Source organism: Miniopterus natalensis, chromosome 2 (genome assembly GCF_054644295.1).
Source record: "Miniopterus natalensis isolate mMinNat1 chromosome 2, mMinNat1.hap1, whole genome shotgun sequence".
Taxonomy (NCBI): Eukaryota; Metazoa; Chordata; class Mammalia; order Chiroptera; family Miniopteridae; genus Miniopterus; species Miniopterus natalensis.
In genome coordinates, this window is record NC_142082.1 from 135,588,696 (window position 1) to 135,660,784 (window position 72,089).

At 40.8% G+C, this 72,089-nt stretch overlaps 1 protein-coding gene across 1 annotated transcript; it reads left to right on the forward strand.

Moving 5' to 3' along the window:
- The first annotated feature begins 6,152 nt into the window (after positions 1–6,152).
- On the forward strand, positions 6,153–53,013 carry LRIG3 (leucine rich repeats and immunoglobulin like domains 3). The gene is made up of 19 exons (XM_087814573.1): positions 6,153–6,382; positions 12,247–12,318; positions 12,523–12,597; positions 32,458–32,589; positions 33,158–33,301; positions 34,330–34,473; positions 34,781–34,924; positions 35,330–35,473; positions 36,415–36,495; positions 37,599–37,670; positions 40,006–40,077; positions 40,580–40,743; positions 42,848–43,168; positions 44,292–44,573; positions 45,543–45,995; positions 46,760–46,918; positions 48,486–48,629; positions 48,715–48,990; positions 50,476–53,013. The coding sequence occupies exons 1-19, from the start codon at positions 6,168–6,170 to the stop codon at positions 50,718–50,720; spliced, it is 3,339 nt and encodes a 1,112-aa protein (XP_087670699.1). The 5' UTR covers positions 6,153–6,167; the 3' UTR covers positions 50,721–53,013.
- The last annotated feature ends 19,076 nt before the right edge of the window (positions 53,014–72,089 follow it).

The window sequence follows — 72,089 nt, forward strand, 5'->3', positions numbered from 1 at the left end:
GAAAAGTTCCCAGGAGGGATATTTGAATCTTTTTAGTAAATAGGCCCAATGATTCTTTTCTGACCTCATGTCATAAATCATAACAAGCTGAATTATGCACTAACTTTTGGAGATGGCGTGATACAATTCCTATTAAAAATCTCAGGATACATATAGTAGGCTGTCATAACACATAAATTAAGTGTCCTATATTAAAGTTACAAAAGGGTTTTTTTTTTCTATTTAAAAATTATTTTCCGCATTCTACTCAGGACTAGTAGTTGAGGGTTTACTTAATTCCAGTAGTTGAAGGTTTACTTAACTTCAATGAGGGTCAATCATCCCAGCAGCAGAGCACGTCCATGGTCCACTCACTCTAATTCCCTGACTAATGAAAAAAGAACAGCAATTTGGGATTCAGTCATGAGGACTAGAATCTGCGGGGCCTTATAGTTATACAAGACTACTGTGCAGCAATGCACCACTCCTCACGCCACTTCACAGACAAGGACAATGACGTAGAGAGGTGTTTGGTAAAGCACAGTCACAGCGCTATGGCCTCCCTGTCAAGCTTCTGACTGCCTTGCCTCCTCTATAAGAAATTCTCAGGCATTGGGTTTCTGCATTCTGACAAGATGGAGGCTATTTTTTTTTTTTAATAATTCCTAAAAAATATATATCTTTATTGATTTCAGAGAGAGGAAGGGAGAGAGAAAGGGACAGAAACATCAATGATAAGAGAGTCATTGATCAGCTGCCTCCTGCACACCCCCAACTGGGGATCGAGCTGGCAACCCGGGCATGTGCCCTGACCGGGAATCGAACCCCGATCGCCTGGATCCTAGGTCAAGGCTCAACCACTGAGCCACACCTGGCCGGGCCAGGCTATTTTTTTATGTGTTGAAGATTCCTGGTGGTGCCTTAATATTGCTGATAGCTAGAGGAAAAAAATTAAAATGAAAACGAAAATCGAGCAGGGATTGGAAGAAGAGAAGAAAGTGTCTTAAGGTCCTTAAAGGAGTGAAGAAACTGGAGACCCCTGAAAGGCTCTTTGCTGGGGAAGGACACCCACCACTGAGGAGAACCGAGTGGGAGTCACTACCTCAGGGCTCCCTGCAGCCCCAGGCCACACTGAGGTGACTTCCAGGGTAGCCAGTTTTCTCCACAACATGAGTTCTCCTCAGAGCACACATAATTCCTAGAGGGTAATTTGATAAAAGAGTAAAGGAGAGATAGCATATGTTTAATTTGTAATTAAGTGAATGTTCAGACAACATTGCTTTCAATTCAAGTAGTATGGTACAGCTGGCCAACTTGAGTAAAACAGATGGGTGGCTATCTTCATCTTTCTAAATATTTTCTAAAGAGTCCAGACATGTTCCTAGCAGGGGTTTTGTAAAGTAAGATTGTATTCTCCTGCTCTCTGATTGAAGCCTTGCATTTTTTGGTGAGAAAAGAGGGTTATCTCTTTCTTCTAAAATGCCTTAATGAATGGGGAGAGACATGGTTAGGTTACAGAGCACAGCAACATTTGCTTTTGGCATCATTATCTGGGGATTTTTGTGCTTTTCTTCCTGCGTGGCCTTATCTCTTTCCCTTTTCACAGTTCACACTTACACAAACTGTGTCATTCATTGTAATGATAAAGCAAGGACTGAGTGTTTAGCTTTCATTCTTGTCCTTGGATGTTAAAACTGACAGCTTAGCACCTCTATTACTTTTTATCGGTGAGTCATTGCCCTTGCCAGCACTCAAGATAAGAAAGTCTCACACTTGCCAGAGGGAGAAAAAAACAGGAAAACTGCAAAGAGCACTGGGGCTGGGTTATACTAACCATAAAATGGATGATAGGAGGCTGTCTTGAAAACGGATGGGACTCACCATTCATCAGGACAAAATTATAAAAGCTATCTGGATCTGAATTAGGTTTGATTACCAATGGAGAGTCAATTTTCAACGACCTGGTTAACCAGTGTAAACCTCTGAAGAAGTAAAGAAATCCATCAGTTTATCTTATTTTAATTCAAATGTTTAAAGGCCTCCAGCCAAAAATGAATTTGACAATCTCAAACCCTTCTGTATGAGATATTACCCCCATGAACTGAGAATCAACATTGGCTACTGCTATACTGGGTGTGAAAGTGTGTGTGTGTGGGGGGGGGGGGGTATGTACCTGGAAATACTACATCATGAGATCAGAGGCCTCTATGACACATTCAAGCTGTTTCGGGGTCACTGTTATTTAACTGGTACATTTTGCGATACTAAATAGGATTTCACGTTTCTTTTCCCCCTCAATTACAGACCATCTTTCCAATACCATTTCTCTAATGACACTGGCACCCTACCTTCATTCCCATTGTCAAGCTACTACAAAGGAAGCTACTCGGGGGTGTGAAGGATCTCAAGGACATTCAGTCCTCAGTTGCTCAGGTAGAGACCCAGTGGGAGTTTTGTCCCGTGGTTCACAATGAGTTTGAGAAGTCTGTAAAAGTATTACATTGATTTAAAGTTGCCCCGTGGAACTGGTCTCTGTTTTTACTGGCTGCATGACTGAGGTCGCATTGACAGGGAGAACAGCCACACGTAAGGTGCCACATCCTGTCCATGTCATCCTAGTTGGCTCTCTCAACACCCATATGAAGCTTTCAGTAAGCAAGAGCCACACCCACAAAACATCCTCCGATGATCGATTCCCAGTTGTGATTACTTTAAAGTGGAACAAGCATTTAAAGATGCCTGCAAAGCAATCTCCTACATTTATAATTTCTCCCCAGTTTTTACAACTGTCTTGCCAATATCTAATTTCACAGCATTGTGTTTTAGTGATTACCTCTAAAGAATCTTTCCCAACGTTCAAATTCATTAGCATAGAAATGAAGTTACTTTCTGGCTACATTTGTATTTATTTGGTTTACACAATAATTTAATTGTGCAATTATAGATATAAAGAAGTCTGGAACTACTATGGATCAACATCTGACTGGTAGGAGCAAACATGCAAATAGTGTACTAGGGAGGGGCTGGTAGCCTCTAGATTTCAGCTAGTCCTAGGCATTAGTCAATAAATCTTACAGAGAGAACAGGCAGTGACAGCTAATCCAGTGAACTGATAATCAGCAATCAGTTAAAATTTTTATTGTATTCCCAACTTACAGAAGGAGAAACTTGAGGTACTGAAAATTTAAATAACTTAACATCACATATCTGGTGAAACCCTTAAAGGATATTTAGGATACATGGTGATGTGGAAATTCTAAGCATTATCTAGAAAGGAGTAGAGTGAAAATGGCCAATTACATTCCAGTGAATACTGTATGTTCTGGGAGTGCATTGGAGGAACAGCTGAAACATCAGGGAAGCCTCCTCCAGAAGAAGGATGCTTAATAGAAGCACAAATCAGCCAGGCAAGAGAAGGGCAGAGAGTGACCTGGACAGAGGGACCAACATGTGAAGAAAGGCCAAAGGCAACGAGCACAGCGTGGGAAGAGAATTGCAAGTAGTTCCTAGAGTAAAAGAGAGATGATTAAATAAAAAGAGTTCAAGAGCTCAGCAGAGGCCAAATACACACACAAAAAGGCTGCATATGTCACTCTAAAAAAATTAAATTTTACTTTGAGGACAATGGTAGCTTGTGAAAGGAATTAGGCAATTGAGTCACAGACTCAGATTTGAGCTTTTGGGATACTATTTGACTGCACTGTGGAGAAAGGCTTGGAATGCCAGCTGGGAAAGAGGCTATGGCAGCAATCCAAACAGGAGCTGGTGATGGTCTTAGTTTGCATAATGTCTATGGAGTTAGAGAAGAGATATACCAGGACTTGCTAATTAATTGAATGTACAGGTGGTGCTGAAAATGAGGAAACGTCAGGCTTCTGGACCAGTAGTCATCTGGAGGGAGGGAGGGAGGTATTTTTTTAAGAGAGTAAACTCAGGAGGAAAAGCAGTAGGTTCAGTGGTGGTGAAATTTAATTCCAGTCATGTTACACGTGAACATCAACTTGAGATGACCTACGGATGGTTGACTATATGGGTCTAGAGTTTAGGAGAAATATCTGGGCTAGAAGTATGAATGTGGTAAATATCAGCAAGTAGGTAAAAATAGAACTCACAAAAGGTGAAACAATATAAGGATAGTGTAGACTGGGGAAAGAAAATGAGAAGCCTCCCCAAGGCGGTAGCCTATCTATTTCTGACTATCTCTGTCACGTGGGTGATGTGTCAGTCAGCAAGCCACCCTGCCCATGCCACCATGCTTACACATAATGGCAATGTGTATGGTGGCATATTGCTTCTATTTAAAAACTATGTACTAAGCCTGATTTTCTTTATATGAAATAGATGAGGGAGACAGAGCTGAAAAATCCATAGCATGACTGTGGTGAATCTTGACCCCTCCCAAGTAGGCAAAGTGTTCATTTGAAAATCAAGGTGCTGTCATTATAAATATTTTCTAAATGTACATCATCAAAAACAGTGGCGGAGTTGATGCTAATGGAAGCTGGAAGGAAGAGGATGGGATACGAAGGAGTGCGTTTCAACTTCAAAGTGAGTCTTTTCTCTCCCGGGTGAATGGAGGTGCTTAGCTACAGTGGAAGTCAATGGGCATTACAGTTGGAGTGAGAGTCTCAACTCTACTAGCTATCTCCACTTCTCTCTCTTTTTTAAAATATATCTTTATTGATTTCAGAGAGAGGAAAGGAGAGGGAAAGAGAGAGATAAAAACATCAATCATGAGAGAATCATTGATCGGCTGCAGCCCGCAACCACCGGCATGTGCCCTTCCTGGGAATCGAGCCCCAATCTCCTGGATCCTAGGTCAACGCTCAACCGTTGAGCCACTCTCGGCTGGGCTCCACTCCTCAATAATGAAAAATCTAAGTAGCCCGGAGGAATGTTTTGGCAGAAAACATGCAAGAAACACTGATTGCAGAAGTGGAAGTTTAAAATAAACTTCCAGGTTTTGCTACAAACAGGTTAGTTACCTTCTCTGGGTCCATTTCCTCAGCCAGAGGAGGGCGTTCCCAGGTGGTCCCTGAGGTGGCCCCAGTCACCTGCAAGAGTAAGTCAAGGCACAGTTTTGGCTGGCAAGTCCTGTATGCTGAATCCACCCCAGGCTGAGGAGGCAGGAAAGTACTTCTAGCCTGGTAGCATTTTCAATGGGGATTTGTCATCACTCAAAGCCCACGTGGACCATGGTACATATATTAATTTTTTCCTCCTAGTTTTCATTTTGCTTTGAAATAGTACTGTGACTCCTTTTATTATTTCTAGCTATTGCATGCAATCTGTGATTGGCATCGTGGTTTATTAGAAGGTCATTTCTCATAATTTCCCTCCAGCTCTATCCAGCTGGCTATTTGTAACTCTAGATACCATTTCCAATACGTTTACATTTTATTGTTTTTATTTTGGGAGCCAATATATGGAAAAACCCGACCAGTATTAATGTTAAAGAAAACTGTACGTTCATTGAAACCATTGTTCATCTGGGGATAACAGGACAACTTATAAATGTTTAAAGTTTGGAATGGAAAGGTTTCCTGTTAACAGAGCTAACCTTGCTCCCCTGATGTTCCCTTAAACACCTCCAACTCCACGAGCCGCCCTAGTGTCACACACTTGTTTGCTCACTGCCTTTTACTCCTCAGCTCCCTGTGATATAGGCTTCCCGGCATGTAGTGAAAGCCCTGGCCCGAGAGGCTGGAAAATGTAACCCCGACTTTCCTACAATCTCAGCTCCTCTTTCTCGCGTGCGCCCGCCCCGGGCTCGGAGCCCTGTTGTTGTCACGTGGCCAGGGAGCCGGGGCCAGGCCGGCCAATGGGCGCGCGCGGGCGGCTGCAGGCCCCGCCTCCGCCGGGCCGGGCCGGGCCGGGCGCTCCGCGGCGGGGAGGCGGGGAAAAAGTTTCTTTTGCGGGCAAAAGGGGCTTCGGCGCGCCGACGCTGCTCGTGCCGCAGCCGTGCCGCAGTCAGCCTTCCTTTTTCGTTTTCCTCTCGCCGCTCCGGGGCTTGAAAAGGCTTCACCGCTGGGAGTAAAAGAAAGGAGTTCGCCGCGGAGCGCGGGAGGAGGGCGCGCGCGCGCACGCGGGCGGATTGCGGGCAGCCACCCCGGCTGGAAGTTCGTGCCGGGCTCCGGGCGCGCGCCGGCTGCGGGGCGCAGGGCCGAGCGGGAGGCCGCGGGACCGCGATGGGCGCGCCGAGGCTCCGCGCGCCCGCGGCGGCGCTGGGGCTGCTGCTGTGCGCGGCGCTGGGACCCGCGGCATCGGCCGAGGGCAGCGGCCGCGCGGTCGCCGCCGAGCGCCTGTGCCCTGCTCCCTGCCGCTGCCTCGGGGACCTGCTGGACTGCAGTCGCCGGGGGCTGGCGCACCTTCCCGAGCCGCTCCCGCCCTGGGTCGCTCGGCTGTAAGTATTCTCCTGAAGACCGAGGGGGAGCGGGCGCGGGGCCCGGGCGCTTGGCGCGCAGCAGCTTTTCCCCGGGCAGCGCCTCCTGGCCCGGGCCTCCAGCGGCGCTCGGTGGGGATGCAGAGGAGCGCTCGGGGCCTCAGTCTCCCCTTCCCAGCGCCTCGCGGGCCGCGCCGGGGGGCCCTTGGCGCGACTCGCCGAGGCGCCGATGGGCGAGGGGAGGGATCCACTGACAAGTCCGGGGCAGAGTCAACGCCCCGCGCCCGGAGCCTCGCAGGGGGTGGCAGTGCGCGCCCCTGCCGAGCCGCGGAGGCGGCACCCTGCGCACGGCCGGAGTTCTCAGCTCTGCCTCTGCGTGTGCGGGATCCTGTGGTTCAGCGATAGGTTCTGCCTCCTTCAGGCCCCTTCCCTGCACCCCGCCCGTCACTGAACACGCTTCTTCCGTTCGGGAAGCCCCCTCACTAGCGTTTGGGCACTGCCCAGGCTGCGGTAGGCAGCCTTTTGTTGCTCGGTCCCCCGTGCTCCATAAATCCCCCTTCTGACCAAATTGTAACATTCTTGTTCCGGTAAAAGTTGGCAAGACTGGTCGGCAGATATGGAAGGGAAGGAAGGAGCTAGTTTTCAGAAGCAAGGGCGTGCTTTCTGTAGCTTCTCAGCACGCCCGGACGGTTTAGGAGAGAGTGCTGGGTGCTGTTATGCAAGTTTTGGGAGGCTAGCTGTGAAGTCTGAAAACCTGAAATCACTGCCAACTGCGTGCAAGAACAAGGGGAAAAATGGAGTTTCGTTGGAAAGGCTGATTCTTTCCAAATGTCATCTCTTTATTCTCTCCCAGCCTTCGTTTTGTTAAAATGGGGGAGGACTCCTGTAAAATGTAAACAGTCAAAACTTGTGCTTTCCAAAGAAATTATTGGTTTGAAAGAAATAAAAGTGCAGTCTATCCTTAACCCTTAGATTTGGGCCTAATGTCCCAATAATAGTGGTAGGAAGAAATTGTGTTTTAAGTCACTGTGCCAATCAAAATATTTATTTGTGAATTGTGGAATTGTTGACCATCAAAATCATATTCTTTGTGTGTTGGTAAACCTTGGTTTAATGAAAAAGTAGAATTGGAGAGTTTTAGATTGATATTTAATCTCTTATCACGGGACGTCTTATTTAGTAGTTTTTATTACAATTGGAGGAGCAGATAAGGGCTTTAACCCGAAGCAGGAAGACTTTCAATTAGTTGTGGCTAATTCTCTTCAATTGCCTCTTGTGGAGGTCATGCTGCCTTATTCATGAAATGTGAATGGCTCCCTTGACAACATATGGAACTGAACATTTGAATGACTGGAGGTGAACACCTATGAATAATAGAGGGATGAGAAAAGAAAATGAATATAGTATTGCGTCCTGGGGTGCGTTTAGAAAGGCTTGGCGCTATCACAAATCTAATTCATATTCAATAGTTTCTCAATATCAAGCAGCCTTTTATCATGCAATATGTATTTTTGTGAATTTGGACGTCTTTAAAAAAAGTAACTGTATTGCTTTTGATTAGAAGTTGAGTTAAACCAAAAGGGGCTTGATACCTATTTAAACATTGTCTTAAAAGTAGCTGACCTAATTAGGATTTTGTTTTGCAGATAATTTGGTGGCACACTAAAAACAAATTAGAGTTTATTTGGTTAGCACAATCTTTAATTACATTTCCGCCAGCAGTAAATTGTCTCAATACAAGTCCACATTCCTTAAATGTATGTGAAAATAAGTTCCACTTGTATAAATAAGCACTAGGTCTGTTGTCAGAAGCCCCACTGTGATCACTCATTGGACAGCTCTGTCATTCTTGTACTTGTGTGACTTTTAACCAACTTTGTAGTTGTCACCAAACCATGTGGTCTAAATTCTTTATTGTAAATGTTCCTTTTGTTTGTGCCTAAAGCTCTAGAGGTCTCCTCTCTCCACCTTTGAAAGGAGCAGAAAAACACAAGGAATGGAGCTTTAACTTCTCTGTTACTTGGTGTTTGGAACAGGAGGCATAAGATAGCTGTTTCTTAAATTTTACATAATGAGAAAAGCTTTTAAGTAGATTGTTTCAGAGTTTAGAAATACATAGAAAAATGCATATTGTTTTTCCTGTATCTTAACTTCCTTTCCTTAGGTAATTAAGGTAGTAAAACTTTCCCTTAGGACTAACTCATGGGACCACTATTCAGAAAAAGTTTAGTGTCCTCCTTTTGTCCTGTTTGTTGAATTAGCAAGTTAAAAAAAAAACAACTTTCTGTTTATTACAACTATGTATTTAATTGTTCACTTTATTCAGTTGTAATTTATTGCCATAGGAACCCCATGTGTGAAAAGTTGAACAGTTTAAGCTATAACATAATAATATTGCAATTAGTTCTCCTTTCAAAAAGTAACTTCTAATACTTTAGTGGAAGTGGCTCTTAAAACAGTAACTATTTGAAGGTTGCTTACAACTGCCTTAAAAGGCTGACTTGAGTTTACATCTAGAGTTTTTGCTTGAACCTGAAGAAGAGTGCTTGTTAGAATATGTTACTTAGCCAGAAGAGGGGAAAGTTGCTCATTTGCCAATGAGAGCTTCAAGTACTATTAAAATCTCTCTGGAATTTCAAAATTATTTATTGTAGACGTAGAAATGTTTGAGTTAGTAGGGCTCAGGCAAAAAAAGTCCAAAAGGGACTTTCTGCTGGTGGGGTTTCCTTAGTGTTCTCCTGTTATAAATCCTTTGGTTGGTACCAGAATTAGGGCTGGGGTGGGGGTAATAGTCCTTATGGTTTTCGCAGCTGTTTTTCTATATTTTCCAGACTAAAAATTTGAACATAGCAGGCTGATTTATGAGTCACTTTGGATCAGTGTCTTAAAACAGCTACAGCCTGGCTTTTTGTTTTTCAGCTTTCCAGATTTCTGCTGAATTAGCAGCTCTGCAGGCCCCAGTGGGATTGATTAAGAAGCTGTGCTGGATTTGCATTTTAAAATGTGACTTGCAAGTCACATTTTCAAATACTAAAAGGAAGAAAATGATAGCTGGAATCAAATGTTGTAAATTAATTGTTTTCATATATATTTATTCGCTTGCTAATATTCAGGAAGAGAGACTTGTCTCTACAAAGTAGAGTTTGATTTTCAAGTGTTTGGCCAACTGACTTCTGGGTAAATAGTTAACACCTCCCTGCCTGACCACCTTTCCCTTTTATTAACCTCACAACCAAACTTTTTTTTAAAAAAGGTTTTTTGGTAACACTTTATAAAGTATATGATTGTCTAACCACGGTGTGTAGCTGTACACCTGAAACCAATACAAAATAATGTTGAATGTAAATAGTAATTGAAAAATAAAATTTTAAAAAGGCAAAAAAAATTGTTATACATTTAAAAAAGATATATCCCTAAATGTTTTAAGTTTTCATGCTATTATAAATGGTTTCTTTAAAAAAAAGTTTCTAATATTCATTAATGGAACTCTAAAAATTAATCTGCCTGCCTTACTGAATGTTCTTAGGGGTTTTAATTTAACAAAACATCGACATTGTACAACTTGAATTTGTTTTTAATGTTCTAGCCATAAAAACAATATAAGGAAGATTTAGGAAAATGTGACATCCTTTAAATGGAAGGTAATCATTTCTGAAACATAAACTGTATTAAGTCTAAATTTAGGTGCATTAAAAGTTTCATGGCTTTAAGTATTTAGCAGTAAAAGTCACTTAAGGGGTGACTTATGTTCTCCCACATATAATGTGGTTTTAATAGTAGTACACAAAATTCAGGAGTGGAAGCGTTGCAATAACCGAAATATTTAAGGTCACCAGCTTTTGCTTCTGAATCAGGAGTGAGTGGTCCCCAGCATGTGCACTGTTCTCTGGAGGCAGTTTCTCAATTTAAAGGTCTTTTGTTGGAGCTCTCATCCCATTACTGGCTGAGAAAAATGCTAGGCACTCAATCTCTCTCTTCACAGGGTTGCCTTGTGAAATAATCCTGAAAATTAAGGGAAGAGGGTGGTTGTAGTTTTTCTAATTAAAAGGAAAATTACCTGTGTTAAATGTAAATGCCAGATTGGTTCCCCTTTAAAAAAAAAAAAACAAAACACACAAAACTTGAAACAATAGGGAATGCAGTTTTATGCTGGTTCAGTGTTTAGTTAAGTGGGTCCAACTGAGACTTTCTGTTGATTCAGGCTACCTCCCAGGTGAAGGACTCTTTTCCTTGGTTGTTTTTTGAACCCTGTGGGAAATCTGTGACTGTCTGTGGTGCTAAAAGCACACAGGTTTTGTTTGAATCCTAACGTGAGTTGTTGGGCTCACGGTTTCCTTGATGAACTCCAGATGGACCTGAGCTGGGTTTGTGAGGGAAAGTGTCTGGCTCCAGCGTGGTGAGCATGCACAGCAGTGGTTGTAATTGCAGGATTTTTATAGTTTAAAGACTGTGCCAGATTTTTTTTCATGTTATAACTCTACCAGAACAAATCTGCTCATGTCTGTTACTGTCTGGTAGGTCTTTAGGCAAACATGTTTCAAATAAAAAACCTTTGCAGATTTGTGTGTGTGTGTGTGTGTGAAATAGAGAAATCCAGGTTTATTCTCAAAACAAAAATTCAAGGACTGAAAGGATCTCTCATTTCTAATTGTTAACTAGTGGATGTGCACTAAGGAACACTGTGCTTCTCTGTGACTTCTCTGCCTTTTCTTTCGGGGTACATATTTATGCATATAATAAATGGTTCCTGCTTTTCTCCAATCAAGTTTGGTTATTTGAAACTTAGGTTATTTAAAAACCTTCCTTCTTAAACACTGAAAGAATTAATTTAGTAAGGTTGGTTAACCTTTTTCAGTGGGAGAGCTTTAAACCATACTATTGTTGGCCTGGTTTTCAATAGCTCTTCAGCCTTTTTATTTTCATTTACATCATTTTGAAGGCACATATTCAGTATGCTGACAAATATAGGGAATATAACCAAATATTTGGCAGGTTGAACTTCATAGTTTGAATCTTAAATGCTGTGATGACTTCCTAGCCCTAGAGTATTGTGTATGTAGAAGTTTTATTTTGCTGCTTTTAAAGGAAAAAAATAATAATAATGTCCAATGGCAGTTGTTAGGTTAAGTTAGATCAAGTGTGTAAGAAGCAGAGTTATTTTAATGATTGAAAAGAAATCTGATCACAGTGTTCTATACACTCTGCATAACTTTGTTAGGTGGTTAATGTGGTTTAAATTACACATTATATTACCAGATACTGAGATTTGGGGAATTCAGGAAAGCATAGGGTTTAGGTTGGTTTTTTTCCTACTCTCAACACACACACACACACACACACACACACACACGAAACTTGAAATTTGGTGCCTTAGCCCAGAGAAACAAATGTGTGAAAAGCAATTTCTATTTTGGTTGACTATAATACGGACACTGATGCTTAATTTTATGATAATAAAATAAAAATCTTTCTTTAGAGGTTTTAGTTTTAGCAGCCTGCCTCATTAGCCGCTTTTCATAAGCCATGACTTCATCATATCAAGTTGGAAGTGAGGAGATGGTAGGGGATGGGGGGAAGGTGAAGCAAAACAGCCAGCTCACAAAAGATCGGTTCACCCTGTGCCAAAAAACATCTCCTAAAACATTTGTGGGCCTAAAGCATTGGCATCTGCCAGCCTCCTAAACTAATTTTGTCCTCAGAGTTTGTATTTTTGAGTTTGGCATTTTGTTTACCGTCTAGTTTATGGACAGGATGGACCAATTATTTCTTACGCTGTCACTGGTGTTGGTAGAGATATTTCACAGATCCACTCTGTCTTGTACATCATTAAGCGCTATTAGTGATTTTTTAGAACGACTCATAATTTTATTTTTGTTTTCTCATAGGGACTTAAGTCACAACAGATTGTCTGTCATCAAGGCAAGTTCCATGAGCCACCTTCAAAGCCTCCGAGAAGTGTGAGTCTTAGTTATCTTCTGTTTGACGTTTGAATAAAGTACTACCTGTGACATTATTTAACTCTAAAGAACATGTGGATTACAACAAGTTGTTTAAAACTGTTAACGTGGGAGTTATCTTTAAATAATTTTACAGAGTTTCCCCTCTGTGAGTTACAGATTACCTAATCAGCCTCTTCTTTTTCTTCTTTTGGGCATTTGTAGGAAACTGAACAGCAATGAATTGGAGGCCATTCCAAATCTAGGACCAGTCTCAGCAAATATTACACTTCTCTCCTTGTAAGTGAATGTCAGCAGGATTTCGTATGTATGTTTGCAGGAAACGTGGGTAGCAGTTGGATAGGGGTTGGAGTAAAGACCTTAGAAACAAAGGAGGAGTACCTCCTTCAGTGGGCAAGGGAGGAGGTGTCCTTTCAAATGGTTGACTTGTTTTCAGCGCCAGCCTCTCTCTCCCTGTGCTAAATTTGAAGAATCATTGTAAGGACACTCTTTTTACACTTTGCTGTCATTGCTGACCTGGCCTCCAGGATTCAGAGAAACGCCGTCCGCACCCCATAGAGACATGTATTTGACTGTATTCTGTATGCTGCAGCTTTTCCTCTGGCATTGCTTACTGGTTGGCATGGGCTCTGTTGAGTAGGTATTATTACACAGTCACTAGCAAGAATGATTGGAGCTGTTTTGTGAGGAGAAACGGGAGTTTTTAATAAGGCGTTGGAGTATCCTCTTTTAAGTGGGGTGCCTGCAGTGGAGACTAAAGTTCAGAAACATCAAATCAAAATAGGAACTTTTATACCGAAAAATTAAAGATGTGATTGACGTTAGAAATACCACTGCGTGTTATTTTGCAAATACCCATTTTCAAATAAAATTGTGTTAGCTTTTCTCTATGTTTAGGGCAGGTAACGTGTTTTACTCATATGTAGAAGATGTTTTGTGACTTTTGGCATTTAAAGGCAGCATTTAGAATGCACATGGTTTAATTAAGTAGTTTACCATCTTAATCTTGAGTAATTTAAAAATATATCTAATCCACTGAAGTTAAAAATGTTTTTCTCCTTGAAACAACTTAAGGGGAAAAAAACCACCATTGCTGGGTACTTCTGGGAAAGGTGTTGGGAGGGTTGAAATTATACAGTAAATTTCAGGAAAGCTGTTCAATTAATTAAAGTGATCACTACCCAATTGCTTACATCTGGTGATTTATAGAGGTTTGTTTTTACTTAGGGCCCAGGTCAGCTAAGTCACTGGTGCAGCCGCTGTGTCTGCCTTCCTCTGTTTGAATACGAACTAAGTGACATTTGATACCGATGTGGTTTTTCCAAAGATCAGAAACAGAAAGGAATGAAAGAAAAAGCAGTTGGTATTTGACAAATAAACACTGAATTTCAAAAACATTTTTATGCTAGCATTAATACCTGCTTTCTGTCTTTCACAATTGCTTAAAATTGTGGAGTCCAAATGAAGCACTGGCTTTGGTATCTTAAACATCTTTAGCTGTTCTCATTTGACCACTGGGGCTGTTTAAATCTCAAGGAATGCCACTTCACCCTTCTGTCCTTGTCTTGTGTATTGGCAGATTCTGTCAGCACTTTCAAGAGGGCCTCGAGGGGGGTCAGTGGCTAAGAGCCTTTGCAGTGGAGTTTCAGGACCTGGGTGAGGCGGGGAAAGAGTCTTCTCTTTGGCTTGATACAGGGTTGAAAGCATAGGAATTTATGAGGAAATTAGAAAGTTCTATTGGGAATAAATAATCTAGTGATTTCACACTTCGTAGCTATAATTTGTAATTAGAAAACGGAAATAAAATATGGGAAGTTAGAAACCTTCAGAGTTTAAACTTGTCTAACTATTTTGTGTTTCACTTTAGTGGGTGCTAAATAATCTTTTCGGGACTTGAATAATCTTACTTTCTTTCCCTCTATTTGTTGAGTACATCTAACCAGGGATTGCTTTGTTCATCTGTATAAGGATAGACCCTATTTAGTACCTAGATCACATAACATCTGTGAAAAGTAATTTATGTGATGGGTCTGCTAATTCACTATGGATGGTGAAAAATTATTTTTATACCTAGGAAATATCTTGAAAATTTTTCCTCTGGCTGTTTTCTTCTATAAATGTTTTGTTTTCTCCTGTAGGCTTCCTTGGCTATTGCAGTCCACAGTGGTTTCTAAAGCACAGTTACTTCCTGCCTTGTGTTGTGTAGGGCAGAACATTTTTGTGTGTGTTCTTTTTCTGTGTTGTTTTTTTTTATAGAAGCACTTGAAAATAATCAGAGCTAAAAGCCAGTACTTATCCATTTCTGAAATTTCAAAAAAAATTGTTGAACCACATAACATGAGTCAGATTAGAAACTTGCTGTAGCACCACAATTAAATCCCACATCTTTTAAAGTAGTTCTTGGGATCACTTGACTTTTATTTTATCAAGATTTTTTTTTTTAACAGTTTGTGGAGGAAATGATTTTTCTGGGTAATTTGCACAAGTTAAATAATTTTAAACATGTGAAAAAAAAGGAAAAATAAGTTGGAGTCTTGTGCCTGAGATTGGTGTCAGTGCTCCACACTGTCGCTGCTCTCTGCAGTGGGGACCCCTCCCAGCTTGAGGGCTGATGCAGAGGAGGCTGTATCTGGTAAGACTTCTTTCCCCTCTCAGCTGCAGGGGCCAGCAGCTGGTATTGGGTCAGATGGCACCGTGTCCAGTGGTGAATTTATTTAAGGACCAGTTCTGATGTTAGGGAAACTTGGCAAAATGCCAGGGTCTTAGGTTGGCCATTGGATGAGCATTGAATTTCCCCATTAAGAAAGCTCATCTCTAACATTTCTAGGGATTTTTCAGAATATAAAAGGCCTGAACAAACTTGCTTTTCTTTGAATCCCACACAGCACTAGCTCAGATGGCAACTGGCATTCTAAGGGCAAGGCATGGTTTGTGTTTTCTGTTTATTTTTCTCTCACAATTATTTCCTACCCATGACAGGATGAAATGTTGTAGGAGAAGAGATGGAATAATCTTTGGAATGAACATATTTTGTAGTGAAACTGCTAACCTGGCACAAGTGAGCTGTGCTCACCGGATGCGACGATTCTGGCCTCCGGCCACGTGCATGAACTGCTCAAGCAGTGGACACTTTCGAAACCTGTGACCTGGGTTAGGGTCTGGTTTGAATCTATGAGTTATATAACATTATTGTTGAACAAACAAGGACCTATTGGTCATTGAAGAAAGCTAGTTGAGTCTTAGTCTTGACATTGATGGTTTATAGGGATTGCCCAACATGCAGATACTTGCCTGTTGTCTTAGAGGTGATAAGGTTTAGGTGAGTGAATGTCAAAGAGGTACCTAGAGTACTTGTTAAAAATGTAGATTTCCTGACCCTATCCCTAGAGGTTCTAAATTAACGGGTTTGGGTGGGGCCCAAGAATACCCATTTTAACACATCTACCTGGCTGATTCTAATCAGAAATTGCATAAGTATTTCTGCAATTACTGATAGAGTCCAGTTTATCATAATCAAATAAGCCTTTTCTCCTTATTATTGCAAAGGTAGAACGTTTCTCCCAAATTCTTCATTTTCTTTGTAATACGTTATTTTTCCAGGGATGACATTTGTCATCCTTCTAATAATAGGTTGTTATAAAATAATAAGTTGTTATTAAAAATGACCACCTTCACAGGTGGGATCCTAAAATGTGTGTGCTGCCAATGGAAAGCCAATGAAGAGATTTCAAGCAGGTTGAAGTGATCAGGTATGCTTTTTGAGAGTGTCCACTCTGGCTTTAGTGTGGCTTGGAGGTGGCAGGAGGGTGGTTTTGATGGGACAGATGATAAAGAAACCACCTCAATCGGCCAGGAGGGATGGCGGCACTGCTTTTCCACAGTGCAGCTCTGGTCATGTCCATGGGACAGTGATTAAAAGCAAAGCACAAGTCAGATGGCTCAGAATTAATTGCTGGCTCTTCCCTTTGCTGGGTTTGTCACCTTGGGCAAGTTACTGTCTATCTTTGTCTCCCCATCTGTAAAATGAGAATAATAATGCCCACCTCATAGGGTGGTTGTGAGGATTTGGAGAGAGAATACAGGTAAGACCAGCTGCCACATGCTCAGTGAGTATGAGCCATGATCATGATAGTCATTCATTCAACTAAATGTATGGAATAAGTAAACATTGCTGGGCTCTGTTTTAAGTGCTGGGGACACAGCAGTTAGCAAAGCAGACCAATTCCTTCTTATCAGGAAGCTTCCATTCTTGGGAGGGTTGAGAAAAAATAAATAAGTAAACAAACTTTAAAAGAAAACTTGAGTTTCTTGATAAATACTGTGAAATAAAAGAAAGAGGACGCGGGTCGAGGGCTCCGGCAGTTGCCCTTCAGTGTGGTGATGGAAGACTTATTTTTGAATACTTAACAAATCCTACTGCGTGCTGGGTACTTGTTTTAGGGTTGAGATTCAACAGTAAACAAAACAGTTGAAAAAAATTCCTGCCCTCATGAGCTGACCTGTCTTGGAAGGAGAAAGACAAAAAGCAAAATAAATAAGAAATGTGGCCAGAAGGTGATAAGTGGTAGGGACAAAAATAAAGCCGATAGGAGGTGGGAGTGTGTGTGGTGGAAGAGGGGGTTGACAGCTTTAAATGGGGATGCATACGTGGAGTGACACACTTGGCAGATGACACTTGAATAGCCTAGAGGTGGGAGAGGGAGCCATGTGGGGCAGCTGGGGGTAGGGGTCATCTCCTCAAGTTTCTTCTTCCCAGTCCAGGTCAGTCTTGCCTTGTCTATCTTTTTTTTTTTTAAAACATTTTTATTGATTTCAGAGAGAGAAAGGGAGGGGAGGAGAGAGAGAGAACCATCGATGAAAGAGAAACATCATCGATCGGCTGCCTCCTGCACGCCCCCTACGAGGGAGTGAGCCTGCAACCTGGGCATGTGCCCTGACCTGGAGTCAAACCGTGATCTCCTGGACCATAGGTTCATAGGTCGAAAATCAACCATTGAGCCACGCCACCCGGGCTTGCCTTGTCTATCTTGATTTTGTTTGTAATTTTCTCCCCTCCTATGGCTCACTCTTGTCTTTCCCAGCACTTAATGCGGATGTATAGCATATAGTTGGTGCTTAATTAGTATATGAATTAAGGAATATTTATGGAACAGCCACATGCAGTTAGCATAATTCAAACACATCTCCTATAAACTTGGTCTATACAAGTGACTAAAAATTTACAGTGGAGACAAAGCATACCTATGTTCCACTTAATTTATGTTCAATTATGCATGCTTGGAAAAAAAATAGATTATAGCAATGGCAATAATAATTAAAGAAAAGAGAACAAGAGAAGCAATTTAAGTAGCGTAAGGATTTAGCTCACCACTGTAGCCAGTGAGCACATGCCCATGAGTGTGTGCGAAATGAAAGTGTGTGGGAAATAAAAAAAAACCTTTCCCATTGTTCTGAGTGAATTTCTTGGCCCACTGAGGATGACTTTGGTCTTCGGAGATAAAGATTTTTTGTAGCCCCTGTACCCATCACACATGGGAACTGCATCATTAGATTATGAACTAAAAATCCAAAATACAAAACTGGCCCTATAAGAGACTCAGCGAGAGAGAGAGAATATGTCTGCCTAACTATTCTTTGCTAGTGTGTTAAGGGATCTTCAGGGGTGTATTTGTGTTAGCTGGTTTCCCCCACCCCCCGGTTTTAGAACCTAGTGCCCTGTGAGATGGAGTTCCATCACGTCATGTCCCCCTGTGTTGGGTGTGCTTTGGGGAGGCAGGGAAGTATGAGAGTCATGCCCTTTCCTCTGATAATCTGATGCGATTTATGTGCTACGAAGAACAACCCTGGGTGGCAGGGAGTAGGGAGCATTGGGAATTTGTGTGGCATTGTAGAATTCTGAGAAGGGTGTGACTTTTGTTTGTTTTTTCAGTTTTGAAACTCCCACAAGTACAATATGGGTAGTTCTCCGATGGCAGTACTCACACATCTCACTCCAGGGTAGGACTTCAGTCTTGCTGAGCTTTCAGTCCCCTCTGAAGCCCAGTCCAGGCACTGGCACATAGGAGATGCTCATTAAAGATCTTGAGTGGACGAGAGAGATCACAGGCCCCTGTGCAATAGTAGAGAGACCCGAGCTGGGAATGAGGCACACCGGTTTTTGTCTTTTCTCACACTAATGACCTGTCTGACCTCGGGCAGACTTAATTAACTCTTCTTTGTTTATCTGTAAAAACAGTGTGAGATGTTTTCCGTCCCTCGTCTGGTTCCGGCGGAGGATCAGGTGGCATGATGTACAGGAAAGGGCTCTGAGAATGTGAGCAGCAGCAGCTGCTGCTGTTACAGCTGCAGTGGGCTTGGCGGAGCAGCCGGGACTTGAGGCAGTGGGCCAAGAGCATTCTGGAGCAGGAGGGTCACAGGAAGAAGACAGGATTGAGAAACATTATCCTGGCAGCAACAGATGAGGGAGGGAGAAAGAACTTTGCATTTGGGGTGAACTTTCAGGAAACTTTTGTTTTCTTCAAATAGTTTTAAAAATTGGGTGAGCATTCAGTCATAGCTAGTAACTGAACAGCATTCCTAGGGCTTGTGTGTCTTTCAGGTGGATTTTGAGCTGGTCATAGTGCCCAACAACAAGGCCTACAAGGTGCTAAGTGCTAGGGAAAAAAGAAAAATGGGACTTGGCCTTGCCCTCAAGGGGCTTTGGATAACAGGGGAAGAGAGGCAATGAAGAGATACTTCTAGCAGGGTGCTGCCTGGCCAACATGGATATGCTTGGGGCGGCCCCCGTGCAGAGCAGGGATGTAGTTTTGTTAAGTGTAGAGTGAGGGGTTGAGATCTGGAAGAGGGTGGAGACTTGGGTAAGTTGGTAAGGGTCCGCTTAGGTGTTCTCCAGGTTTGGGGAGTCGTTGCAGACGTTTTAAAGCAGGGGAATGAAGTAGCACAGAATCTGCTCTTCTCCTTTTTGTCAAGTAGTCATTAAACAATGTTCATTTTCTAAATCAAGTGCCCTGAAGAGAGAGAACGAACATGAAGAGTGACTTTGATATTTAACAGTTAGGACTTGCTGAATACCCGTTACCTGTCCGTTCTTGGAACTTGGCTATGCTCGGAGCCCTGCTGTATGTTAGGGCCTCATCTCTTTCCCACAAAGGGAAATTGGCCATGGGGTAGGCGTTATTTGCACATTGATGCCCGGATGATGAGAAGGGTAGATTTCAACTAGTGGTTAGGAGTCTGGTCAGCAGTGCTCTGTCATCTAGGTACTGAACCCAGCACTGTATTAAGGGGGAGTTTCATCCATCAGCATGCATTTCTCATCCCATTCCAAAAATCAGACTAATAAAAAATATCAATTTGGAAGTTAGTGATTTAAGAGATTATTGCTTGGTTGCATGGCACAGACTTTATTTAAATAATTCATCAAACTCAATTTATAACTTTTAAAACATTGATATTTTAATAGTTCACAACTCAGATAAAGCTGCATATAAGGAAGGCAAGCATTCTATATGTTTTCAAGTGAAGATGTAACTGAGTATTTTACAACTGTGCAGTACAGCTCAAAGTGTTGTTAGTTTTTGTCTTTTTAAACCAAAACATATATGAGTCAATATTTGAAAAGTGGTCACCATTTTGTTATATTAATTAGAACTTAAGTTTCTAGAGAATCAGGGAGTGTTGTCCTGATTAAGTTGACATAACCCATCTCCCATCTTTACCCATATCTGGGTATAAATGAGCCCATGTAATTTGATCATCTTAACTGAAAAATTCACCCCAAAATGTATGCTCTACCGATATAGATGAATGGACCAGCGTCTTCATAGGTAAAGAACATTGCATTGGAGGGCTGCAGACATCACCAGTACAAGCCAGACGTTATTGTGTTTAAATGGAAATAAGCTCATGAAACTCAAGTCTTACAAAATAAACACTTGCACATGTTAATATGATAAGTTGTAGTCTTTTATTGGACTTTAAAATGTTTATATGTGATTTGCACATAAAAGAGTTTACTGTACACAGAGGTGTGTTTGTGACAAACACTCTCTAAGATTATCTTCACATTTACTTGAAACTACTCCCCAGAATACACGTTTGCTAGGTTTTTGAATTCTCAATCTAGAATGATTGTATTTGAAACAAATTTGTGATCATGGCTCTTTAAACCCTTAAGGAGTTGCCCATTGCTCTTAAATCAAGAGCAAACTCCTCCTTAAGGTATATATACAGTGCTCTGCATGATCCGAATCTTCTTTACCCATTGAGCCTCCTCTGGACCCATTCCTCAGTTCTGGGAACATGCCAGCTTGTTCCTGCCCTAGGTCCTGTTGCACATGCTTTTCCCTCTGCCTAGAAAACTCCTTCTCCCCCAACTTTTAAGTCAGGCTTAGGCTTCCCCTTGTATATTTTCGTATCTTCTTTATAATATTTGCTGTCCTGTTCAGTTGCATATTTGTGATACTTGCATGTCTAGTTCCCCCACCGGAATGAAACTTCCTAAAAGCTGAGATCATGTCTGTTTTCATCTTCATTGTTTCCCTGGCATTAGTGCAGAACCTGGCAGATGGCAGACACTCAGTACATGTTTGTTAGATGAACGACCGAATGGATAGCCCTGGCCAAATTAGTATACATAGTTAATTGCAGAAGAAGCTATTCAGTTAACCTTTCTCCTCCGGCCTCTTTATACATACTTAAAATGTTCATTAATGAAACTTGGTTTTCCCAAGTAACAACATTATTAGATTTGGCATAGGGACCCATTAAGCAGCTTTCTTCAGTGGTGGTTCGTGGAGCCTGTAAAATTGACCCCCTCCCCCAAGTCCCTTGACTTGACCTTCCCGTGTAGCGCACCGCAGATCCTCCCGTGTTACCAGCGTTCACCCCGAGCCCGTCCCGTTTCCTCACCCCTTCCCTCAACTCCGGGCTGGCCATTTTGGTTGCTGCTTTGAAGTATCACGTACAAACCTCTGCCGGAGCCGTCTCTAGGCTGAATGAGGCTCGTGCTGCCAAGACAGACAGAACAGTAAAGCTACAGCTTTTCATGATTGCGGTGGCAAGATTCAACATGCGGTTCCGTCCCGGCCCGGGTACCTCTCCCCCTCCTCTCCTTTATTTTCAGTATCTTTGCTATCTTCCCTGGACCAGAGGCTCAGGGCTCTGGTTGGGTAGAGAGACCAAAACAATGAAATAGGCCTCTAACCAGTAAGACTTCTTTCTTTGGCTGAAAGTTGCTTAAGTACTAAATTCAAAACATGAAAGGAAAGGCAATTATAAATATAAGCACCTCCTTTCTGGTACTTAAAACCACCTGCCCGGCTGCCTCCCCGGCTCCCTGAAGCTGTAGCCGGAGACGCAGCGCCTGTGGGGTGAGCGCGGGGACAGGCTGAGCAGGAAGGGGGTGCGCTGCAGGGCCCGCGGCGCCGGGCGACCGCGGTGGGCGTTCTCGGACTGTCCGCTCCACTGTGCGGGAGCCACTTTGAATGTTTCTGTAACACAACAAACGTGGGATAGAATGAGAATGAGCTTAATTTTTTAGAAAAAAATAAGGTGCTTTTGAACTTAGTCACTGTAATCGTGCACAGGGTATTGGCCCAGGAATCACGGGCGGTATTCTTTAAAGAGGGATGTTTACAGTCAGGAAGGTAGTCCATTCATTGTATAAATCCCTCTTTCTCTGATTCTCCTGCTCCTGTCTTTCTTACTTTGACTTCCCCACCACCATCCCCACTTATGTATCAAGAAAAAGGTCAGGGGAATTAGAAACAGTGTGGTATATTATATAACTGGTCATAACTCATCTTTTGCTAGTTTTGAGCGTCTCGACTCAATCCTGGTAACTTAGAATTGGGAGAGGCCTTTCTCCCTATGGAGAGACCTCTGAAAGAAAGGTTATCCCACCTCCCCTTGAGCACATCAGGGACAAAAGCTCACTTCTTGGGGAGGAGCCATTCCATTGTGAATAATTCTACTTGCTAGGACTTTTTATTCGTTAGGCTGAGCTCTGCCCTTCTGTGGCTTCTACCTATTGTCCTAGTTCCGTGTGCTGGAAAGAACAATTTTCTTCTATGTTCTGCATTAGAAAACAAGACTCAAATTATAAGGTTTCCCTAAAGCCGCCTTTTCCCCAGCTCAGATACCAGTTCCAGTTTCCTTCTTCCGGTACTCCTGCTCCTAGGCCGGGGCTCTCCAGGGCCCTCTGCCTTGATGGCATGTTCTGTGTCTGTGCTGGCACTGCGCTGGCCACCAGACACGTGGGCATTGAACACTGGAAATGTGGCTAGCGTTTTTAATTAAATTAAATCAAATTTACATGGGCGATGGCTATTGTACTGGACAGTGTAGGTCTAGATTCTGAAAGTTCTCCCCACAGACACCTCAGCTAGAATGGCAGTGAAATACTGTGCCCAGGACAGACATTTGAGATGCAGTCAAATACAGAATATGGCTGGACCATGACTCTTGACCTAAATACTGGAAATTAACGAAGCTTAAGATTCTCTTGGCATCTTAAGGACCATGCTGTTTTATTGTCTCATATTGAGATGCGGAACCTGGAGGAGGTCTGACTGCTGAGACCTCCTTAGCTGAGATCCCCAAGTCTTTTGTCATTTTTGTAAGAATTGCTTTCAGATAGGCCTTTTAAAATGATTGGTTAAAAATCCAAAATGCTACCTCGTCCCAGCTTAATTTCTCTGGTTGCTTCTAGACCATCATTCAGTACATCGAGAGGTTTTAGATCATGGGTCATCTATTAGATGAATTATACTTTTATTCTGCGGCACCTACACTTGACTGTTCACAGGTCTATCCCTGTTAATACAGATGGTGGACTGAATGCATTCTCAACTCTGCACCTTTTGAAATCCCCTTCAAATGAAATTAAAGGACTACACATGGGAACAAACAGGACGTAGAGGAGACAGTTCAAATGAAAGATGCCATAAAATTGTTGCACGCAAACAGGCAAATTGTACCTGACTTCAGAGAGAAACTGCAGTGGATCCCAAAAGAAGCAAACTTTTTTTTTCCCCTGCAGAACCTCAGAATGGTTTAGGAACTTAAGACCTGTGAAGGTGGCGGTGCAGAGTAGGACTAAAAATGGAGGGATTGGTTAAGCCTCTTTTATAAGAAGCAGTCAGACCTCCTCTGGGTTCCTCCTCTAAAACTCAAAGCTCAGTGACTGCCCCCGCCTTGATGCAGGCAGAAGATTGGAAGTTGACTCTGCAGAGTTGAAACAGAAAATCTCAGTCATTTGGGACACAGGCTCAGCTGGGCAAGGAGTGGGGATTGAAGGCAGCGTATTCTGCAATCAGGGAAAGTATATTCTGAGAGTGATAGCTTATTTTCCCAGTAGCCCTCCCAGACACTAGAGTTGAGATTGGAAGATTTGAGCGATAAGACGGGTGGAGATCTCATCATGAAAGAAGTCCCTGCTCAGCCACCTGTGGTGGGCCCAATTCCACACAGCCCTTCATCAGCTTTTTAGTGCTGCTTTTTATTACACACAAATGGACAGCCAGTGATTGCCAGACTTTTGAAGAAGTTCTAATATTGAAGTTAGAGTCTGAAACACATGGGAAAAGGAAACTCTAAATGGAAGGAGAAGGGAACTTCTAAACAACTTAATATCTCTGGAGAGAAAAGAGATGCTATATCCATAAAACAAGAAAAGACTAGCAAAAAAATAATAAAATGGAATATTTAGAAAATTAGGAGGAACTCAGATGTTAAAAATACAGTAACAGACATTTGTAAGAGGTAATAGAAGGGTTGGAAAAAAGTTGAGAAGAACCAAAAGACAAAGGGATGGAAAAGGGGGGAGATAAAAATGAGGAAATAGGAAGGTCAGGTAGAAAGTCTCACACGTATCTGATTGGTTTTCCACAACGTGATGTGTAAATAGAAGGGAGGAAATTATCAAAGATGCAAATAAATTTCCCAGAACTGAAAAATACACATTTCTGGGTTGAAAGTGTACCAGCAAACAAGAAAGAAAAAAATAGACCCACACTAAGGGACATTGCTGTGCAAATGGAGAACATTAGCGGTAAAGAGAAGCTCTGAGAGGGAAAAAAACACAAAGCAGATCAGCTGTAAGGATTGACAGTGGTTTCCCCAAGTGTGCTCCTAGCGATATCAGCACCACCTGGGAACCTGGTAGAAATGTAGATTCTCAGGCTCCAGACAGACCTCCTGAAAGAGAAACCCTGCGGGTGAGCCCAACAGTCTTGCTTCAAGAAGCCCCTGTCCCATAATTCTGATGCCTGCTGAAGTTGGAGAGACACTGGGGTAGAGAATCAGAACGGCCTCTGGCTCCTCAAACTGACAACTATAAGGGCTATAATAGAGCAAAACAATGTCTTCAGATCCTAAGGGAAAAAGGTTTTTAATCTGAGCTCTGTACACACCCAACTGTCAGTCTGTAAAGATATTTCCAAACTTGAAACACACACACACACACACACATGTCTACGAATGGTTCCTTGGAAAGCTAATGGAGGCTATCCCCCAGGGAAATGAGGGAGTAAACCCAGGAAGGCTCAGCAGCCAGGTAGTGGCACCCCAACAGAGTGAAGAGGGGAAATGCCCCCAAAGTGAGGCTGGGGCCTCTAAAAGGCTGCATTTTCTGTGTGATGATTGTGGGAAGCCTCCGTAGCAAACCTGGTCATTTTGCAGTTTGTCACCCACATCCAGAATCTCAGCTGCTTTGAGCTGGAAGAGATCATTCCATCCCGTTTCCTCCCGTTGACAGGTGAGAAAATCAAGGTTCACAAAGCTTCGTAAATCAAAACAGAACCAGGAACAGAATCATCATCCCCTTGCTGGGGAACTGGTTTGAATGGCTGCTTCAAAGAGTCCCTACCGTAAAAAATAAAAAAGAGCTACGTTTAATAGCTTGGTTGGCGTATTGGTGTGCAATCACAGGTTTAGGTTTCCTTTTTCTGGGTGGCACCTGTAAGGGTCATAATGTTTTCTGATGTACATGTGCTTCTCAAACCACAATTTAGATCGATCTTTAGGAGCTAATCTAAAGTTTGATCTAGAATTTCTGGACTAATCACAACTGGTCACTTCAGAGTCTTGAACCCATTCATTTAACCCTGACTTCGGAGGAACCAGAGATGAATTACAAGTTCTCTCCACTCGCGGGTAAATCACCAGCTGATGGGAAGACCGAGATGCACAGCTTAACCATAGCAGTGGTCTGGCATGCGAAATGGCTAGGGAGGGCCTCTGCTTCAACAGAGGGGGGAAATTTTAAATTTCACTAGAGTTAATTTTTATTGCACATAATTAAATTGTTTTAGATTAAAATAATTGTTCCGTGAGTATCTTCTTTAGCATCCTAAATTGAAAGACTTGCTCTTAAATTTCTGTTTACATAAAGGACTAAATTGAATTTACACTTGGGGATCAAAAAGGGTTGTTTTGTATGTGGTATGAATGGCTTTTTGACTCATTTCTTTTTTCATTTTTAACATGTGTTATAATTGCCATATTAATAAGGCCCTGATTATTTTATTAAAACATTGTGGCCATCATTATGATGTTCATGATCCAAAAGATAATTGCATTTTATATTGACCTGGCTTTTAACTGAAAGAACTTAACTCTTTGCCCTTCATAGTGGCTCATTTGCTGCTTAGTATCATTAATTCTTAATCAAGAACCGCTCTCCTTGCTAAAGTTGCCTCATTTGGCTGTATTCTTTGATGCCACAGTACCAGTGGACCAGTCTAAACATGTGTTCTTTTAATGAAACTTAATTACTTTTTTAGAAAAAAAAGATGAGCAGAGAGAGTTTATTTTTATCTGCATGGGAGAGGTTCTTTGCTTGCCAAGTCTCTCTGTTTAAAGAAGCCTAATATTATGGGGTGTTAGTATTCCAGCCAAGATAGTTTTCAAGGAAGCTTTCTTTTTGTGTGGGGGGGAGAGAGTTATTGTTGGAAGTATAAGTGACCTTTAATGTGTTTGCAAAATGTAGTGTTTTCTTTAACAACTTGTAATTCCTTTATAAATGATGTTCAACTGGTTGCTTGCAAGTTATATATAGAAATCAGTATTTCCTTGGGGCCAGGCTGATGAGTCTCCCAGTCAATACAGTTAATATGCTTGCTCTGTGGTTGTATGGAATGACCACAGATTCAGCAATTTGTTAGCTGCAATAAATGAGTTGGACTTAAGGGATGTGGTTAGAGAAATGCATTCTAAGAAAAGAGGGCATTGCAACATATAAAAAAATGGTTTCAAATTAAATTGCACTGCACACACCCTCTCTGTAAGGAAAATGCCACACACACATACCTTCTCTAAATAGCCAAGGTTGCACATCTTTACACATCCCAGCTGCAAAGCCTTCAGCTTCCTGTTACTTATGCAATAGCTAAGAGACAGTTGCAACGACTGACAGATACTTCTTATTCATGAAGAAGTTACAGTTTAATTGGTTCAGGAATTCCAGTGTGAAAAAAACCTGATATTCTGGTTCCTCACTAACAAAGAATGTTTCACTCTGTGACTCTCCTTTCAGGCTCTGGAAATAAACCAACAACATTTATATCCACTTAAGAGTGCATGAGGTTCTTTTGAGACTCATATGCTTTCTGGAGATCACAGTGAGTCAAAAAGTAGAACCAATCATCGACATAGGGAGTGATTATGTCGCTAACCTCAAAAGTTGTATTTCACTGTTATTAATTTCATCTGGGTTTACATTTAGTGGAGGTGTTCAGAGTATCAGAACAAACACATACATTTCTTATATCTGAGAATAATACATTTGTCCATTTTCCTAGTGATTATAGGTACCACAAAGTCTCAGTACTGGGCTCTTCTAAGTCAGTGTCTCACAGCTGAGCAAGAGAGGACCATAGTCTGCACTTTGTGCGTTACAGGGCCTCCCATATCAGTGATAAAAAACATTGTGGTAACAGGTAGAGGGAATGGGAATTCCAGTAGTTCCAGAGACTATGGAGTTGGAACCCGAGCTTGGATGTCAGGGGAGGAGAAAAACACAGCTTGTACCCTGGGAAACCAGAAAAAGACTGGTGCTTCACCCCCAAAGTGGATATCTAGCAGACAGTCACCATCATCCCAACGTGCCATCACGTGTCCTCTGCACCTGGTGGTGCTCCTGCACCTGCTCTTGCTCCCGCACCTGGTCTTGTTCTGCACCTGGTCTTGCCTCCCACCTGCTCTTTCTACCCACTGCTGCCAGCCAGAGCAACCTTTCTAAAATGCATATCTGATATTGTCGCTCCACCATTTGAAATCCTCTGCACCCCCCTCCCCCCCAATCTTCAGATAGAGGCCAAATGCCTTACATGGCTTACAGGGTACCACTTGACCACTGTCATCTCCTTCCATCACCTCCCCCTTAAACTTTCTCTAGTCTCCACCCATGAACCTATACTTCAGCCATCAAGGGGAATCAAGACTTGCCTTGCCCGGCTGGCTTGGCTCAGCAATTGAGCATCGACCTATGATCCAGGAGACTGTGGTTTGATTCCCAATCAGGGCACATGCCTGGGTTGTGGGCTTGATCCCCAGCCCGGAGCATGCAGGAGGCAGCAGATCAGTGACTTTCTCTCATCATGGATGTTTTTAGCCCTCTCTCTCTCCCTTCCTCTCTCGGAAATCAATAAAAAAATATATATTAAAAAAAACAGAAAGACTTGCCTTGCTCTCTCTTGCTTCTGCTTGAAACACTAGCCCCTCCCTGCCATGGGGAAGTTTTGCTGACCACCCACACCTCTCCCACCACTTTTTAGGAGGCTGTCCTTCCACCTTCCACTGCACTCTTTCCTTATTGTAGCACTTACCACTTTAGTGGCCACTCCCGTTTGCCTGCCTTTCTCCCCACTAGAATTTAAGCTCTGTGAGGTCAGGGACCATATCTACCTTCATTGTTAGATCTTGAGCACTCCCAGAACAAGTATCATCATACAAAATGGTAAGTCATGTTTGCCTCTACATTTGAAAGCAGTTGGCAAAGTGGGCTGAGAGGTGAAATTAGCAACAAAGTGAAGCCAGTATTGTTGGGCCTGAGAAGCCAAGGCTGGAATGCCTGGCCCTCCTGTTTTCCCTGTGGCCTCTGAGAAGCCGAAGGGAACCTTCTGCATTCCAACCAGCCAAGACCCCAAGCTTGTGTGTGTCCACAACGGACTGATTTTACTTGACCTTGGCAATGATTTGACCATGGAACACCTTGTACTGTCAACATACATAGATGACCAGAATATTCATAGTCCTTAAGATGGATTTGCTCAGGGCTGAAACAGCTCCCAGTGCTTACAGTACCCTAGTGTGGTGGTTGAACAATGCAAGGATGGCACTTTCACATGGACTTAAGTACTGGAGAAGGTATTCACACAGTTTGTTTTGTTGTTGTTGTTAGAGCATTGCATATTTCCTGCCAGAAACATGAACTGCAATGTTTTTAATGTGTTCATCAATTTTGGTATGATTTAGCCATACTTGGAGAAAAGTTAGAGCTGGATTTGAACTGAATCTTTGTCTTCTAGAAGTGGCTCTTTGTCACCCACTCTTTTATCAAATGTGTTTATATTGAGGGTTTTAGGTGATTAAAAAGAGTTTTTAATTTAGCTGTGTTTTGTTTGTTTTTTAAATGTAGTTGTCTCCTTTTTTAAAAACCTTTTCGCGATATAAAGCATGGTTTTAAAAAAACAAAAACAAAACTGGTACATATCAGGGAGTTATTTGCCAGTTAAGTCTGAAAGCTAATATGAAACTGGTATTTGGATTTAATTCAGCTCCATTAGGACAGAGTTAGGATTCTGTGATACAGAGACTATTATCCTGGCAGTTGTAAGGGATTTTTGTGCTGGGGAGCAGGCTGACAAAGACGGCAGTGTGCCGCTCCGTCTGTAACTGAGCACTTTCACACTGCAGTTTAGGAGGTGTGCAGCTCAGGAAATTGCTGGCTTTGGCTGGAGCATACTTTTACTGCAAGGAAAATTTTATTCGTCACTCAAGTAATTGGCAGTTTTAATACCTTGTTCATAATTACCTTATAAACAAACGAATATATAAACCAAAGATTGTATGGCCTGTTATCTAACTCGCAGCCTTATTTGACCAACGTGATAGACACCTGTGGGCACCCCCACCCCCCGCTCCCTCCCACAGAAAAAACAATTTGCTCCATTTATTGCAGAAATCTAAAGCCGAGCATTTTCTTTTAGTTGTTGTTAAATATAAGTGTAGCTGTACTAGCCCCAGACAGCCTGGGGGCCAAAACCAGATGCAGAGTTTAATGGGAGGTACTGGCTGGGGACCGGGGAGGGAGGTAGGAGGGGCACCTGGGCACTTCAGGGTTACTCCACTGTTTGTAGGAGGACATCCTGGTAATGCAAACAGTTGGGTTATGTATTTAAGAGAACATTTTTGTCCCCTAAAGCTTGGTTTTGTTTAACCCACACACTCTGACCCTAAGGCCCTGCGGCTTGTCTCTTGGACTGAATCCATCTCCGGGACCTAGAAATTGACTAATTGTCTCACTTGCATTGCCCTGTACCTCACAGCTAGATCAAGGGGCTTATACACGGGCAAATCCAGATGTGGGAAATGGTCAGAATCAGAGGTCATGGCTGACTTGACTCTAAACAAAGTCTGTAAGACGTTACGGGAATCTGAGGGCTTGATGTTTGCGACTTGTACATGGAGATGCTAATCCTGTTGTGCGTGTGTGTTTTCACCTTACTATTATCACCAAGCTCAGCTCTTACCATATGCATCACCTCGTTACCTTGTATAGGATTACTTTAAAATTGGGTTAGCTTCTCGGATGACTTGGATCAAAAAAGAAGATTCCCCCACAGTCCTTGAAAGTGACATATGGAGGATTTTAGCACTCTTTTGAGGAGTTTTGTTAGTTGTTTAAATAGAAAACTTAACAGCCTTATTCTTTCTTGTGTGGAAGCAGCACCTGACGTTTGCACGCACTCAGGAAGTCTCCTACCCTGATGGAGGCCAAGCACATGCACACCCCGGGCCCCTCTTATCTGCATGTGTGCAGACACAGAATGAGGATGGCTCAGTGGGCCGGGGTAGATTCCCACACTAGTTTGAAACCAGAAGTACAACACTTTTACAAGGGTGGGAAGTAGTAGGCATTTCTTGAGGTGCATCTCCCCATGAGGACTTGTCAAAATATCTTTGAAACCGAATGCTATGAAACAGACCTTCCGAGATTGCTTTGGGACCCATAAGGATTTATTCTCTGAGGTGCTTCGGGAGTGCTTGGACTATTAGATTAAAAGCTCTAATTTCCTAATTTTAAAATTAACTGTAATATCTATACCATAGAAATGTTATGATTAAATGGCAAATACATATATGAAAAATGCTTAGCATAGGGCTTGGCATGTAATAATATGTCCTCAACATGATTAGATTCCATACACAATCCAAGATAGAGAAGCAGAGACACATCTCTGCGTGGAGAGAGCTCACAGAATGATAGACAAGACCACCAGGGTTGGGGCTGTGTCAGAGCGCAACGCAGGATTTTGTGAAAATATGTTGAGTTGAACCTAATTCAGGAGACTTCTGAGATGGTGAGAAGCCTGTGAATTAGAATAGTGCCAAAGACCTTAATAAACTCAGAGCACCATGGAAATACATCTGTTAGTAAGAAAGACACATACATGAGATACATTTTCTCATTAAGCGAAGGTTAACAATAGACTATGTATAGAAATGTAAGCATGTGACTTGTGTTACATACAGAGTTCTGTGCAAAGCCTTCAGATTATTTCATTGTGTTTGGGTTGGTTGTGAAGAGACCTTTTTGTTTTTTGTAGGAAGACTGTTATCTTTCCAGCTTTCCTACCTTAACATGTTATTTTCCCCCACCAAATGATTGTCTGAAAAGGCAGAGATCTAATATCACAATTAAGATGGCCCTCACATCAGTTTAATTCCTCTTTTCTAGCCAGATACCCATTTAATGCTGACTTTCACCTTAGAACCTGTTGTACTGATGACCTCTTAAGAGCTTTGTCTTCGCCCCTTTTTTTTGTTGTTATTTAATTTGTGGTCTAGTAAAGTGCTCACCACTAGAACTTTCATGATGATACATGTTATGTACGTGCACTGTCCCATTTGATGGGCACTCGGCACATGGGGCTACTGAGGACTTGAAATATGGCTACTGTGACTACGGAATTGAATTTTAACATTGAATTTTACTTAAATTTAAAGAGCCCCATGTGCTTGCCATATTGGACCTTCTGGTCTGGTGTTTGAGACTATTAATGTCAAAATTTTAAAACCTAATCAATTCCAGGGATTATTTAGACTGGGGTGCTCATATGTAATACTTTTATAATATTCAGAGCCCTGAAGCATAGCCACTAGTTTTGAAGACTGTAGCAATGTTTTTAAACATGCTGTTTTTTAAAGAAAAAGAGATCTTCCCTAGCATGGCTTTACAAAAGCCTCAATCTGATGAGTATTTTAAGTTCATTGGCACCTGAAGTGTGGGGACCTTCCAAGCAAAGAATTAGAGATAGATTAGGAACCAACAAGAAGGAAGAGGGAACCAACACATCAGTGCCTGGAATGCCAGTGTGGCGCCGGGGGTTCACCCATCATTCAATGAAAAGGAAGGACTATTAACAAAATAACAGAAAAATCAGTTTAAGTGCAGTTTAGATAACAGACCCAGATTTTTATAGGAATGTTCTCCATACTATATTCTAATGTTCCGATGTACTATTTAATTCAAAATTAAAGTGACTAGAGAGATGCTGTTTAACTTTTAAAAGTATTGTTTGGCCCAGCTGGGTGTGGCTCAGTGGTTGAGCATCGACCAATGATCCAGGAGATCGAGGTTCGGCTCCGGGTCAGGGCACATGCCCGGGTTGCGGGCTCGATCGCCAGTAGGGGGCGTGCAGGAGGCAGCCGATCAATGACTCTCTCATCATTGATGTTTCTCTCTCTCTCTCTCCTTCTCCCTTCCTCTCTCTGAGATCAATAAAGATATATATTAAAAAAAAAAAATGGAGCAGTTTTCCATTTTTCTGGAGAATAGGTTTGGAATAGAAAATACTGTTCGCTTTTCAGATTGTCATACCATTACCCATTATCTTTGCTATCCGTTCGTTCCAGAGCTGGAAACAAGATTGTGGAAATATTACCTGAACAGCTGAGACAGTTTCAGTCCCTGGAAACTTTGGACCTCAGCAGCAATAATATTTCAGATCTGAAAACTGCATTTCCACCTCTACAACTCAAATATCTGTAAGTCAAGTTTTCTTTAGCAAAAATTTTTGCCTGTGGTGAAAATATGTTCTAATAAGAAAATCGTCTTTAAGATATAATAGACTCTGCCTGTTTTACTGCTGATGGATCAAAAATGTAACTTTCTTATTGACTTATAATTTGCTGTAAGTCCAGATAACCACAGTCTTCATTTGACTCTCATACTTTTGAATTAGACATCCTGTGACCATTAAACAACTTAGGGGGTGCAAAGTGCTTCTTTAAAAAAATAATTAGATTTAAACCATTGTTTTTCATCGTCGTCTTCTTAATAAATTCATAAAAATGAAATTAATTTCAAAAAACTGGATAAGCATCTCTAACACATTTTTATAACCTTCAGATTTTCCAGTTACTCTTTGCCTGCCAGTGTGTGTGAAACATAGTCAGTGCTGGCCCACAAGGACCTAAAAAGCTGTCATTTAAATTGTCCAGTTTTACAAATGGCGGTTAGGCTCTGTGGAGATTCTTTATAATACAGACCACGCACGTGCTCTGTCTTCCCAAAGAAACCAGAAAGAGAAGCTCATCTTCAGACTTTCAACAGGTACATCAACAGCAACCGGGTCACATCGATGGAACCTGGGTATTTTGACAATTTGGCCAACACACTCCTGGTGTTGAAGCTGAACAGGAACCGGATCTCAGCTATCCCACCCAAGATGTTTAAACTGCCCCAACTGCAACACCTGTAAGTGAAACACCCTCTTAGGCAATGTTTCCCCATCTCCCCTCAACCCTTGGTGTCTGTCCCCTGGAATCCACCGTGCGGCAGGAAGGGCCCAGAAGCGGAGATGTGGCCGCGTTGCCCGTGAGAGCCAGAGCTGTGGAATCCCCGAGTCAGAACAGGCCTTGGAAGCTTCCTGCTGCAGGCTGCTGCCTGACAAGGCTCGTCGGATTGTTACCAAAGGAGTGAACAGTGTAATCATTGAGCAGCCTCTGCACAAAGGCGTCATTGTGGCACTAAAGAAACCACGGGGACTCTCAACAGCTGCGGTTTATGAGAATAATGCTGACAACTCCAGGAGGCTCTGATAGCTTAAGTGGCTGTAAAGCACTGTCTCGTTAATAGTGGCTGAATGATCTGTGAACAGGCTCCTACCAAATAGTGGCTTTCAGCCTTGGCTGCACATTACAGACACTTGGGGAGCTTTGAAAAATCCCAATGCCCAGGCCACACCCTAGACCAATTATATTAGACCTCTGGGGGTAAGATCCAGGCCTCAGTAATTTTTAAAACTCTCCAGTGATTCCAGTGTGCAGCCAAGGCTGAGAGTGGCTGCCTTAGAGAAAAGGCATCGAGCAGGAAGGACCCCGAGAGTAAGCGGCTGTTGTAGGCAGATTGAGCAGGAGAAACTCGACACCCCTGTTCCTGAATGGACCTCGGGTCTGAATGTGACATTCGTTACTCTCATTCTAGATAATTTAAAAACAAATATTAACTTGTTTACTTTTATACTGAGCGGACAACAGTTTCGAAATTAGAGGGTAGTCTAGTTGCAATATTTTATCATTTCAAAGAGACATCACACATTTTAGAAGGAGATTCACTTTACTGCTAATAAATCAAAACGTTTCTCAATAAAAAGGTTTAGAAATTTAAGACAATATGTCATTTAATACTGGCTGGCTTAACTGTATTGTAGTAGTGTGACATTTTATTACTACCTCCACAATTTGTCATATGAGCTAACTATTTAACTATAATATCCAATGCAGTGAACTGAACCGAAACAAGATTAAAAACGTGGATGGGCTCACGTTCCAGGGGCTTGGAGCTTTGAAGTCTCTGAAGATGCAAAGAAACGGAGTAACAAAACTTATGGATGGAGCTTTTTGGGGGCTGAGCAACATGGAAATCTTGTAAGTGGGGGTTATCACAATTGCTACCCAGTGGTGTTGATCATGGCCCAAACATTCAGTAGCTTTTATTTGAAATCCTGTGTTAAAATCTCATAATTTACAATCGCTTATAACTTAGTTTTGTCTCAGGTCAAGTGACTGAAAGTTTATAAGCACATGGGCTTTTTTTGCTGATTTCCCTATATAACAAAAGCCAACTATCTAGTAACAATAGGAATATGTGTAATAGGTTGTCATTGCATGTCTCCTTTGAAGAGAGTAGATAATGAACTTTGGATCCCACTTTTGATTCTTATTGTAAATGTAGGCAACTGGACCATAACAACCTGACAGAGATTACCAAAGGCTGGCTTTATGGCTTGCTGATGCTGCAGGAACTTCATCTCAGCCAAAATGCCATCAACAGGATCAGCCCTGACGCCTGGGAGTTCTGCCAAAAACTCAGTGAGCTGTGAGTTGCCTTTTGTTCCCCTCAGGTTTGAGAGCAGGGGTCATGCCAGAGCATGAGCGTCTTACCACCGATCTGTGAAATTTTCATAACAGTCTCCAAGGTGACAGCTCTTTTCACATGCAACCAGGTCACATTTTTGTTGTGATAAGTGGACAACTCTGCTGTTTCGGGTCTGTGGCACATGGGCTGAAGCAATGAGGGTTATTTTCAAATAAAGAGATTTTTTTTTTAATTACTGGGATTAGAAATAATGTTCCTAATAATATTATTAAGGAGGCAGAGTTTTAGCATAAGGATTAATGTGGTTACGCATCTTGCCTGTTGTCCTTTGTTTTAAACACATCATTGGGTTGAATTAGAAAGTAAAAGCTATTCCGTGTTCTTTTGTTCCTTTTTCCTTCGCAGGGACCTAACTTTCAATCACTTATCGAGGTTAGATGACTCAAGCTTCCTGGGCCTAAGCTTGCTAAACACACTGCACATCGGGAACAACAAAGTCAGCTACATTGCTGATTGTGCCTTCCGGGGGCTTTCCAGTTTAAAGACTTTGTAAGTTACACGTTTTGCTCTCGGTACATGAACCTAATTGGTTCCTAAATGTGCCCACTTTTCTCCCAGCAGATTTTCTTTGTTGTGAAGGAAATGTGTGCAGCCTTAGAAGTAGTGTCTTAATCTTTCCCAGATCAGTTTGATTAAAATCGGTCCATTTCATCCATGTGTGTTTCTTAAAGGGATTAAGAAGGACAGCGATCAGCTTGTGTTGGTGATTATAGTTCGCCTTCTCAGGATCTCCAGGAAGTTGCTAACTGCCCAAGAGGGAAACAATTTTAAATCCGCTAATTTTTTTCTTTATAAAATGCAGATTAAAAATCACCCAGAGCACAAAGATATACAAAGGGCAGCAAAGGAAGATGCCTGTTTATCATACCAGTTGTATCCAGACTTGATCTCTTCCAAGAGAAAGAAGGGAGAGTCGGATTAACTGACCTTTGAAAAGTCTCACAAACTTTAATTGTAACGTTGTGCAATGGGCTTTTGATTTTTGCATTGTCAGAAACCTTTGCTCTGTTCACTGTTTGAAGCATTACATAATTGAAGGACATACTGTATGCTTTGGCGAACTCCTGCTTATGTGGTTGGAACAGTGGTTTTAAAGTTTAATGTATTTTTCAGACTATTCAAGTCTTTCAGAATTTAGTCAGCTTGATAGAGGAATTAATAGAGCAAGTCAGCTGTCCTGATTTTGGGCAAAAACTTAAAATGCTGTGGTAAGAGGAGGACAGGGCGTAGGAGGTATGTTGGAGAGAGAGAATTTTCTGTTGTTTGGAAAAAGGGGTGGAGATGGTGTAGGGAATTATGAGGAATTTATTACAAATTATATGCCACCTGGGTGGTGATCTTAGTTTTCTGAGTGTGTCCCTAAAGACAATGCTTGTGTCTTTTGTTAAGTACCTGGTACCTGTTTTATTAACATTCCTTTTTTGTACTAGGGATCTGAAGAACAATGAAATTTCCTGGACTATTGAGGACATGAATGGTGCTTTCTCTGGGCTTGACAAACTGAGGCGGCTGTGAGTATGATTTACCTCATAATTTGACTCACTCTTTGACCTAAAATAAACACTGTGTCTTCCTTAAGTCAGTTCCACAAGCTGAAAGAGTTTAGAAATAGGTGCTTAATCTGGTTGCTACCCTTTGTCATTTCCCCAAATGAGCGCTGTTATACAAGATGTGTATTACTCTGCTCTTCTTCCTTGGATATAAGGGTTTTATTCAACACTTTGGTTTGTGTACCTTATCCTAATATCTAGATAAGAATTTTAAATTGTTTTGAGTGCTAAGGATTATCATTGTGTAAAACTTTTCAACATTTTAAAATTTTCACTGTTGCACCTCTACTCGCAGGAAATTTTTTTTTTTTTTTTTTAATTTAAAACTTATCTTTATTGATTTCAGAGAGAGGAAAGGAGAGGGAGAGAGAGAGATAGAAACATCAATGATGAGAGAGTCATTGATTGAGCCCACAACCTGGGCATGTGCCCTGTTCGGGAATTGAACCCCGATCGCCTGGATCCTAGGTCGACGCTCAACCGCTGAGCCACGCCCGGCCGGGCATACTCACAGGAATTTTTAAACGCAGCGACCTAGTATCTACTGATAATACCGAAGTAGGTTCCAAACAGTGCAGGGTAAAAACATGCTTATGCGTAGCCATAAAGTGGCCTTGCAGATGGCCGTGTTCTGTATTGTAAGCCAGTGGTTTTCAAATTGACTTGCATGTAGCCCTAAACTTCTGTGGGTAGTGAAGATGTTCCTGGGGAGAGAAGCTAAAGAGAAAGTCTCCACTGTTATCTGCTTTAAGTATTAGAGGGCTGAGAGAATGTGCTTGAAATGCGTTTCTTCCTATACGAGTGGCTAGCCATTCCTAAAGAGACTGAAAATCACTGCTTTCATTTAACCACCAGAGTAATTTGTTTCTGCCAGACTCTGGTGAATGCTGTGAAGACCATGCTGCACTATGTTACTGAAGTAGATGGCGCAGATACATTTTTACAGAATGTATTGTTTAATTCAAGAAAATATTCACAAGTGATTTCAAAAGCAGTTCTCTTCATGAGAATTCTACCCCCAAAATGGCTTTTATTAACTAGTCCAATGTAAATTGTTTTTTCAGAATCCTCCAGGGAAACCGGATTCGGTCTATTACCAAAAAAGCCTTCACTGGTTTGGATGCATTGGAACATCTGTGAGTAGCTGAAATTTAGTTACCCTAAAGGTAGACTAAGATGAGTATTTACTTATGTGTCATGAAAGGTAAAATTAACTAAAATGTAATTTTATTGGCATCCTCTTGGTACCATAAAGTACATTTACACATGTGCTTATCCTCTGTCTACCTACCCACTTATCTACTTATCTATCTACCTACCTATAACTATCTGGAAGTATACAGGCACCTGTTTTCCTTTCCATTTAAGGACATTGCTGCAGATTATGTTGAGTTTTTTTTAGTTATTTTTCTCAAGTAGTGGTATATTTTTATTTTTTTTAAAACTACCATTTCACTTAGCATAATGTTCTTCAGGTCAATGAAATAAGCTAGTCAGAGAAAGACAAGTACCATATGATTTCACTCATATGTGGAATTTAATGAACAAACTGAACTACCAAGCAAAATAGAGACAGACTCATAAATGGAGAGCAAACAGCTCTGGTGGGGGTGGAGGGGCTTGTTGTGGTGGGGTGGAGAGATTGAGAAAAAAAAAAAAATGAGAGGACTCATGGACTTGGACAGCAATGTGGTGATTGTGGGGGGCAGGGAGGGTGGTGGGTAGAGGTAGAAGAGGGTATGGGGGGATAAATGGTGATGGAAAAAATAAAGTAAAATAAAAATAATAAAAAATAATAATCTACCATTTATTATGCACCCACAACATGTCAGGCATTATGCCGGTGTTTTTATATTGTCTCATTTAATCCTCATGAGAAGACTGTTGAATAAATTATTATCTTTGTTTTTAAGTTAAGTGGAGTTTCTGAGGGTGTATTGATCCCATTGTATAGTGAAGAAGGTGACTTGGACAGTAAAGATAAAACCAGTCCCCACAGTTCTTGAGAGTGGCCTTGGGAGGGTATTAACACAGCTCTGAGAGTTTCTGTTAGTTTGTTACTGTTTGACTGTAAAAGGTACAACCTCCATAGTCTTGCCTCCATAGTCTCCGCCACCGACCATTCTCAGTAACTCCTGGCACACAACTTTGAAATGACATTTAGGGGCTAAAATGCCTTCAGCTTTAGGAGGGTAGGACAGCGAACGTGATAGAGTCAAAACCTCCATGAGCACTGAACTAACCATCTGCTTATAACCGTGAACATGTGTTTTATACTTGTACAGTCAAAGTACAAAAGTAATATAAATGTGTCCACTCTCACTATTAAGAAATGCTTATAGCCACATCTGTTAAGTTAGACAAAAGAAGTTATAATTTAAACTGTACCTTTGGTTTTGCTAGAGCCGTCTGACATACCTGTTAGGTTGGGGGGGGGATGGTTGGCCACACTGACAGCGGCGGTTCAGGTCGGGGTAGAATGATCTGCAAAGCAGAATTTGGAAGGCCAGACCGGTATTGCTGGACTTACTGAAACAAGTTATTTTCAGAGGGAAAGCAGCCAGAAGGGTTTGTCATCTGACCCATTCCATTTCTGGGAAAGTGGAATTAGTGGATCAACGGAGTATTAACCTCTGCTTCACTTTTCGAAACCTTCTCGACTGTCCCAGCCTCTTTCTCTGCTCATGTTCCTAACCTTCATTCTGTCTTCTGTGGCCACTTGTCTCATTCAAAACCCTGTTTGTATACTCTGACCCTTGTAAAGAAAAACAGAGGAGTAATCATTGTGGAGAGCACTTTAATTCAAACTGCTTGTAAGTACTAGTTAAAAATAAAATCAGCCTGGAATATTTGTTCGTTGTATAAATGTTCTGCCTCAAGTGTTTGTTTGTTTTAGCAAGTACATCTTGTCTAAACACTTCACCGTCTTTACAGTAGCGAGTTGTGTGTGGCAGAATTAGGCTAGTGATTAAACGTAGGTTTTGAAATTGGAAATAATTGGGTTCAGATCTCATTGCCCTGCTTGCCTCCTGCTGAGCAAGGTAGCGATGCCATCTTTTGGGCTGCTGGGAGGAACAAATGTAATACATGTACATCCCTTAATACAGTGCGTATCATAGAACGTAGTCTGTACACGGTGGTTTCTTAAAAGCATAATTATGAGCAGTTTTATTTGTGTATTTAAAAGCTGCTAAAAGTTAGCTTCCGTAATGAGAAATGCAGTAAACAAATATAGCAGAACAGCGTGGCCCCTCAGGAGTCCAATAAGCTGTAAGTGGTAATGTGAAGAGAATCTCTCCAACAGCACTGGCCTCTCATACACAGATATCCTTGCTCTTCAGCCCAGGCTTTGTGCCTTTCAGCACCCAGCGTGTTTGCTCTGAATGGAGTCAGCATTGTGGGCCCAGCCTTTGCCTGAAGGCATGCAGTGACCCTAGTTTGCTCTAATGTATTTGATTTGGTTGTTTCCAGAGACCTGAGTGACAACGCAATCATGTCATTACAAGGCAACGCATTTTCACAGATGAAGAAACTTCAACAATTGTAAGCTTTTTTTTTTTTCCTTCTAAGAGTTTTTAATAAAGCATCAAGGGGACACCATCCGGGGGCGTGTCACCCCTGTAAAATGTGTCTAGCACATCCCTAGCATCCCTTAACTTTTATACCAGGAAGCAAAAAGCAGTGAAAGGAAAAATGTGCTTTTATTGTTCAAAAGAGAAGTGTCCCTTTCTTTCTGTGATGAATTGGCAATGTAAATTTGTGAAACCTCACATAGTACAGTGCCGAATCCTAGGGGCAAGTTTTCAGGAGCAAGGTATTTCTGATACATCAGCACGTCTGTCTCACCGCGTCAGCAAGAGCAAAAACAAAAAGACTGTGCTAGTCACATTTCTTGCATTTTAAGATGGACTATAGGATGTTATTACACAGGGTGTGTGTATTTGGTTTCCACACTCATTGCATTGTTACTATTTATTTGAGTTCAGTTTACTTGTACCAATCTGCATTTCATACAAAACAAATTGAATGTAATTACTCTCCCCAGGCACTTAAATACATCAAGCCTTTTGTGTGATTGCCAACTGAAATGGCTCCCGCAGTGGGTGGCTGAGAACAACTTTCAGAGCTTTGTGAATGCCAGTTGTGCCCATCCTCAGCTGCTGAAGGGAAGGAGCATTTTTGCTGTCAGCCCAGATGGCTTTGTGTGTGGTGAGTGTAACTATTGCGCTTGCCTTTTAGTTATTCTTTTTATTTCTCCCATTTGTCCAAGTAATGGTTTTGAATAAATGTATGCTTTTTTAATAAAGCTTTTATTTCTGCTGACATAGATGAAAACGGATCTGTAGTTTGCATATTATTTTAATTTTACAGATGAGAAAGAGAGTTTTTGTCATCTTTGTTTTGGCATCAGGGTGGTTTGGTGGAGGGAAAATGACGTTGGATCTTCGGAGAATTGAAGGATGTCGTTCCAGACCTTCTACTTAAATTCCCTAAATCTCAGCCTCTGCACCTATGAAATGGGAGCTCTGCGATCTATTGTCCCCAACTCCAGGGGTTGTTGAGAGGTTCCCATGAGCTCAGTGAAGAGATTGAACTAAACCCTGGGCAGATGCTATTTATGTGGACTAGAAGGAGAAAATTGTTAGCTAGTGATTTTTAGGCTGCTAAAAATTTTTCTATTGGTGGTAAGCATTACAAGTAAAGAAATTTGAATTTATTATAAATAAACTTAAGGTCTGTTGTTTTAGCATCTGAGCATTTCAGCATTAGAAATCTACTCACCCAAATGCCACCTAGCTAGTTAGCAGATCTGGATTAAAAACCCACGTGTTCATCTCCCTGGTGCTGTTTGCTGTCTGCTACACTGTACTGTTTACTGTTCACTGCCATGGAGACCTTTGTGAAAGCAAATGTGTGTAGAGAACATGAAGTCACAATTTGCTCAAATTTTAGTATATTTAAGATATTGCAGAACCTAATTTTACATTGACCTTTAAAAATTTATTTAAAACTGCTTTGCCTATGATTGTTTAGATAAGTATAACAAAAATATATATTTTTAGGTTGCAGCATTAAACAGTGCCAGCAGTTTCGGGAAATGTCTGATGTAGCTTTTGGACCTAAATAAGCTTTTGGCATTCATCTGTAAGGACCTGAGCTATTTTCACAGTTCTCTGGTTCCAAGATGTGAACCCTTTATTGCTTCAAGACATACAGGGTGGGGCAAAAGCAGGTTTACAATTGTTCGTATGGGAAATAATACAGTAATTAATAAATAATAAGAATAAGCTGTGTTTTGCATACTCAGAACTGTAAACCTGCTTCTGCCCACCCCGTATATACAGTATCCATAGTGTTTCATTCCCTCCATAGTGGGAAATGAACATTGATTTACCAGATGAGAATTTTAGAATAATCATACAAAAGAAGAAACTATCTTGATTACAACACGCCGGCATGGTGCTGGGAATTAGCAGAGCATCTCCCACACCCCATTCTCTCTCACACACTCACACATTCATATTTCTATTTTTTCAAATAATACATTTTGGTAGATCTAAGATGTTTCCTTCTGGGTTTAGACCATCTCTGAAAAACTGAAGTTCAAAAAGGTAACTTTTTCAAAAAGTAACAGAGAACTAAAAATAGCTGTTTGGAATGAAAGAGTTGCTTAGCTCTAATTATAATGTAGCTCTGACATGTAGCACAGCGCTTGATGAATTGTCCTCTCTAAGCTGCAGGCTGAAGCCAGGGTCTCACAGGGAGCCGCGGAGGTGCTTTTTCTTTCACTGCAGGCTTATTTTTTTCTGTTCTACATATAAATTACTGCTTTTAATATGGGTTCTGTTTTTGGTAAATGGAGTGTTAACTGCTGTCTTCAGTGCTATTATCGTTATTGATACTTGATTTTTTAATTTTGCTGCTCCTTATATGGGGAGAACTGCAGTTCCTGGTAGTAGCATTTAAAAGTGGTCCATGAGCCTGGAAGTTGCTTGACTGATTTTTTTCTTGTGTTTATATTACAAAAAGCACAGGGGGTCTGGGATACACTCTATTCCTAATCAGCGGTCTTCTCTGAGTTAATGATTGGTAAATAGATCTCAGTCTCCACTTAAAGTGAATGAATTCCTTTATAAACACTCTCCCAGGCTCTTGTTTCAACACTGGGGCTGCTAGTCCATCTGTGCAACATACACAAAGGGTAAAACCAAAGCCCCTGTTTGTTTTGAGTTTCTTGGTGTTCAAATCTGAGTAGCGTTTGGACTCTTGAAGCCTTAAAATTGTTTTGTTTCCTCCTGTCCATGTTGAACAGATGATTTCCCCAAACCCCAGATCACGGTTCAGCCAGAAACACAATCGGCAATAAAAGGTGCCAATTTGAGCTTTATCTGCTCGGCTGCCAGCAGCAGTGATTCCCCAATGACTTTTGCTTGGAAAAAGGACAATGAACTGCTGCACGATGCTGAAATGGAGAACTACGCCCACCTCCGGGCCCAGGGCGGCGAGGTGATGGAGTACACCACCATCCTGCGGCTGCGCAGCGTGGAGTTCACCAGCGAAGGCAAATACCAGTGTGTCATCTCCAATCACTTTGGTTCATCCTACTCCGTCAAAGCCAAGCTCACCGTAAATAGTATGTGATCTGACCTTTCCTGTTGCATTTAAAGGCACCTTTCAGGAGCAGGAAGCACCTGGTTTCTTTCTCGTATTTGTGATCCTGGCCTCTGCTCTCAGAGATCTCCACCTAACCCTTTCGTCGTCTCCTCCTCATTCCATAGAATTAAGATTCTCGCTTATTTGTATCTAAGCAAGTACTTCTTGTATCGACCCCACCGTACGTAGCATGGTGGGTAACCCGAGATGAACCAGACAGTTTGTGCTTTTTGGAGTTTACAGTGTACTAATTTGATGTGGGAGGCCGTGATCATAAAGCAACACCGCCTTTAACACAAAGGTCTGGGTTTGAATTCTGCCACTTCGGCTTTCAGATGTGTGACTCTGAGCAAGTTACTTAACCTCTCTGTGCCTCCGTTTCTACATCTGTCAATTAGGGATAATACTACCTACCTTATAGAGGTATGATAATCGTTAAGTAAAATAATTCGTCCAAAGCACTTAGCAGAATGCCTAGAATATAGTAAGTGCTCAGTGAATGCAGTAAAAGTTCACTGTTGTTCATAAAAGAAGTATACCAAAAAAGTAAGTCATTTGCTTTGTGTGGCAGGTGTACAGTTTTACAATAGGGTCCTTACCACTTTTTCATTTAATCATTTGTATCATCCATGGTAAAAGATTTTGTATATGATTCATTCATGCACTCCACAAATGCTGAGGCCTGACACACAACAATTTTGAGCTTAAATTCTAGGACAAAACACATTTAAAGTCCTAGAGTATTAGAGCCAGGAGGGACTTAAAAAAGATGGAGTGGTCAGGGTACAAAGAGATAAATTGATTTGCCCAAGATCTCACAGATAATTACTGAGGAAACTGGAAAATAGCCAAAAGACCTTCAGTCTGAAGATCAGGCGACCTGTGTCTCATCCTGACTCCATCATTTCTGTACCTCTGTAACCTTGAGGGAGTCCCTTAATCTCCCTGTCTCAACTTTAGATTCTTTGTCTTGTAATTAGACATAAACCCTGCCTTCCTATGTCAGGGACATTTGTAAGTATAAAAAAAAAAAAAAAAGGAATGAAAAAGAGCCTCTAAAACTGCACAGTGCCAACACCCACATTGCTTTTTTCTGATTTCAGTGCTCCCTTCTTTCACCAAGACCCCCATGGACCTGACCATCCGGGCCGGGGCCATGGCGCGCCTGGAGTGCGCTGCCCTGGGACACCCGGCCCCGCAGATAGCCTGGCAGAAGGACGGGGGCACAGACTTCCCGGCCGCGAGGGAGAGGCGCATGCACGTTATGCCCGAGGATGACGTGTTCTTCATCGTGGATGTGAAGATAGAGGACATCGGGGTGTACAGCTGCACAGCCCAAAACAGCGCAGGAAGCATTTCTGCAAATGCGACACTGACTGTCCTGGGTAAGTGGGTGCTTTCAGGTTCCGTGATAGAAATCAGCCTTAAAGGTGCCGGCTCGCCCACAGAACCTAAGCGTCAGAAGCTGTGAGGGTGAGAGATGATCGGTCCGTAGGACCCCGCCCTTCCCTGGGAAGAACAGATGGCTTCTCAGAAGTTTCGAAGTCAGGCGTGTGTGACGCTTGCAGTCTGTGGCCCGTGGAAGGCCCGCTCCCTCTGTTCCCAGGAGAGCGGAAAAGCTTTCCCTCTGTCGCCGCCTCCTCCTGCGGTAGGTGGGGAAGTGCTTCACCCTCCCCAGTTTTCCCCATCATCAGTCTCCGTCGATATCCCAACACTATAAAGGTTACGTGAGATAATAAACACATGAATAAATTGGGAAGGACCTCTTGTCTTTTCTCGGCTTACCCTACCTGTCTGGAAACCAGGCTGTTTTTTTCTCTTTTACCTCAACAAATGCTCTTTTAAAAATGTGAACATGTTAATTATACATGTATCTTTAAAGAAGTTAAAGTAACCTGTTAACACCAAAGAATGAAAGTAAATCATTTTCAGAATTTTGATATAGGGCTGGACACCTGGCACTAGAAAGTTTCCCTTTAAAAATTTAAATGTTCTGATTTTTTATGTATCAACACACTCTTGCGCTTGAAATTATTTTTATACATTTTCTGTTTCTGAAAAATGTCTAAAATGTTTTGCTTTGCCCCTCTCCCACTGTTCCCCAACCTTATCAAGAGTTGGGGAGATTGAGGTTAAAAAATTAGTAAATGTTATTTTTAACTGGTGTTGTAAGTGACAGCTAGACAATGAAAGGAAATCCCAGATGCTGTATATGTTCAGGCTCTTAAAGAAGCAGCGTATTAACTGGTGGAAGAATAAAATATTACCTTCCACTGTGAAAAAATTCACATGTTGGGTCTCAGGCAAAACCTAATTTCATTTAAGAGATAAAAAAACATAACTTGTCCTTTCAGAAACGCCATCGTTTTTGCGGCCCCTGTTGGACCGAACTGTAACCAAGGGAGAAACGGCCGTCCTGCAGTGCATCGCCGGAGGGAGCCCTCCTCCCAGGTTGAACTGGACCAAGGATGACAGCCCCTTGGTGGTCACTGAGAGGCACTTTTTTGCAGCAGGCAATCAGCTGCTGATCATTGTGGACTCCGATGTCAGCGATGCTGGGAAATACACATGTGAGATGTCTAACACCCTGGGCACTGAGAGAGGCCACGTGCGCCTCAGTGTGATCCCCACTCCGACCTGCGACTCCCCTCAGATGACTGCCTCATCGTTAGACGACGATGGGTGGGCCACTGTGGGCATCGTGATCATAGCGGTGGTTTGCTGTGTGGTGGGCACGTCGCTCGTGTGGGTGGTCATCATCTACCACACAAGGCGGAGGAACGAAGATTGCAGCATTACCAACACAGGTGTGTAAACAGGAGCTTGGCTAGGGACGCAGCGGTCGTGTGTGTGTGATCCTGGGTAATTCTCTTCCAGAATGTGTGTCCTGCAGGCTGAGGCCATGTCAGAAGGGTGACTCATTTGTTTCAAGCTGCAGAAACATGGTTAGCTAAAAATAGCACCCTGGGCCACAATACGGCTGATGTTTAAAGATTAATCGTTTTTGTTAAAGCCTCATCAGGATGTTCTGTTGGCTGTGACATCATATAGTTAAACAGTGGACATCATGTAGTTAAACAGCCTAACTCCTTCACATGGTGGTGATGGAGACCCAGGAGCAGCCCTCAGCTGTGAGGTTTATTCTCTGCTGTAGGTTTTTGTTTCATTTGTGTCTGCAGGAATCTAGGGAGGGGACACTCGTTATTAGTGGGAGAGGCCTCTGTGCAAACTCCTGTATCAGTGAGTAATAAGTCAGGACCATCACAGAAATCAAGCTCCATTCAAGGGCTTAGAGACTATCCCATGAAAATTCTCAAACCTTTCTTTTTAAACGCTTGTTTTTGAAATTTGGGAGGGCCATCCCACAGGCGATGAGGTAGAAAATCAGGTCAGGCTTCCCAGAGCAGCAGCCCTAACTTGCCTGCCTGCATGCTGCACAGTCAAGATGGTTTTTCAGGAGTAGATGGATTTGATTGTACAGGAACCGAAGTGGTACATGCTGTTTGTCTGGGAAGCCCACGAGGCCCTTGTGATCCTTCTTGGTTAAGAGAATGCTGCTGTTTGATTGTAGATGAGACCAACTTGCCGGCAGATATCCCTAGTTACTTGTCATCTCAAGGAACGTTAGCTGACAGACAGGATGGGTACATCTCCTCAGAAAGCGGGAGCCACCACCAGTTCGTCACTTCCTCAGGGGGTGGATTTTTCTTACCACAGCATGAGAGTAACGGTAAGTGCTTAAAGTGAACATAGGCTGTAGTTGTTTTGAAGTAATCTAATGGGAAGCTCAAATATAATACTAATTTTCACCAGAAATTGATCTTAGGACCTGGCCTGAGGTCACTAGTAAAGCTAAAATTAAATACATTTTCTTAAATACTAGAAAAATCTTTGTTTCTAACAATAAAAGGAGGCAACTAGGTGAAGTAAAATTTAATTCCTCTGTGCAATGGAAATATTTTCTTGACATTATAAATGTTCTCTGGCCCTGAATGTTCTCCTTATTAAATGACATTGACTGGCTTCATGCATGGTCTTAAAAGTCAAATGACTTAAAAATCATTTGATTAGAGAAATCTGATTCTGACTCCTGCTTTAAGAACTGTATGGTGTTAAGAATAATAATGGAGGCAGCGTAAATAAGATCACATCTTCTGTTCAAGAGCCACTTCTGGCACTTCCTATGCCTCCCTGGGCAGTTACAGTACTTCCTGTCAGGTTGTTGTGAAAATTAAATGGTAATGGAAAACTACTTGGCACAGATTAAGGGCTCACCAAGTGGAAGCTATTGACATTATTTTCAAACATTTGGCACCTTTTCCACAAGCATTTATTGAGTGTCTGCTCTGTGGTGGACTCCATACTTGGGAAGGGAGAATATTTGTTTTCAGTTTTACAGTTTAGTCAGTGGTGAGCAAAACTTCAGCTAAGAATGACAAAGGCAATGGGAGAGGGTATAGAGATAAAAGATTTGAGCATAAAAGCGGGTGTTCTGGTCAGACTCATTTGGTTACAAAGAGCAGAGGCCCAAGCTTGTTGAAATGTAGGAGGGTTTACTGAAAAGACATTTATAAAAAGTCTAAAGGGACAGAACTGGGGCATAATATCACTTGGATGCTGGGGCTGGAGGTCAGTCTGCTCCCAGAGCCGCTCTAGGGGTCACCAGCATTACCGGGTCACCTTCCCCACCTTCTCTGCTCTTTGAGACCACCAGCCACCCTCTGTCCAGTTCCTGCCGTAGGCACATGGCTCATCACAGCTCCTCCTGCTCTCACTGTATCTCTTGTCCTTCAACTGCTGTGCCCGCTACTATCTGACATCTTGTTTCTGGGTGGTTTAGCTCAAATACGATAAGATTTGTTTTTGGCTGAGCCTGTCTTTGCTCTGGGCACTGAGAGGTCATTGGTTAAGTGCCAGTCTGTGGTCCCGGTCACTGTGTCTGTGGAGGGAGGGGCAGTGCTGATGGCATCATGTGGTTCCGGTCACAGCACTGTGCTGCAGTGTCCATACCCAGATCAGCTTCTCCTGCAAACAGGTGGGGCCAGCAAGCAGGTCCACACATCTAGTACAGTGTACAGTGAATCAAGTCCTCTGTTAGTGAGATGTACGTCACAAGTTTACTCAGCCCATAAGCTTTGATACATTTTTTGAACGCCTGAAATTTCTGCAGTTTTTTCCTTTATTTCATACTCTATCCAAAGTTTTCATCCATAAACATGGCAGATGCTCCAAGTGGAGAGAATGCTGGCTGGTACTTGAATAAAATCAGTTCAGTGACTAAGATACCTGTTTTAAAGGGACATGCCCTGTTGACAACAGCAGCGAAGCCGACGTAGAAGCGGCCACAGACCCATTCCTCTGTCCCTTCCTGGGGTCGCCAGGCCCTGTGTACGTGAAGGGGAGTGTATATGGCTCAGATCCCTTTGACGGCTATCATACAGGTACGTGGTGGCCTTATCCGATCCTGTTTCCTGAAAGATTTCCTGAAGCTAACTCTGTCTCCTGATACTGTCCCCATGTGAAAAGGCTGTGTTCCGGACCCTCGAACTGCCTTAATGGACCACTGTGAGCCCAGTTACGTAAAGAAAAAGGAGTGCTACCCGTGTGCTCATCCCGCAGAAGCAGCCAGCGAACAGAGTGCCGGTGAGGTCGGATGGCCTTCCCACGTGAGGAAGCTAATCACCTCTGTTCACTCTCCAAACGAGGGACCCGGCGCAAGGAATGTGTGTCCCAGCAAGTCCTCTTTAGATTTTAGTCCAAGTTCAGAGCCAACATCACTTACTTCAAATAATTCGTTCATGGGTAAGTTTATTCATTTATGAGACACCTTGACTCGGGACCCATATTTCACATGGCATGTTGGGGAGCCCTGAGAGCTTCAGATGCTGAACGAGTGCAAAATGGTTTTTTGGTTTTGAATGATTCTGTTATGACATTCTATTAGTTAGTGTACATATTTCTAAAAGCAAAGTCAGACATGGGGGATTTTACTTGATTATGTATTTAATCCATAACTAAGCCTTAGGAGCTTTCTGGGTAGCACTGTGTGTGGCATCATCTAGAACACAAGGGCTTCAGGAGTGACTTAGGAGCTCAGCTTGTCAGCCCTGTGGAAAAAGTGGTTTTGGGCTGCTGCAGCCTTTGGGGTGGAGTTGTGTGCACTGCATGATTGTGGTTTGGGATGTCTGGTGGCTTATAACTAAACCCGCAGCCGAAGGGTAGACGGCGTCCTACCTGGCAACGACTAACGGCTCGTCAGCCAGGCTGGTCTACCTTTGGCAGAGGAGACCAGCAGAGCCCTAAAGCCCGAGGTGGTGGTGGTAGATCCTGGCTGGCACCGAGATTCATGTGTGGACTTCCTCCGTCTAGTGCCTGGGACCAGCGTGATGGAAGAACTGAGATCATATTTTCACTGAGTGGAGGAGATAGGGGGAAAGAAACCACAGCTTGTCTTGTTTTTTAAGAAACAGTTTTAAACTATTTTACCCAGCTATTAAGAAATTTAATATTTTGCCACAGTATAATTATTTATATTCCTTTTTGCAAAAAACAAAAAAGAAAGAAAATAATATCTTTTATACAACTGAGGCAAGAATTTGAGTCCATTGAATAATATTCTGCTACTGAAAAAGAAAGAAAATGACATAAGGATTATTTTTTTAAATACTTTCTTTATTCATGTACAGTTTATATGTACATTCTGCCTAAACGCTCTTCATGGAGACTATGGACTCTTTTAAGTCCTCAAGTGGGGTTTGGGGAGAACTTATATTAGGGAACTTCATTGCTCAATGATTAATATCACTATAGGCCATGAGAAGCGATAAGGAATAGATGCATGCGCTGAGTGGGTGTATGTATAAGAGGGATGTAGGTCTCCTCAGCTCCAGTCTGTAAGTTCTGTCTCCATGACACACCTACAGATACACCTGAGTACTGTAATGTGGACTTGTGGAAAATGTTTATTCATGCTCATGGGGCAAGGTGCTGTATTTGAAGTGCTTTTTTAAAAATATATATTTTAATTGATTTCAGAGAGAGGAAGGGAGAGGGAGAGAGAGAAACATCAATGATGAGAGAGTCGTTGATGGGCTGCCTCCTGCACGCCCCCCACTGGGGACTGAGCCCGCAGCCCGGGCATGTGCCCTGACCGGGAATTGAACCGTGATCTCCTAGATCATAGGTCAATGCTCAACTGCTGAGCCATGCTGGCCGGGCTGAAGTGCTTTTTGATGACTTACATGTTAGCAAAAAGAGCCGTATACTCAAGGGGTTTCTTCCTTTCAGGAACATTTGGAAAGCCTCTGAGGAGACCTCTCCCGGATGCCTTTTCAAGCTTGGGACAGCCATCGGATTGTCCGCCAAGAGCCATTCACTTGAAAGCGCATTCTTCCCCGGACTTGGACTCTGAGTCAGAGGAAGATGGGAAAGGAAGGACAGATTTTCAGCAAGAAAATCACACATGCACCTACAAACAGAACTTAGAAAACCACAGGACTCCAAATTTTCAGTCTTACGACTTGGATACATAGACTGAATGGGACCAAAGAGTTCTAACATACTACTACCTCAAGTGGACTTTTATTTAAAAGAGAGAGAATCCTATGTTTTTAAATGGAGTTATGAATTCTAAAGGGATAAAATGTCTTATTTATACAGATGGACCAAAATTACCAAAATTTATAAAAATTTTATACTGGGAATAACTTTCATATAAGAATTCTTTTTAAACTATTTTATAACTTTGTTTTATGCAAAAAAAAAAAAAAATCTTGTGTAAATTAAGGGTATAAATCCATGACTATTTTATGTATTTTTATAATGCCAGATTTCTTTTTATTGAAAATAAGTACTAAAGCAATTTAAATAATACCTGTCTTGTACTTTTTTTGAATAGAGGTCACTTCATTTTACTTTGCACATTACATTTAATAAAATGTATCATTTTGATCCCAAGCGCCATCTATACGATAGCATTTTTATTGTTTTTAACACCATGTAGGGTTAATTATTTCATATTATCATGTCTCAAATTGATGATTTATATGCAGCACATAAAAATATGAGCGAAATAAAACCATTTTGCTTACCTCCCAGGGTTCTGACCAGATTAGTATATGTGAAAGCACATAGTAAATGAGAAGGAGCTACAAAGATCCGACGTCCATTCATTTGTTTCTACTTCTTCAAACAAAAGATTTGTTATACTCTGGTGTAAGGTAGTACAACCACCGTTGCTTAAGCCACTGCTCTAGCCGTGATTCCTTAATTATAATAATGCCTTATGTGCGCTAATGCCTTGTGCTTTTCCAAATAGTTTCACATTCACCATCCTTTTCATTATAAAGAGGGTGGCTTCTGCACATTTCTATAGTTAAAACAAGTAAAGTAGATACGGATTTTCATCCACTGTCCCAGGTTATAATGGGATGCTGGTAGAATTGTTTGCTGTTCTTACTGGTTTTCTTATAGGAAAAGGTATTCTAAGCTATCCTGCAACATCCTTTAAGAATTAAAATATTTTTCTAATTTGGTCATCAGAGCTCTCTATTTGTTAACTGAGTATCAAGTCTGTTATTTAAACACATAAAACTATTTAGAATATTTGTTTTAAATAGAAATTAAGTGACATCGTTTGAAGTAATTGGATAAAACAAAGTTTAATAATTCTGATGATGAAACTGGATCCCCCTCTTCCCCCACACACCCCAGGAAATCCTTGTTCACATATGTAGTTAAAAGCCTGTCGGCAAGAGAAATTAAATTGTTATGGAAGGAGTTAACATAGCACATGCAGCTTTAAAATCTAACCAGTTGAAAGTGTGACTGTATGTCATTGTCAGTTCTTTGAACTAAATTGAAAACAGCTCTTAGAAAAGCAGATTCTCCTCTGAGTTGATGTTGGGTAAAGTTTTCCTGCTTAGTGAGCTGAGAGCTTTGTTGTTTGTGAGCCAGAAGCCTGGAACCCAGATCGCAGTCAGATTTTCCTCTTTTAATTTAGACACTGAGTCCAAGGCAGGAAGTTGATTCTTCCTCGGACCACCAGTGACTAAGTGCGGAGAAGTGATCTCGGGTGCCTTGCCTTTATCATATTGCCAACTTTTCAGATCTTATTGTTGATCTGTCCTCATTATTGCCAGATGTGATGCAAGCATTGCTAGGGGCCTGTTCAATAATTATGAACTTATTTAAAGGATTTAATTTTTCCAGACCAAAGCACGAAGGTTTAAGTCATTAACGCCTGAAATTCAAAACTTAGATCCACTCTACATCAATGTGATTTTTCCCTTCCCTCCAATGTGGGTTGCATATAATCTTAGCTGTCTGGGAAAACAGGAGGAGCTCAATTTCTTTTGGACATTTGCAGGAAAAAGATACGTATAATTTTGAGATTTCATATTGAATTAACAAAATGAGTCTAGAAGGTGTTAAGAGGTCTTGAAATAACATAGACTGAAGAGAAAAAAAACTAATGTAAATAAGTATCAGGTCACTTGGCTTATTTGAGGAGGAATGCTTAAAATCTTTAATTTTTCCTATGCTTTCTGATACAAGGGCAATTCATGTACAACATATCCTAATAGATGTTCACACAACTTTTGTATTTTTCTCCCCCACTATTGACACTAATGATAAGATAGTTACTATGTATACTGTTACCTGTTTTTTAAGATATTGAGGGAAAATATTCCTTAATTGTGGCAGGCAACATTTTATAAAAATTAAATATCTGTTGAACATTTACAATTTATTTTCACAGTGTTCCCACAGAAAGAAGCCAACAGTTCTTTCTCAGAATAAAGCCAATGGTACTATTGTTGAAAAGCTGATTGGAAAGTGCTTTCATCTATGTACACACTTGAAGGGTTTTAGTGCTTTTGATTTAATGTGAAAGGAAGTAATTCACAACCAACATTGCAGTAGATGTACTGTACTGGTGTTTTTCAAAGAGAGCGAGAACCAAAGGTGATTGCAAAATGCCTGCTCTTCCCCCACTTTTGGAATCAGCAGTGATTGGACTTATGTAATAAGATAATTTATTTTTTAAAATAAGTTTTTTTATTTTATTTTTCAGTTAAATTTATTGCGGTGACATTGGTTAATAAGATCATATAGGTTTCAAGTGTACATTTCTATGATACATGATCTGTATATTGCACTGCGTGCCCACCACCCAAAGTCAGATCACCTGCCGTCACCATATATTTGGCCCCCTTTACCCTTTACTACCCGCCCACCCCCTTCCCTTTGGTAACCACCATCCTGTTGTCTATATCGATGGGTTTCCGTTTTCTCTCCAGCATATGAGTGAAATCATATGGCTCTTAGCTCTTTCTGTCTGACTTATTCCACTTAGCATAATATTCTCAAGGTCCATCCATGTTGTCGCAAATGGCAGTATTTCATCTTATGGCTGAGTAGGTTTCCATAGTATATATGTACCACGGCTTTTTTATCCAGTCACTTATTGAGAGACACTTTGTTTGTTTCCATGTCTTGGCCACCGCGAATAATGCTGCAGTGAACAAAGGGGGTGCATAAATCTTTGTGAATAAATGTTTTCAAAATTTTCGGGTAGATACCCAGAAGAGGGATTGCTGGGTCATATGGTAATTCTTTTCTTAATTTTTTGAGGAACCTCCATACTGTTTTCCATAGTGTCTGTACCAGTTTACATTCCCACCAGCAGTGAATGAGGGTTCCTTTTTCTCCACAACCTCTCCAACATTTGTTATTACCTGTCTTGTTGATAACAGCCACTCAAGTGTGAGGTGGTATCTCACTGCAATTTTGATTTGTATTTCCCTAATAGCTAATATCTTTTCATATATCTGTTGGTCATTTGTATGTCTTCTTGGGAGAGGTGTCTGTTCAGGTCCTCTACCCATTTTTTAATTGGATTTTTTGTTTGGTGTTGAGTTGTCTGGGTTCTTTACGTCCCTTGTCAGAGCTGTTGTTAGGATAATTTAGAAATTATCTTTTTAAAACAGCATTCTATTAACACATTGAATAACACAATGTCCTGCCAAAAAATGATTTGAGTCTTTAAAGAGGGATACAGTTTCTTCACAAATAATTTCACTATTTCAGAAATACCCACTTACCAGAACTTTTCCATGAGGCATTTAAAACTAATGTATAATAAGAGTGTACTGAAACAGTCTTGAGAGTTTACAGATTTGACCTAAAATGACTCAGAGATACTTTGGTTGGTATTTTCTCTTAACAGAGAAAAGGTTTACCCACATATATTTACTGAATATATACTGAATTATTCCAATATTTGGGGCCTTTTTTTTTTAGAAGTTTAATAGTGGTGGGATGTCTTCTAATAAAGATGTTTGATTTTACTTAAGGTGTATTTCAAGGTAAAACACATGAAAGTTTATATTATAGATTGAAATGTGTACAATTTATCAAATACTGTTACTATTGCAAAAATTGCAAGTCTGTTTCCCCTTTTTACTCTATTTCCTGTCAAGGATCTGAATTCTATACCCTGAATTCCATATCCTCCCATATGACAGCTGATATCCATGAAAGCAAGAAATTATGACCAATATTCACATAGTTTTTCATTAGAATTGCATTTTTTAATTAAAGAATTTTTGAGAATACATTTTAAAGAAGGAGGCAAAGCAACTCACAACTGTTGCGATTTTATTCTCAAATTCCTTCTACAATTATTTCCTCTTTTTCATATACCTTTATTGAGTCTCGTGGTTGATTTTGGCTTTTAATTTAACAATTTTAATTTTTTTTAAAATCACATTTGAACTTAACACCTAATGCCGTCATGAAATTATTACCATTTTTTGGTAGTTACATGATATTTCTGCGTATGGCTTTATTTTGACCTATCTACAGCTCAGAGTTGAAATTTGGCAACAACGCACTATCAGTTGTCAAACATTGTTTCAATACTCAGTTGCATATTTTGCATAGGCGACATGAATTGAGGAAAATAATCCTTGTCCCGATGATCAGTGGGACAGGAAACAGGGACGTGAATAAATACACACTTAGAACACAATGTGTTACATGCTGTAGCTGAGGGCCCCTGTAACTGGCACTAATTTTGTCTCTAATTCTACCTGAACCACCTAGAGCTGCTGAATGTACTTGGCGCAGCGTGTCCTAGAACAAGCTGGGGATCTGGTCGGGTTCTGGTACCCCCTTTCCTGTTTAACGATCAGTAACCCCCATTCCTGTGGATTCTGCACCTGAATCATCTCGAGGCTGTTCATGCCTTTCCTCTAATTCCATGACCACAGCCAGGTTCAGACCCTCATCTGTCGCTTGCAAGTGTCGTCTTGCCTCTCCTATCTTACCCAGCTCCTTGTTTCACTGTTACCAGAATTGTTTTTTTCTAAAATAGATTTAAATTGGTCACCTTCTTGTTTAAAAACCTTCAGTGGCTGAACTTGAAGCCCTCGTTACAGCACATAAGACCTCGCACACTCATTCCAGCCCACCCTTCGAACCATGCCCCACTCCCAACTTTTTAACGGGACAATACAGTGCCCCTGACCAGCCCCTACGCGCCTCTGTGGCTTTATTTTGACACGTGCTGCTCAGAGTTGAAATTTGGTGGCAACATGCTGTTGGGCGACTGCGCACTTCCTCATTCTGGGTTCAGCAAACATTACCGAGCGCCTGCTGTGCTAGGTGCTGTCATAGATGGTTAGGCTCTAATATACCATTAAAACAAGTATTCTTCCCCCATGAAGCTCCTAGACAAGTGACAAAATTATTTTCCTGAGATGCTCTTTCTCTTCTCTCATCCGGCAGAATCCTCTCCTCTTTCAAAACCAAGCATTTCCTTCGACCCCAAGTTTTCCCCATAGAGGTTTCAGTGAATCATCGTGCGAAGGCCACAGGGAAGCCTGGGTGGTTTTCTTGTTGCTTGAGTCTGGTCCATATTTTCATGTGGGTTTTGAGTGTGGCTACATCATGTGCAGTGCGTGACACACATACATCCATACGAACAGACGTGGATGCTTATATTTGCTGGGCGAAGGTGGAAGCAAGGGCCATAGTGTCCTCCCGACCAGGATAAGTTCAAAAGGAGTTGGGAGTGGCTGTGGGGCGGGGAGTGAAGACCCGGGTTCCAGCTCCTGCAATTAGATGGATGGGAGCACCTTTAACTGAGACATAGAACGTGATACTTTTGGTGAGAGCAGATAGCAAATTTTATTGCCTACAATTTGAGGAACATTAAAAAAAAACGCAAGTGGAAATTTCAATAGATTGTCGGAGAATATAACACTCGGGAGAGTAAAACACGCTCCTGATGGAGGGAGGGGAATCATTAGCAGGGCTGTTGGTCTACGTCCCAGGAGGTTACGGGATGAAGAGTTGGTAGACTGAGTAGGTAAGAGATCCAAAAGCTTAGGGGACAAAGACGGAATTAGCAGTGACACCTAAAAATAGGCTATCACGTCTGGGCTGCATTATTATAACAGTCACGTAATTAATCTCTTCGCTTCCAACCTCGCCTGCTCTAGTCTATTATTAACGTGGCCACTAGATAAGCCTGTTAACATCTAAGACTTTCCTTTGATAAAAACCCTCAATTTCTATGCCTGCTCCACTGAGGAAAGGCCCGAGTCCTTGCCATGGCCTGGAAGGCCCCACGATCTGCCCCCCGCGTTACCTCTCCGGCATCATCTCCTCTTTCCCCTCTGCCGCATGCTCCTGCTTCAGCACCCTTTGCACTTGCAGTTTTCTGCTCTGTGTGGAGGGCTCTGCCCCCAGGTACCACCGTTGCTGGGTACCTCCCTTTTTCCAGGACGTAGCTCAAATGATTGAATTTTCTGTGGCCACCCCCGCCTCGGACACTGCTAAGCACATTTCTTTGCTTTAGTTTTCTTTTTAGCATCTGTCACGGTGTAGTATACCGTATATTTAACTCATTTATTTTGCTTATTGCCTGTCCTCCACAACAAATGAGGGCAGCAACTTTTCTTTATTTCTTTATCCTTGTGTTCCCTGCAAATGGAATAATGCTCGACATGCAAAAAGTGCTCAGTACATGATTGTTCAATGAATGAATGAATATTTAGGCAATTAGTACATTTTAAATCTCTTCTGTTGCTCTTTATTTCCTTTTGCCTTCCTGGAAACCCTTTTGCAGGCTTCAATGCCAATTTCAGCCATGAAGGTAGTGAGGGTGATAATTGCTTATGTATCTTGAATTCGGAGTCAACAGGATTTGCTGGTGGATTGGATGTGGGGTATGGAGTTCAAGGGACACTGTATCCCAGGCCTGCTGTGGCCAGGAGCTCTGTGGCCCAGGCACACACTGTGTCCCAGGCCTGCCACTGCCACTAGGACCTCTGTTGACTAGCCAGTTCTCTGGGGGCAGTAGAAAGAAGACACCCCTTCTCTTGAGGTCCTCTCAGCTGTGGTTGCCCCATAGCCAGGGGCCCAAATAAGCCTAAGTGACTCCATTCTTTCATCCTACAGTCCTGTTTCCATACTCACACCACGCCCGTCTCCTATCATGCCCTATGCCCTGCACTACACCCTTACAGAAGCTCCTAGGCAACAGTGTATAAATTATTGCAAACTCGCATACCAACAGAGGCCAGGCACATAACCTAAGTGTGTGAATTGGGTCAGATATGATACATTCGGGAATGGCAGCGACTGGGGTGTCCACCAAAGATGCCAACAGCTAAGATCAGGCTGGCCAAGACAAGCCGGGAGCTCCATGGTTTGGGGGGAGCTCTTGGATAAGCCATTCATGCACCCAAGAACCAATGCTGGAGTGAATGGGTGCCCTGGACATTCTCACCATGGTTTCTTTGCTTATTTCTTCAGGTTTCCTCGACATGGACCTAACCTCAGACCAGGTGCTTCTAAATGAGTAATTTAGATTTATGTTTCTAATCCAGGAGGAGTGGACTCTAAGTGTCGAAGAGAGCTATTAAAGCTAACTACTCTATTTTGTAAATGAAGGCTGTCAGAGGAAAACATTTTGAAGGTGTTTCTTAGCTTCTTTAATCACCCCCTTCCCCAGGGAAAAATGAATCCCACCTCTTAGGGCCAGGTGTTCTTAGAGTTAAGTAGCAGCATGGCAGAGAGAGGGCAAGCTCACTCGACTTTTCACAAAGTAATAAAAGTTTCTACTGGCTTTGTTAATATATGTAATGTTAAACATGCTGCATAAAAATAAAACAAAAAGACAACCACGGTGTCTATGTTCAGTTCTGTTTGGAAGTCGCTTATGTCCACAGGAAACTCAGCAATGGGTTGTCTAAAGTGGTCCCAGGCTCACCCCCACCCTCACTCCACTCTGTTCTTACAGATGCTAATATAAATCAATTAGGGGCTGACACAGCAATTGGCTGCCTGACAAATGTTCCATAATAATGCAGCTCAAGAGAATGTGGAATTTCTGAGGTGCTGGTTATAACGCTTTCAATATAGCTGTAAATTCCAGGCCATGTCAGCACAGGTGGAAAGTTGAGTCGTAAATAAAATGTTTCCCCAATTCCTAAAAAGCTCCCTAGGTGATTGACCAAAGCAAGTTGTGATTTAACTCAACCACTTAAACTTTCAGGGAGTAAAAACCAGACCTTCATCAAATTCAGACCAAAGAAAGGGGGAGGGGGGAGGAAGGGGAGAGCGTGGATGAGAGAATAGAGGGAAGAAAGGGAGAGAACACTGGCAGCCAGGTTTGAAAACGAGCAAGGGCTGCCCCAGCTGAAGCAATTAGAGTGCTCATTATTTGGGAAATAGTAAAAGAAAAGACCATGGCTAGACATGTGCTCAGTTCCACGGGAGTAATTAAAGGAGGCACACCACTTCTCCCCCTCGGCGGACCACAGCATGTCAAGCATACGGTGACTTAACTTTTCCACTGTAGTTTAACGGCTAACGATGGAGGCTCGTGTGATTAATGTGGCTCTAGCAGACCCCTCTTCCACTTGGAGAAGCCTCACGGACTGAAGCCAGTTACCTTTCTGAGTGGGGGGTGAAGGCAGAAGTCTCCTTCTCATGGGTTTTCTCTGGGAGTCTCTCCAAGGGTTGTACTTAGTGTTCCCCATAGCTTTTAGCATTAACTCTGAGAGCATGGTAGTCATATCAATACTGCAGTGAAGAATGGATAAAGTCAAAGGGGTGCCCTCAAAGATGCATTCTTTCAGGGTACACAAGATGAGTAGGGCAGCCATTAGCAAGTTTACTTGAAGACCTAAAATTTGAAGATATCCCAAGTCTGACTTTTTAAAAAATGGAGTCTCATTGCTCTGTTAAATTTACTCTTAATTCTCTAAAGTTTTAGATGTCATTATGTCCAAGTATATCTCGATTATTTATTGAAATGATAAAAATTTCCTGGAGATAGAAGCATCGAAATATATTACTATCTGAATTGTCGCTAATGCACACTCTTATTTTCAGAGAGATGGCTAAGTAGAGCAAAAGAACTCTTGTTGCCAAGACAGTAATTGGTTTTATTTTTATGTCTTCCATTTCACATTTTATCTAGCTTCTCTGCAAAAGTTATGAATATCTGTGGATGTGCACAGATGTGTGTTTGTGTAATTCTGAGTAGGCTCTTAGGCTACTTCTACTAAAGATTCTAAGTATTGTAAGTATATCATTAAATTCCTCTCTGATGTAATAGCTATGAAGATATTATAGAGGAGCTGAAGATAATATCGTCTATTACCTGTGAAATGAATACTTTTCATATTTGTGAATCACAGCTATGCTTACTGTTCTGTTCATGGGACTAATTGTGACTTTCATTGGGAACATCAGCAATTCCCAGGGTTGCTGAATTTCACAAGTACTTGTAAATTTCTCAACTCTTGACTTGCATTTCAATAACCTTAATTCATCAAGTATTTCCATTATGAATGTTGTCAGGAAAGACCAAGACCCTACTTAATCAAAACGAATCAAGTAGTTAAGAATAATTATCTATTTTTAACTATTATTATTATTTTTAACTAATATTAATATATTTTTGTTCATGGAACATATTTTAATCTTTCTTATAGATATTATTTATATAGTCCCTTGAAATATAAGACCTGAAGAGCAAATCCTCCGATTACCTACTTCTATAAACTCATTCCCTATTCTTTGCTCATCATGAGCTATACTCAGCAATATTTATATTCAACTGTGCTATGCTTTTCCTAGTCCCTACGTATTACATTTCCTTTTCCAGAAGATAAGCACCCTGTCCATCCCATTAACTCCAGCTCATTCTTCAGGTCTCAGCTTCAAGGTCCCTTTCCCAGGAAGCTTCTGCAGACTCCCTAGACAAGGCGGGCATTCCCAGGCTCCCTGGTCACTTTATACCTCGCATGCTCCCAGATAACCACTTCAACCTCCTCTGTCTACAAGGGTCCCAACTTCCTCATCACTTGCTCCCACTCAGCTAATTTTCTGGAGAAAATAGAAGCAAACAAAGGAGCGCAAGTCCACCACCACGATGTGCATACCTCTGTGCCCAAAGAACTAGCCATCTCTCTAGCTCTTTCCCCCTCTGCCGTGCGTACGCACCTCTTGCCTCCCACCCTGGGTCTTCCTGCAGGGAGGCAGCTCTGACAGAGGAGAGGTGTGAACTGTTGAACAAATTCTAGACTGTTGGGGGACTTGCCAGTTTCTATGATATGGCATCCTGCAAGACAGAGCAACCAGTTTGTCACAAAACTACCGTCAGATCGTTAATATTCCCTTTTTGCCTCCCTTCTCTTCCCACCACACTCCCGCTGTCCTCATTCATGCTTCCTTATAATTTCAGCATCCCAATAAAATATGAAGCTTTAACATGTTAAGCGATGTTAACGTATAACACTTTGTTTATCTAGGCAACCACTGTAAGACATTTTTTTGTTGTGCACTGGATCCTCCGTTGTCTACTCAAGGCCACTGATCCAGGAAATTCCTCTCTTACATTATCCATTTTTTACTCTTTATTCTGGGTTTTTAAAATAAGGATACAGACCAGTCTTATTTCTCTCTCATATTAAAAATTGAAATCTGGATGCCAACTGGACACCGTTTCTTTCTTTGTCTGCTCCATTTTTCTCCCCTTCCCCCCATTTTGTCCAACCACAGAACTCTTAGGACAGTTGTACCTCATTCCTCACCTTTTACCCGTTCATGAGCCCATCCCTTCAGGCTCCTGTACTCACCTCTTCTCCACATGGCTTTTGTTGCGGTCACCTAAGACTTCCACGTTTCCAAATCAGGTGGTCACTCCTCCATCACGCCTCAGCCCGACCTACCAACAGCATTTGATGTTTGATCAATCCTGCCTTCTTAAAACATTTTCTTCTCTTGGCTTCCAGGATATTTTTCTGGTTTTCCTTCTACCCCAAGGAATGTGTCTCCTTTGGTGGTTCCACCTCACCTCTTCTTATTTTGATGAATGTTGCCTTATCCCATGACTTTAAATGCCATCTAAATACTGATGATGCTCATGTCTCTATCCCCAGCTCTGCTCTCTTCCTTGAACTTCTCTTCCTCTGCTTCACTGACAGCTGCATTTAGATGTCTGCTAGGAGTCTTGAACTTTACATGTCAAGCGCTGAGCTCCTGATCTTCCCCTCTCAAAAGCTGCTCCTCCCATAGTGGCTTCCATTTTATTTAATGGCAACTTCATTCTTCCCTTGTTCATGTTTAAAAAAATAATACTAGTCACTTTTAAGTTCTCTCTTCCTGCGATACCCTATTTCAAATCCATGAGCAAGTTCTGTTGACTCTGCTTTCAAAATATATCCAGAGTCCAGCAATTTCTCACATCCCTTGCCACCAACCTGTTCCAAGCTACCTGCATCCTCACCTGAATTAATGCAGTACACTCATAATTAGTATCCTGGCTTTTGTACCCTTCAATCTATTCTCAAGAACACTTACTGGGGTGATCCTGTTATAACATACAAGCCCTGCCTTTCCTATGCTCGAAACACTGCCGTGAATTCAGAGTAAAGGACAAAAGACCTTTACATTTTTCTGCAAGGCCATATAGGATCCAGGTTATCCTTATGTCTCTGACACCGTTGCCTACTGTGTTCTCTCCCCCCTCACCACCTCCAACCACAGGGACTACCTATGGCTCCTGGAAAACACCAACCACACTCACCTCAGAGCTTTTCCCCTTGCTGGGCCCTCTGCTTCTGCTTACCTCTCCTTGCTCTTCTGAGACGATCCTACCTAAATATTCACATGGCTCTCACTCCTTTCACTCCATCGGGTCTTTTGTCAAATGTTATTTTCTCTGGAAGGCTCCCTTTATCCTCAAATTTCAATTGCGCCACATTCCCCACTCCCCTACCCGCTTTATGTTTTGCTTACAAGTTCCCACCACCTAACCTACCTTATATTTTATTTATTTTATTTTTCTCTCTCCCTTCACTTGAATGTAAGCCCTATAAAGGCAGGGATCAGTAGTTCACGGCTATGTCCTCAGTGCATGTGGTAGCCCCTTGCACACAGGAGACACTTAGTGAGGATCTGCAGCATGCCACCCTTCCCTCATCACAACGTCTCCCTCACCCTACAGTGAGTGCTTGCTAAATGCCTCTCCCTCGTCTGGTGACACTTTGCTAGCAGGGTCGGAGTCTCTGTTCTTTTCTGTATATTCCCAAGGCCTAGCAGAGCACTGGTGCAGAACTAGATGTTCAATAAACATGTCAGAAAACTGAATGCAATCTTTCTGTTATTCACATGAGTTACTAAGTTAGATACCTCTGGATGACTGATATGCTAAATTTAAATGATGCCAATGGAAAAATCAAGAAGTTGGCTTTTGATTTAGCTCAGGACATTCACACCTTCTTTCGGGGTTTTAAGAACCATTCAGTCTTGTTAGTTACAAACTCATTAGCTAGATTTGGGTGGCAGTCGTCACTGAGATGGGTGCAGTCCTAGAGCTAATGGCCCCACTTACCATGTTAGAATTTAAACTGTATGGATATCTAAAACCATCTTCCCCTAAATGCCTATGCAGTGTTTCTTCATTCCCCACTTTTCTTTGTTGTTTAAGAAAAATAACACACTTTTGTTGTCACTGTTCTAATTAGAAAGTAATGATACTAAAGCTTTAGAGACAATAGTTGGGAAAGTAAAGAAAATTCAAATCACCTGTTATTCCCCTGTTCAGTGATAAGCCTGTGTTATCACTGTAATCCGATCACACTTGTATACCTATTTTCCAGGTAAAACAACTCACATGCTATTTGTATACATATAGCATTAAGTATAATATATATGTATATTTATCACACATATATACGTCATACGGGCATAATTTTAAAGAATATAACTAGACTTATTATGGTGATAATTTCACAATATGTACAAATATTGAATCATTATGTCATACACATAAAACTAATATAATGTTATGCCAATTATATCTCAATAAAATTATATGTAAATCATAATTTATCTATTTTTATATTGTTGGACATTTAAATTACTTAATTTTTCCCCAATGAAAATAACATGTTTATAAGTGTTACTTATTTGCTCAGAACAAGTATCTAAGAGAGGAAATATTAGATCAAAAGATAGGTATATTGTAAAGCTTGATGTACTTTGTTCTTTTGAAAGACTCCATCAACTCACACTCAACTAGTAGTGTATGTGAAGGACTAATTCCCCAGTCCTTACCAGAAATATTGTCTGTACGGATTCTCGTTGTTATTATAATTTACCTAAAAAGTCTTTAGTGCTTGTTGTACACCCAACAATTTCTAGAGCACTTAAAATGAGTGAAATCATTTGGTCCTCACAATATTCCCTCAAAGTAGGTATTATGGGTTATCCTATTAATGCCATCATATTACAGGCAAGGAAAGTGAAACTGATAAGTTAAGTCCTTTTTTGTAAGTTAAAATGTTAAACTAAGCCCTGGCCGATGTGGCTCGGTTGAGCATTGTCCCTGTACCAAAAGGTTGCTGGTTCAATTCCAAGTCAGGGCCCATGCCTGGATTTCGAGCTCGATCCCCAGTAGGAAATGCGCAGGAGAAAGCCTATAGATATCTCTCTCTTTCCTCACTCTCTTTCTCTCTCTCCCTTCCCCTCTCTGTAAAGTCAATAAAAATGTTTTGTTTTTTTAAATTATTTTAAAACATGTTAAACTAAATAATTTACCCTAGGTTAAAAATTTTTTGAACTTGTTACCAGGGCTGGATTTGAACACATGCAGTCCAACTTTGAGTCTGGTTACATATTCTCTATGGGAGTGAGGCGGAATTATTTCATGTTTATTGGTTCTTTTTCTTGCTTTTGTAAATTTACTATTTAAGACATTTTCCTATTTTTTTTAGCATGTTCACCTTTTATTAGTATGTAAGAAATATTTATCTATTAGCTATAAAAATAATTTGTGATACAGTTTGCAAATGTTTCTCTGGTGAGTTGTTTGTCTCAATTCTGTGTTTAGTAATTTGGCTTAAAGACATTTTATATTTTATGCAATCAAATAATCAAATACATCACTTGCTTCCTTCATGGCTTTTGCTTTGCTGTAATATTTAGTAATTCATCTTCATACTGGAGGTATAGAAATAGCTACCTATATTTTCTTCCAGTTCTTTCATGGGTTTACCTTTTGCATTTAAATTACTACCATTTATTTTGATGTGAGGAAGGGACCTAACTTTTTTTCAGATCATTTAACAATATTCCAAGACCATTTATTAAACTATTCCTTCTCTACTTATAACAAAATGCTTTCTTTGCCTTATACTAAATTTCCTCTTATCTACTCAGATCTTATGTCTAGATGTTTCAACCTCCCTTAATTTTGGAAAAGTCTATTTCAAAGTACCATTTTATGAATTCTATAGTGTTTTGATATGGAAAGAACATGTGTTTGGGACTTACTAGATATGTAATTCTAGCCAAGCAATTTCTTTGGTTCTCTTTCTTTTGTAAAACAAAGAAATAGCATAACGTTTGCTCAACCTATAGCTAAGGTTATTATGCAGCAAAATAAATCTTAATGAAAAAATGTTTAATTAACCAAAAATCACTATGCATATGTTTTTAGTTGCCATGATATGTGATAAGCATTGAAACATCATTTTCAAACATTAATTGTAGAAAGCAATTTTCCTGCCTAACTTAACTTGAATAAAGGAGAAATTATTTTGTTAATTCACATTTCCTTTGTAGTGCTATTTCTAATCCAGATCGATAGTTTCATTCTTTGTAAGGGAGGAAGATTATTTTGCCACATAGAAGCAAGTCTTCCTACATGTCTGTTAGGTAGCCAGTTCTCCCTGTTCTTTGTCTTCAATAATAAATGTTTTCTTTGTAAAGCCAGTGGACTATCTTTCTTCTAAATATGAAAGCAAATGTGGACCTTTTCCCCAAATATCTATATTGATGCCAGAATGTCACTACCAGCCCTGAGGGATGTCTATGCAGACTCTCCCTCCCAGTGAGCTGAGCCCCCACGGTCTTCCCCATGTGTATGACTCAGAGGCCCACAGGTTTGCTCACATATCTACAACCCACTGCTTACAGGGCGCAGAGGTAAGGATTCCTAGTTCTCCAATGAGTCTAGTCAGACCGAGTGGCAGTCACCTGATGAGAAAGATGTAAAATATCCTGGAGATGGCCCTCACCTTAAATATCTCCTCATTTTTGGTTAGAGAGCTTGAAATTGCACCACTTCTTAGGTTTGGACAGCTCTTTTCAGGTTGCGCAAAGATCCTTTGGAAGAGTCATCAAACCCCATCTCAGGCATTATGACTCACAAAAAAGTTAGAATACAAGTGTGCTGATGCCTTCAGCCAGATGCAAATTCATCCTTATCTGAACCCATCTCACCTGAAACCTCTCTTACAAAGATAAGTATATGCTGTCCTAGATTAGAGGTATTGGTGTTCTAGGTCTCTCTTTTCCCAGAACATGGTTTTGTTACCTAGCCCAGTGCCTATCACAGAATAGTTACCCAATATATGTGAGTCGGTTGGAATAAAAGTTAGTGTTTGGATCCAGACATGGAAGCATGCAACAGACTGAGGAACCTCAGAGGGAAGCGGGGGTGGGAAGAGATTAACCAAAGAATTTATATGCATATATGCATAACCCATGGACACAGCCAACAGTGCAGGGTAAGCCTTGGGAGGGGGTGGGAGAGAGGTGGAGAAGGAAAATGGGGGGAAAAGGGGGGACATCTCTAATACTTTCAACAATAAAGATAAATTTAAGGGATGAAGAAGACCATAGGAAAACACCTCTCCAAGCACAAAAAGCAAGTTAGCAAGTATTTTGTCACCCTTATGGTTTTTGCTTATAGAAACTACTAGAGAAAAAATGTATTTATTATTACTCAAGGTTTTCACAGTCAGGCGCCAAATCATCTTCTGGGGGTTGCCTTCAATTATTCTTCCACGACTTCTACAACCTCTTCAGCAAACACTCATGAACAGAAGTTGTAGGAGCCTAACACGACTCTCTGTCCAGCCTCCCTCTCTCTCCTCCAGGCTTGTTTTTAAAGCCCCACCTCAAAATCAATTTCTTCTGAGAAATCATATATTATTTCTTATACAGCTGTCCACATCCTTAGCTATTACAGTCTTCGTTACTCGTTTGAACCTAATTTACTGACTAGTATTGTCAGTTACTTTTTACATGTTTATGTTCTACCTATATAGCTATTAATATACCTATTAATTCTTTGAGGAAGCACCCTAAGTCTGGGCCTTTTAAAATCATCTTTTAAAACTATCTCTGTGCTTCAGTTAATACTAAATAAAATTTACTCAATTAAATCACCTTTCTAGCCCAAGTAGTATGTCTAAGAGTCTTGATAGACAGCTTTAAAACTTTCCCTGGAACCTGCCCTTCACTTTATCATTCGTTTCTCCTTTCTCTTCTTCTTGTTATAGCCCATTGTACCCAGGGGCTGTTCAACAAATGTTAATGGTCATGATCTTTTCAATCAGCAATTTGTAAAGTGGGTGATTATTGTCTATAAGAGACAAGGGAGACACTATTTTCTACCCATGCTAATAAAAGACTTGACTTATGAAGACAATATCTACAAACAGTGAATGGCAAAACTAAACTCCTTAGCTCTTCCAAAGCAAATAGTGTCCAGATCCAAGAGGAAGAGTGACATCTATTGTTCAGGAGATGCTCATTGGTGTTTCCCGCTGTTATCTCCTGCATTGATTCCTGCCTGCGTCAACAATATGAGCTATAAATAATAGCATCTCCAATGCAAAGTGCTACTTGCCAGCCCTCTGTAGCAATGGACATCTGACACCAGCAGCATTTAGTTTGTGAAGTTTATTTGCAGTTCACAAATTTGCCAGCCACTGTATTTTCATCCATGTTCATTTAAATAGCACATCATTAAAGATGCGAAAAGTGCTATGTAAAAACACAACTAAGGCATGTTTTCCAATTACTAAGGAAAACCATGAATTATGAAGGAATAATTCCAATAAGGGTCCCTAGTGAAATATGACTCCTTTAGAAAAAAAAAAAAAAAGAAAGCTTTAAGTTTTATGCTACATGTGACCTATATAAAAAAGAACTTCTCCTAAAAGGCCACACATTGTAATATGTTCCATTTTTACTTTCATTCAGTTCAAAATACTTTCAGTTTTCTTTTTCTTTGATCCCCAAGTTATTTAGAAGTGTGCTACTGAGATCCCAAATATTTAGAGATTTTCCATATATCTTTCTGTTATTGATTTTTAATTTAATTCCGCTGTAGTGGGAGAGCTCATTTGGTGTGATTTGAGGTTTGTATGACTTGAGACTTGTTTTCTGGGTCAAAATATGGTCTCAACTGTAAAGGCACCATGGGAGCCTAGAAAGATGTGTATCCTCATGTTGTGGGCAGTGCTTTATAATTGTCAGTTAGGTCAAGATGGTTAATGGTATTGTTCAGGCCTTCCATACTCTTTTTGTTTGTTTTTGTTTTGCTAGTTCTACCAATAATAGAGAGACAGTATTGAGCTCTTCAAATATATTATTGGGTTGTCTACTTTTCAATTCTATTGGTTTGCCGCATTTATTTTGATCTGTTATTAGGTGCATAAACATTTATCTCTTCTTGATGAATTAACCCCCTTAACACTAGGAAATTACCCTCTTTTTCCTTGATAATTTACTCATCTGAAATTTACTTTGATGTGAATAAACTCACTTTCCTTTGTTGCCTGAACTTCAATATCATGAAAACTATTTATTTCATACATTTTTCTGCTTTTTCAGTTGTTTCACTTGAAAGGGTAGATTTGGTCCCTGTTACTCCATCTTGTCTGGGGGGAAAAAGCAAAAAACACTGAATTTTTAATTGTATATAATTTTGATTAATTTAAGTCTAAATAGTCACATCTGGTTACATTGAATCGCACAGAAGGATTACAGAGGTTTTCACCTTGTGAAATTTCTTTAAACTGTGCACTTAGAATGTACACACTTTGTGTATGTAACACTTCAACAACGAATAAATGTTTGAGGAAATAAAATGTTTTCCTAAAATGTGCTCATTAGAAGCATCTTTTTTTGTTTCTGGATCATTTGTCAAGAAAGCTAACGGAAGTTTTTGTTTTTTGTTAATTATAAAATTTAAGCAAGAAAGAAGTAATAATTATTGCCTTCACTTTTTTTTTTTCATGAAAGATGAAGGGATGAGTGGTAAGTAAAGCAAGTCTACTTAAATGGCATCTACTGCATCCCCATTGCAAGATTCAGGAGGGAGTCTCTTTAAATCCCAGTGAAGTTCAACTGAGTGATAGGAGATCTATGGGGTATAAGTTTACCTAATATCTTATACCCGATTTATTCTTCTTTCATACATGATCAGTTTAACTTCTGCCTTTTAAAAAGTTTTTAAAATATACATAGCCCTGGCTTCAATTTGACTCATGTTTTGCATATGACATATCTGAGCAGGCAACCTGTGTTGATAGCCTGAGGAGAACTACAAAATGGGTCATGATTTTATTTTTGGTATAATTTTATATTTATCAGCAACCTAGGTTTTATTACCTTTTTAGATCAACTTGTAATAAAGCTTAGGTTGTAGATAAATAGAGGTTTTATTATTTTTTATGACAAATTGAATATTTATTTAAAATGAAGTAATAAATCATAATAAAATACTAATTTTTAAAAACTGAAAATACCACAAGGATGAGAACATTTTTTCTAAAAAAATGACAAAACATGTTTACTAGTAAACTACCCAACACACTTCTACAGTTTTCTTAATTTTTAGCTGTCTCTTTATGTGATAAAATTATTTTCTATAATCTTTCTATAGAGAGACGAGAAAGATAATTAAGTCAGCTATAAATTTGTTAGTTTTGTTATTGAAATCTAGAAAAGTTTTTTTTTTCAACTTCCAACTTGTTATAGTGTAAAATTTTTAGAGCAGTTAAATTTGGGATAAGCTCTATCTAGTTTCCTTCATCTATGAGCTGTAACAGTCATGTTATTTAAGCTTCTTGTGTAGTGGCTAATTTTATTTTTTTCCAGCTTTATTGAGATATAATTGACATATAGCACTGTGTAAGTTTAACGTATGTGATGCAATGACTTGATATACATATATATTGTGAAATGATTACCACAATAAGGTTAATTAACATACACATCACCTCCCACAGTTACCTTTGTGTGTGTGTGTGTGTGGTAAGGACTTTTAAGATCTACACACTTAACAACTTTGAAGTATATAATTTAGTATTGTTAACTATAGTCAGCATGCTGTACATTGCATCCCCAGAACTTGTTAATTTATAACTGGAAGTTTGTATCCTTTAACAACCTTTACTCACCTCCTCCAACCCCCACCACTGACGACCATCAATCCACTCTCTGTTCCTGTGAATTTAGTTGATTGTTTCATATTTCACATATAAGTAAGATCATTTAGCATTGGTCTCTCTGTCTGACTTATTTCACTTAGCATATGCCCATAAGATTTATTCATGTTGTGATAGCTGGCATGATTTTCTTCTTTTTTCAGGCAGAATAATATTCCACTGTAGGTGTATACTACTTTTTCTTTACCCATTCATCTGTTGATGGGCATTTAGGTTGGTCCCATGTTTTGGCTGTTGTAAATAATACTGCAGTGAACCTGGAGGGGGTGGTGCAGATATCCCTTTGAGATAGTGATTTTGATTCCTTTAGGTATATGCATAGAAATGGAATTGTTGGATCATTGAATTGTATGGTAGTTTTATTATTAATTTTTTTGAGGAACTACCATCCTGTTTTCCATAGTGGCTGCACCAATTTACAGTCCCCCAATGGTTCACAAGGGCTCTCTTTCTCTGCATCCTCACCAACACTTGCTATCTTTTGTCTTTTTTATGATAGCCATTCCAACCGGTGTGAGGTGATATCTCACTGTAGCTTGCATTTCCCTGATCGTTAGCAATGTTGAGCACCTTTTTATGTATATGTTCATGTATATGTCTTTTTTGAAAAAAAAAAAAATGCCTATTCAAGTCTTCTGCCCATTTTTAAATCATTATTTGGTTGTTTTTGTTTGTTATTTGCTATTGAGTTGTATGAGTTCCTATTGGTCTTGGAGAAGTTGAGTTACTTGGTGGTGAAAGAGCTTTGTCTCCAAATAAATGTGTTGTTATTTCACCATTGTTATTATTTTTAATTAGAAGAATGAGGGATTAAGTGGAAACTCTACTATAGATTGGTAACTAAATTCTCCTTTCTAGCACTGACTGATCCAGACATTTTATAGACATGTTTATGAAAAAAGTAGTGCTCATGATAACGATTCTTACTGATTTAAATTCTTATCAGTGATTTATTTCTTTTTGTTGCTTTTGAATGTCTTATGAACATTGCAGGGTGTCTCCCTGGTCAGACAGAACAGGATGGCTATCACTTAAGAGCTTGTGGCCTTGGACATCTTACTTACTCTAAAAACCTGTTTCTTTTTCTGCAAGATAATGGTATTAATATAATATGATATAAAAATAGTGGGACTGTTGTGTTTAAGTGAATTTATGTATTTAATCCCAAATAAAGATAAAGATTGGGGTCCTGCAACTGCTGTTCTTTTACTGCCATAATTAGACTGAAGAATAGAAAAAAATTAGTATTTAAGTAGAATGTTGCAAAAGAGAATATTTTCATGTAAAAATATAACGCTTATTTAACTAGCATTTACTATATGCTTCAAAATCACCTCTTAAACATGTGTCAGTGTCTATTTTTCCTCTCGAAGCAAAGAGAAACTTTATAAAAGTTTAAACAGACAAAATACAGCAATATAAACAACAAGATCCAAATTTTTGTGTGTATTGAGAACTTCACCTTTGTTTTATGATTTTTGCACCCCATAGCATTTTGGTCTTAACAAAATTAAAAGTATTTTCAGGACTATCACAATTACATACTAGAAGAGAATTTGCAGGCAAGAATTTTATTATGAAATGGGGTTGCACAGTAAAACTACTTGTTTCAGCTACAAATGGGAAAAATAGCTTCAATTAGTTCTCTGAGGAACCTTGATTTATGTAGATTAGGTGGTGAATCGAAGGAGTCTAAGGTACTGGATTTACTAAATTCAATTTAAGGTACTACTTTGGGATAGTGCATAAAACGCTTCACTCAGTAAGTATTTATTAGTAAGACAAAAATAAAATAGTCACTTCTACTTTTAGAAACTATCAAGACTGTATACCATTACCTGGAGAAAAGAAATAAAATATTTAAGGCCTATATATACATAATATGAATTGAAATCCGATACTGTGTTAAAAATTTATAGAAACTGGAAAACCTGATACATTTGATGTTTGCATTTAAATACCATATCTTTTTTATTTAATCCTCAATAAAGAAAGCAACTTAGAGACATGCTAAAAAATCCAGACAGACATACTTTTTTAACTTCTAAAGCAAGAGTTTTCCTCCAC

Coding starts and splice junctions, on each gene's coding strand:
- LRIG3 (XM_087814573.1), top strand. CDS start 6,168: ATGGGCGCGCCGAGGCTCCGCGCGCCCGCGGCGGCGCTGGGGCTGCTG. Junction 32,590..33,157: donor CCTCTACAACTCAAATATCT/GTAAGTCAAGTT, acceptor GACTTTCAACAG/GTACATCAACAGCAACCGGG. Junction 43,169..44,291: donor AGCCAAGCTCACCGTAAATA/GTATGTGATCTG, acceptor TTCTGATTTCAG/TGCTCCCTTCTTTCACCAAG.